This window comes from Henckelia pumila, chromosome 4, assembly GCF_033568475.1.
Source record: "Henckelia pumila isolate YLH828 chromosome 4, ASM3356847v2, whole genome shotgun sequence".
Lineage (NCBI taxonomy): Eukaryota > Viridiplantae > Streptophyta > Magnoliopsida > Lamiales > Gesneriaceae > Henckelia > Henckelia pumila.
In genome coordinates this window covers 112,102,328-112,174,416 of record NC_133123.1, presented here as the reverse complement: position 1 = coordinate 112,174,416, position 72,089 = coordinate 112,102,328, and the positions used below count along the sequence as shown (strand labels likewise).

The following is a 72,089-nucleotide window of genomic DNA, read 5'->3' as shown; positions in this document are numbered from 1 at the left end:
CTCTCTGACTCTCGCAATATTTGAACTATCAAGAAATCAGTCGTACATTGAAGCTCTTAAGTATTATATACAAAATCTGAATATTTTCAAGTAGCACACTCTCAAAGTATTATATCTGATCATTGAAAGATCAATTTGTGCTATGTACTCTTTGTTAGAACCTAATGGGGGGGGGGGGGGGGATTTAGGTTCTATTGGCAACTTTAGCAATTTAAAGTGATTATGCAAGTACGCAAGCGGAAGACTTAAGCAATCAAATAATAAGTGCGGTAAATAAATGCGTAATGTAAATAAAGCAGTAAAAGGGATAAGAGATGTTTATGTAAGTTCGACGATAAATCGTCTACGTCTCCCCTCCTTGTTAAGTCGATTAACCAAGGATCCACTAGCACTTTGAACGTCTTGGCCTTGATGGCTCCAACGATAGCCTTACAACTTGACACGATCACCGCGCCGATACAACTCAACACTCTTGGCCTTAAGGGCTCCAAGAATAGCCTCAACACTTGTAAAATACACTTGGCTTCACACACAAGTGTTTACAAAACCGAGCAACCAACTCACAAACAAACAACCCTCGATTTTACAACCCCGTATACAACTCGATATGTGAATATATTTTGAACACTCAAAAGGGGCTACAAATTGCTCAACAAATGGCTTGAATAATGCTTGAGAGGATTGAGAGACTTGAAGATGTTGGGATATGTTGAATGGCCTCGGAATGCCTCCTTTTATAGCTGAAAATTCGGCATCGATCGGAACTTTCGATCCCTGCATCGGAGCTTCCGAAATTTGAATTCTGAGACACGCGGGTGTACTGGATCGGAACGTCCGATCCACTTCGGAGCTTCCGATCGGCGCAATAAATGTGTTGTCGGGCAAAAGTCTTCCGGACAAGATTATCAGGCGGCCGTTCAAGATCGGAATGTCCGATCACGTTCGGTGATTCCGATCTGCTTCACTTCGTTGCCTCCGATCTGCTTCCAAACAATATAATATTCTTAGAAAATGATCGGAGCTTCCGAACGTGTTCTACGTAGCTTTCGTTCTTCATTCCGAACAATATAAAATTCCCTGGAAATAGATCAGAGCTTCCGAACCCTTATCGGAGCTTCCGATCTACCCTTAGCTTCCGAAGATGCTTCTGATCATGATCGGAGGTTCCGATCTCTAATCGGAGCTTCCGATCCCGTAGCAGTATACTTCTTCGAATTTTGTTTCTGATCTTGAGTATGAATTTAGTCTTAATTCATCTTGAAAATTTTAACTCTGTAATAAGCTCAATGTAAATATTAGTAACATTTTAACCTAGTTTTGTTAATCATCAAAACATAGAGAAATAAGACTTGTTAATGCATTAAAAACATTAATCTCATAATTCGAGATTTATATGCGTTTAAGGCGTAACAATCTCCCCCTTTTTGATGATCACAAAACTTGGTTAAAAATAGGAGATAAAATATACGATAATCATAAACAATTTTTATAAGCAACAGAGTTTAACGGATAAACAAATTTTATCAGATAAACAAATTTTATCCCAATTAATATTTTAACCATTAATTCTCCCCCTTTGTGATAAGCAAAAAGTAATGAAACATAGAATTAAAAATTATCAACAATTTCATTACAATAATAATTTTTAATACGAAGCAAGAAAAAAAAAATACAAATAAAAATAAAATAAAAATCTAAGAGTCATCATCATGCTGCGGAGGAGGATAGCGAGCAGCGAAGTCATCAAATAGAGTCTCCAGAGAGGCAACTCTAGCAGTCAACTCGGTAAAATGAGTGTGCATACTCGTCTCAATGCGATGAAGAGTCTCGAAGAGTCGGTCGCTAGGAAATTGGTTTATTGGTGTAGGAGGAACCTCAGGAGCTTGGAAAGAAAGATCACTAATGGTAGATGCAAAGGCCTCAAAACTGGAAGAGGATGGAATATCAGTGTTGGGCGGACCAGTCGGAAAACCTTTGGTTTGGATAGAGTGAGGAAGAGAGGAAAAGTCTCGATGAAAATCAGTAATAGGAGAAAATCTAGAAAAAGCTCGACTAGGATCATCAACCCATCGAAAATACACAAGATTCCAAGATAAATCCATCCTGATAATAGACTGATGGTTGATGATATGACTCAATTGGATTTCAAGAGAAGGGATCCCCTCAAAATCAATATCAAAACGACTCAAAATCCGGTTAATAAACCGGGCAAAAGAAAAGGAAACCTTTTTAGCCGTCGTTGCCGTGTGATGCATAGTCTGCATAACAAGGCGCGGAAGGTTAAAAGGTCGAGAGGAGATGATATGAAAAAGGATATACAAATCCAGATATTTGCAAGTGGAGAGGTCTCCACTGCGGGAAACTATGGATGTGGTAATGAGTTTTTGAATGATTTGGAAATCAGGACAAAGACTCTTGAGATGGATTCGATCGTCAGCACCAGTGGCTTGTCGATCGAGAATAGTAGTAAGAAAGAGATTACGATCAAAGTTTGGATCATTTTGTGGCCAAGTTTGGGAAAAGTATTCACCGGGTCCATTCCTGGGAAGATCAAACCAGGAGGACAGATCAGCAGAAGAAAAGATGATATGCCTTCCTTGAACGATCTTGGCAATGGTGATATCACCATGCCCTAATTCGAGTTCAAGGTTTGCATAGAACTCGTGAATCAGTGGAGGAAAGATTCGGTCGGGGACAGATGGCTGAAAAAAGGATTCCCAATGTTGAGCATTGATTAAGTTCAACAGTAGGAGATGGGATTGGGCCAAGTAGGTAGTATCTAAGATACGACCCGGATGAATAGGACGATGCAAATAATCATCAGGAATGGGCCTAGAAACAGCTGGTTGGGTAGGATCACGGATAATAATAGGGAGACTAGAACTCGCTTGATCGCGACGGCGTTTGACAGGCATTTTTATAGGTTGGAATCGGATGAAATAGAGAAAAGAAAAGAAATTTAGGTGCAAGAAATCGGACTGAGTGATCTGATATTTATAGGGGTTGGAACGATCGGAAGCTCTGATCCTGATCGGTCGTTCCGATCGTCCGGTCCACTGAGGTAAGGCCACGTGTCGATCGGAAGCTCCGAACAGGCTTCGGAAGTTCCGATCCTGAGGCGGTAATTAATGATAAGGCAGTGAAAAGTAATTTGAAAAGGCGGATCAGATGGGGATCGGACTTTCCGATCGTGATCGGTGGTTCCGATCCTCATCTTGGAGGGAAAATTACCGCGCAAGTTAAAAAGTGGCGGGATACAGATCGGAAGTTCCGATCTGGATCGGTGGTTCCGATCGGCCTTAGGAAGAAAGCATGATTTCGACTCTTTAAAATTTATTTTATTTAGCATTTAAGCAAATAATTCACATAAAAATGTGAGCTTCTTAATTTTGAATAAATACAATTGATTTTTATTATCCAAAATTAATTTGCTCGAATTTAATATTAAGCTCCCCCTTAATATGACATTAAATTTAATTTATGCCTACAAGTGATTACAACTCAATCATGCCAAGTTCACCACGCAAACGAATAAAAGTATTTTCATCTAGTGGTTTTGTAAAAATATCGGCAATTTGATTTGTCGTGTCAACATATTGAAGTTCAACTTCATTTCGTTCGATGTGGTCAAGAAAAAAATGATGACGAATGTCAATATGTTTGGTGCGCGAATGTTGAATTGGATTCTTTGTAAGACATATGGCGCTAGTGTTGTCACAGAAAATAGGGATTTTTGAAAAAGATACACCATAGTCGAGCAATTGATGCTTCATCCAAAGAATTTGCGCACAACAACTACCGGCAGCCATATATTCGGCTTCGGTCGTTGATAACACAACACAGTTTTTCTTTTTGGAAAACCAAGAAACTAAACAGTTTCCTAAAAAAAAAAAAGTTCCACTAGTGCTTTTTCGGTCCACCTTATATCCACCAAAGTCGGCATCGCAATAAGCTTTTAAATCAAAGAAAGAATTTTTCGAATAACACAAGCCAAGATTTGGAGTATTTGAAAGATATTTGAAAATGCGTTTTAAGGCGAACAAATGTGATTCCTTTGGACATGATTGAAATCGTGCACAGAAGCAAACACTAAACATAATTTCTGGCCTACTGCAGTAGCATATAATAAGGAGTCAATCATACTACGAAAGGAAGATTGGTCTACATATTTACCATTTTCATCCTTGTCGAGTCTGATTGCTGTGCTCATCGGTGTGGATGATGATTTGGTGTTCTCCATCCCAAACTTCTTTAGAATCTCCTTAATGTATTTGCTTTGGTTCACAAAGAACCCATCTTTACACTGTTTGATTTGCAATCCGAGGAAATAGTTAAGTTTCCCCATCATGCTCATCTCAAAGTGTTCCTGCATAAGCTTGGAGAAATCTTGAAAAAGAGTTTCGTCAGTAGAACCAAAAATTATATCATCAACATAAATTTGCACAATCAAAAGATCATTTTTGACATTCTTGGTAAATAAGGTAATGTCGATCTTTCCTCTTGAAAAACCATTTGAAAGCAAGAAAGTAGACAGTTTATCATACCAAGCTCTAGGAGCTTGTTTCAATCCATACAATGCTTTGTTTAGTCTAAACACATGATCAGGCAAAGAAATATCAACAAAGCCATCAGGTTGCTCAATATAAACCTCTTCTTTCAATTCACCATTAAGAAAGGCACTTTTGACATCCATTTGAAATAACTTAAAATTTTTAGAGCAAGCAAAAGCAAGTAGCATGCGAATAGATTCTAGTCTAGCAACAGGCGCATAAGTTTCATCATAATCTATGTCTTCTTCTTGACTATATCCTTTAGCAACAAGCCTAGCTTTATTTCTAGTGATAGTGTCATGCTCGTCAAGTTTATTCCTAAACACCCATTTAGTACCAATGATAGATCTATCATGCGGCCTAGGAACAAGAAACCAAACATCATTGCGTTTAAACTCATTCAACTCATCTTGCATCGCAATTATCCATGCATCATCTAATAAAGCATCATCTATGCATTTAGGTTCAACATGCGAAACAAAGGCAAGATGATTACAAATATTATTAAGAGAGGATCGAGTAGTTACTCCCTTCAAAGGACTTCCAATGATAAGATCCATAGGATGATCTTTGTGAAGCGTCCAATCCTTCGGAAGTGATGTTTCCTCAACAGAAACATTTAGATCATTTAGACTTGAGGAGGCCAACTCTTCTTCGAGTAATTCTACATCATCAATGTTAGTGCGAACAATAGTAGACATAGATTCATCAAAAATCACATGCATAGATTCTTCAACAAGTAAAGTACGTTTATTAAAAACTCTAAAAGCCTTACTTGTGGTAGAATATCCGAGAAAGATACCTTTGTCGGATTTGGCATCAAATTTGCCAAGGTTGTCCTTACCATTATTGTGTATGTAGCATTTTGATCCGAACGCTCGAAAGTAAGAAATGTTAGGCTTTCTCCCTCTCCATAATTCATATGGAGTTTTCTTGAGAATTGGCCTTATTGATATGCGATTGATAATGTAACAGACAGTGTTCATTGCTTCAGCCCAAAAATATTTTGGTAGAGAATGCTCACATATCATGGTCCTCGCAATCTCCACAAGTGTCCTATTTTTCCTCTCAACGACCCCGTTTTGTTGAGGATTCCTAGGACAAGAAAAATTATGACCGATGCCTTTCTCTTCACAAAAATTTGAAAAACTCTCATTTTGAAATTCAGTTCCGTGGTCACTACGGATCTGCTTTATTGAAAGATTTTTCTCATTCTCAACACGTTTCACAAAAGTTTTAAAATAATCAAAGGAATCATTTTTGTGGGCTAAAAACAATGTCCACGTGAATCGTGAGAAATCATCCACAATGACAAATGCATAAAGCTTCCCTCCTATGCTAGCGTTCCTCGAGGGACCACATAGATCTAGGTGAAGAAGTTCAAGGGGCATAGAAGTTGATATAAAATTTTTGCTTTTAAAAGATTTCCTTGTATGTTTGCCAAGTTGACATGCATCATAAATAGAATCTAATTTTAAATTGAGTTTTGGCATACCAACAACTAAATCAAGTTTAAAAAGTTTTTCTATGGTACTAGGACCAACATGACCTAGTCGTCTATGCCAAAGAATGTTGTCATCAACATTCAAGGATACAAGGCTTTTAATAATGATAAAGATAAATTGTTTAAAGAAACCTTGTAAACATTTTCACTTCTATATCCTTTGAAATTTATGGATTTGTCAGTCGTGAGTGATATAGTGCAGTGTTGGGGAGTGAATTTGACTTCATAACCTCTATCGCACAATTGAATTATGCTTAGTAGATTATTCTTAAGCCCTTTCACTAGGAGTACATCATCAATCAAGCAAGATTCAGATATACCTATTGAGCCGATTCCTTCAATGATTCCTTTGCTGTTGTCTCCAAAGGTTACAGTTCCCTTCTCCTTTGGTTTGATTGATTGAAATAGCTCCTTGTTCCCCGTCATATGTCTAGAACATCCACTGTCTAGATACCATATGCTAGGGAGAACAATTTTCCTATTTTCCTACAAGAAGAGATTTTGGTACCTTTTAGTTCTTTTGGGTCCACAGTGTTAGAAAAGAAAAATATAAAACAGATTTCCAAGAGTTCAGTCTCTCATAGCGACATCATCGCCACTTTCCAAGAGTGCTCCCAGTTGTAGGTAGGGCTATGCCTCTTTAAAAACCTATTTCCTTGGACAGAGCAGCATTCATCAGGAAGACCAGTTGCAAGTCAAGGCAGTTTAAACCGGTCTATGATGAACTCCCTTGGATCATGATCTCATAATGCCGACTAATGAGTTGTTAAGTACTCTTAGGCCTCCATTTCATATAGCTCTTTTTATCATATTGATATTTTAAAGATCTACACTTATGTCTAGCATGTCCTATTTTACAACAGTAAGAACATGCAGGGGGTGATTTCATTTTTGCTTTAGCAATTAGACTAGTGAAATCTATAGATTTCTTACCATACCCTATTCCACCCTTATCAAAACTACATTTTTGCATGATTAGTAAATTATTCAAGTTATTACTACTTACATTGAATTTATCAAAAGATTTCTCTAAGTGAGCTATGTCATCCTTTAATCTTAGGTTTTCATGCTCCTTAGTTTCTAATTCATGTTTGAGCTTTCTATTTTCTTTTCTAAGAGATTTAGCCATATCAAACATGTTTTTATATGCATGTAGTAGTTCTTCATAGGAAGGTACCACATCATCGTCGTCGGAGACGATGTCATCACTTTTAGCCATGAGGCAGATGTTGGCTTCCTCCTCGTCATCGTCGCTATCGCTCCAAGTGGCTAGAAGTGCTTTCTTCTTTCCCTTGTCAACTTTCTTCTTAAGAGGACACTCATTTGCATAGTGGCCTTATTGTTGACAGTTGTAGCAAGTAACTTCCTTATCCGGCTTCTTTTGGAATTTGTTTCCTCGCATGAATCGTTTGAACTTTCTTGCGAAGAGCGCCATATCATCATCATCATCATCTTCTTTGGATTGGCTAGATAGAGCAATCCCCTTTGCCTTGGTATCTTCTTTCTTTAATTCCTTCCTTGTTGATAATTCCAGCTCATGGGTTTTTAGAGTCCCATGTAGTTGATCAAGATCGTAGGATGCGGTGTCGCCTTTGTTTGACTCGATGATGGCCGTCCTCTTGGCATCCCACTCCTTGGGTAAGGCGCGTAGAGCTCTCCTCCACACTTGTTTGGTTGGATATTGTTCCCGAGTTGGGCTAGCTCATTGATAATTTGAGTAAGCCTTCGGAACATAGTATCTACATCTTCGTTTGATTCCATCTCGAATGTTTCATATTTGAGTTGGAGTAGATCGATCTTCGTCTCTTTGACTTGATTAGTCCCTTCATGGCATATCTCCAACTTGTCCCATATCTCTTTAGCGGATGAGCACATTGAGATCCGGTTGTACTCATTCATATCTAAGGAACAATGAAGAATATTCATGGCTTTAGCATTTTGAGAAATTAATCGCATGTCCTCCTTAAAAAAGTCGTCCATTCCCTTGGGAATTTTGACACCCTCAACCTCTTTAGTAGGTATGTAGGGACCTTTCACAGTAAATTTCCAAAGATCATAATCTACGGATTGGATATATAGGGACATTCAGTTTTTCCAATATCCGTAGTTTAAGCCATTGAAAAGAGGAGGATGATTTGTTGATTGCCCTTGAGCATAGTCGCTCGCTAGATTTGCCATAGAGCCTTTTTAAAAATATTTTGTAAAAAGGTGGCTCTGATACCACTTGTTAGAACCTAATGTGGGGGGGGGGGGGGGATTTAGGTTCTATTGGCAACTTTAGCAATTTAAAGCGATTATGCAAGTACGCAAGCGGAAGACTTAAGCAATCAAAAAATAAGTGCGGTAAATAAATGCGTAATGTAAATAAAGCAGTAAAAGGGATAAGAGATATTTATGGAAGTTCGACGATAAATCGTCTACGTCTCCCCTTCTTGGTTAAGTCGATTAACCAAGGATCCACTAGCACTTCGAACGTCTTGGCCTTGATGGATCCAAGGATAGCCTTACAACTTGACACGATCACCGCGCCGATACAACTCAACACTCTTGGCCTTAAGGGCTCCAAGGATAGCCTCAACACTCGTAAAATACACTTGGCTTCACACACAAGTGTTTACAAAACCGAGCAACCAACTCACAAACAAACAACCCTCGATTTTACAACCCCGTATACAACTCGATATGTGAATATATTTTGAACACTCAAAAGGGGCTACAAATTGCTCAACAAATGGCTTGAATAATGCTTGAGAGAGACTTGAAGATGTTGGGATATGTTGAATGGCCTCGGAATGCCTCCTTTTATAGCTGAAAATTTGGCATCGATCGGAACTTCCGATCCCTGCATCGGAGCTTCCGAAATTTGAATTCTGAGACACGCGGGTGTACTGGATCGGAACGTCCGATCCACTTCGGAGCTTCCGATCGGCGCAATAAATGTGTTGTTGCGCAAAAGTCTTCCGGACAAGATTATCAGGCGGCCGTTCAAGATCGGAACGTCCGATCACGTTCGGTGATTCCGATCTGCTTCACTTCGTTGCCTCCGATCTGCTTCCGAACAATATAATATTCTTAGAAAATGATCGGACCTTCCGATCATAGATCGGAGCTTCCGAACTTGTTCTACGTAGCTTCTGTTCTTCATTCCGAACAATATAAAACTCCCTGGAAATAGATCGGAGCTTCCGAACCCTGATCGGAGCTTCCGATCTACCCTTAGCTTCCGAAGACGCTTCTGATCATGATCGGAGGTTCCGATCTCTAATCGGAGCTTCCGATCCCGTAGCAGTATACTTCTTCGAATTTTGTTTCTGATCTTGAGTATGAATTTAGTCTTAATTCATCTTGAAAATTTTAACTCTGTAATAAGCTCAATGTAAATATTAGTAACATTTTAACCTAGTTTTGTTAATCATCAAAACATAGAGAAATAAGACTTGTTAATGCATTAAAAACATTAATCTCATAATTCGAGATTTATATGCGTTTAAGGCGTAACACTCTTTGTATATCTTTGTACTTTTCATTTAGTCGAGAAATGTTCTTGTAACTAGTTGAGGCTAGAAGTTTCAGTCGAGGCAGTGTATAAGTCTTGATTGAACCAGGGTGTTACAAAGTTTTGGTAATTCTAAAAATCTTCTAGTGTAAACCTTTTTGATAGGAATAAGGGGTAACGTAGGAGTTGTTTAGTCTCCGAATATCCAAAAACAATATCTTGTGTTCTTTATTTTCGATCGAGCCATATTTATAGTGTTTTTAACTTTCAGTCGACCTTTTTCCGCACGACAATTTTTGTTTAACTGACAGTGACTACCAAGAAAGAACAAGTGGTTCAGTTTACAACTCAACTGAGATAATTTTTTAATCAAAAAAGTTTGAAGTGTGTATTTACCTCCCTCTTCACACATTTATGATCCAACAAATGGTATCATAGAGAGGATCTTTCTTGCTTTGAACACATTTAAAGACGACATCCTTCAGAAAAATATCGATGTTGTCATAAGAAGACTTTGATGACTGGAAAATTCGGATGACAACTCATCTTTCTGCTGAAGACGATGACATATGGTATGTCATCAAAGATTGACCAATCACGATCACTAAAGCAGTTGTTGCCATAATCAGTGGTGCTCCTTAAATGATTGAGAAACATAGGAGCGGGTTGACAATTGAAGATAAAAATAAAGCAAACCTAGATAATGTTGCAAAGGTTATTCTTTATAAGACCCTTGAAAAAACACATTCAACAAGATAAAGATGTGTAACACAATAAATGAGATATGGGAGAAGATGATTCATTTGTGTGAGGGCAATGAACAAACAAGGGAGAACAAGCTATCGGTGGCCACTCAAAAATTTGACAATATCAAAATAAAGCTTGGAGAAACTTTAGTGATCTGTTCTGGATCACCTACTAAACAGATACTTAAGCATGCAATAAAACTTAAGCATAAATACAATCAGAGATAACTACGAAAACTTAAGTAATTACTAACCCAAAAGATACAACCGGTAACAACTGAACCCAAAGAAATAATTATCAACCCAAATGAATGGAATACAATACCAAAATTAGTTTTAATGTTTTTCAAGTATAGGTTTAATTTTGACGAGAAGAGAAACGAGACTAGCCTACGAACGAGGTTTGAGGATATTAAAGAAGTATATGACCATTATGCATGTTATTTAAGTTAAAAATATTTTTGGTGAAAATTATTTAAAGTTGGGCTTGGTATCCAAGTTTTAAAATAGTTGAGAAAAAGTTCAAAAGTCAATATTTTATTTAATGAGCCAATTTTCGGCCCATGAGGGACAATAAGAGTTGGTGTTCAAAGACAAGAATCTTCTTCTCCCATTTTTTTTCAGCCACCTACCATCTCTCTCTTTCCTCTGTCAAACTCAAAAACTTAATCATCAAGAAGGAAATCGTTCGATGATCCGTTCATGGCAAGGCTAGATCGAGTTCCTGTGGTACCGAATACTCCCTGTCAAGAAGAAAAGACAAGTTTTAAATGATTTTGAAACCACCATTCAAGCTATTACATATTTTTAAAATATATGCACTAAGATGTATAGTCGATGTATGCTTAGATCTTAAGAGTTTTGGAAAGAATGTGTTTCCATGAGATATTTCGGTGAAGCATGGGTGGTTCTTGATGTTTACGTGAAAGATTTTGATGAGAAAATGATTTCAAGATACTTAGATCGGAGATGTTTGGTGAGGGTAAAGTTTTTATGATAAAAAGGATCAAAAGAGGTGCAGATCCAAAATTTTTTAGTGTGTGTATGATGTATGTATTTTTTGTTTAAAGCTTTTGAAGATAGTTGTTTTTTGTTGAATTTTTTTCGAGTTTTTGAAGTTTTTCAAGGGTGTGATCAATATTTTCAACATGTGAGTGATTACGTTCAAAAAGAGATCGAAAAAGACAAAAAAAAAAAAAGACGAAGAAAACGAGTTTTCTGCACCCTGCACCACTGCCTGCGTTCACAAGTAGTAGACCAGGCACAGGGGCACGAGCGCGCTCGAGGCCATGCCTGGGTGCACATTCACCCTGGGGTCTGCTCAACTTACGTTTTTATATATATTTTTTTAAGTTATAAATTAATGTTTATGATCTTTTATGATGTTTTAAACCTTTAAAAGAGTTTGTATTGAAATATTTTCAAGTTTTGATGTCTTGAACTGAAAGAACGATTCACATGTATCGATTTAGTTAAGTATTGCATTGTAAGCTAATACTTCTTCATGAAACCTATTTTCTTATGAAATACATGAAATTTTTTAAATGATTAAGGTTTTTCTTGATTTTATTTCATTTTAGCATACATGATTTTAAGCATGAAGAATTTAAAGAGCATGACATGAAAATAAGTTTTATGATGAAAAGTTTATGAATGTGAGGATGTTTTTATGGAGCATGATGGGATGAATGTTTATGATGTTTTTATGAAAGAATGATGATGATGATTCATGACGATGATGAATTATGATGATGTTATGTATACGTGATGAAAAAAATTTTGATGTGGTATGTGTTCTTGTGATAGCAGTACAGGATTGTACTCCAAATTTAGCCTCGGAGGGGTCCTTCCAAAGAATGAAAGTTTAAGCAGCCAAGCCTGAGATGAGTCACATATTGGCCAAGGCCAGTATGTTCTATATGCTTGTTGTATAACGATCGTGATAACGGGAACTCAATATGCTCATAAGCAGTGGTTAACACAATTTCATGTATTTCATCACAGAAAATAAAAGATTTTTATACCCATGATTTTATATGTATGATGTTTATGTTCAAGTTTTGAACGTCCAAAGCTTTATGGTTTTTATCATGTATTTGTTACGTATATGAATATTTCTTGTTGAGTCTTTAAACTCACTATGCTTGATTGGTGTAGCTAGAAATTGAGAAGTAAATTAATTAAAAGCTTTTTTAGTTAGGCTGAGGAGTCCAAAAGGTGAAGAGATTGCATGGTACAATTGTTCGAACCTCTAGTGTTCTAAGTGAGAAGTCTTACATTTTGTTGTAGTTCAATGTTTTTTTTAGACCAAGTGTTTTCAGCGACAGTCTCATGACAATTGGTTTTAATGCTTTTGAAATTACAACTCTTTATGTCTTTTATTGCGTATGAGAGTTGATGCATGGTTATACGGCAGTGAAGTTAAATTATATTTAATTAGTTTAAAATTCAGGGACATGACAACAGATTTCAACGTTTTGGATTCATAGGCTTCCATGTATTTTGTTTTGTCACGAAAGTCCGACGCTTGGTTTCATGAACGTTTTAAAAGTATTTTCAGCACTAAGCTTATTGAAACTTGTTTTTCATCTGCTTTCGTAAGATAAAAATTGTCGGTTTAGGTGTTTGATATGTAAGTAGAAGTTTGGCGTGCATGTATAAGAACCGATCGTTAATTGTAGGGTTGCATTTTTGTTTCAAATCTTCTGTGCACGTTTGAGTCATGAGAATTTTAAGTGTTATTTAAATAGATTTAATTTCATGCATGATTTATTGAACTTGCAAACACAATGCTTGTCCTCTACTACTGTATTTGTAACGTCCAAAACTCGAAAACACTACTAACATACTATCTTATTTAAAAACAAAATTTGCGGAAAATAAAAAATTTCATTAAAATAAAATAATGTGCACCAAACAACTTAATAAAATATTTCTCAACAAAGTTGTGTCAACGTATAAAAAGATTTAAAAGTAACAACTTGTTCTCCCTTTAAAATAAACTTAAAAGAGGCACAACATAAATGTTCTTCTGATAGTGCACTCGTGCATCATCTCCCTGCCCTACCGTCTACTCCGCTTCATGTCCCCGGACATAATCGTCAATGACATCATTAACATCATCAATATCTGCATCATTCAAGTATAGTGAGTCTAAATACTCAACAAGAATTATTCGTATCCAAAATAAATACATAGTAAGAACTCATCATGATTTGAACATATAAACATACTATGAACTCCATGCATAAAACATAAACATCAACTTCTTCATCATTGGGGGTGGTGAAATATGTGAAATTGTGGTATTCATATCTTATGAGCACATGGAGTTCCCTTGATTACGGTCGTTGTACAACAAGCATACAGATGTACCATCCATACTAGCCTTGGCTAATATGTGCATCATCTCTGTACCGTCTATATTGGCCTTGGCCAATATGCGCACCTTCATTCTTTGGGAGGGCTCCTCCGGAGCTCATCCCGGAGTACTAGTCCCATAATGCTTTATCATGTATCATTGAAACATTATCATCATAACTTCATCATATTTGCTGATTATAAACATTTCATGCCCTTAAAATATTACGTGCTTGAAAATCATGCGTGCTATAAAGTGATCACATTAACATCACATTCATAAAACTTCATGATTTCATAATGAACATAACTTTCATGAGGAAAAGTATAGCATATAATGTAATACATAGCTAATTCGGTCCACGTGGTTCGTTATTTCGGTTCTAGACGTCAAAACTTGAAACATTTTGCATAGGAGCTCTTACTTAAAATACCTTAAAAGATCATGAACTTGAATTTATGAATTCAAATACGCGTAGTGAAAATTTCTAGAAAGAACACTTCTCGCCAGGTCAGAAAAAGTTTTCGCCCCAGCACAGGCTCGCGCCAAGGTGCAAGAAATTCGTGCATGGGTGCGAGGCGATCTGCTTGGGATTTCAAGGTAGACGCTGTGCAAACTCAACCATAAACCCTTCCAAACTTTTTGTTTCGATCCCCTTCGACTTATTTTTGAGAAAGTACGCACCCACACCTTGAAAAGAATGAGTACACGCTAGAAAAAGCTTCAAAACACAAAGGGAATCCATCAAATGATTCAACTTTCAAAAGTTTGATTCAAAACTTTGCATCAAACACACTCACACCAAAAATTCTGGCTTTAACACATCTCAAGCCATAAATCTTAAAATATTTTACACCAAAACATCAAGAAAGATCCACACGTCACGAATTTACATCACGTTCTTAAAAATATCATAGAATCAATATAATATACATTACATACACATCAAAAATCATAATTATTATATCAAAATACTTATATTCTTGAATGGTGGTTTTAAAACGTTAAAAACTTTCCTGATCGTTGAGGGTTGGGGATAATCGAACTTGTGGTAGCGATTCTAGCCTCGAACAGACAAGAACGGAGGCTTTTTCTTTCCCTTGGTACTGGTTTTTGGACATGAATAGGGAGAGGGGAATGCGGTAGGCGACGTGTGATCGAGAGAAATAGTTTGAGGAAAAATTATTAAACGTTCAATCAATTTGTAACTAATGGCCTTGGAAGTCAACCTATTAGTTGCAAACACAAACTTTTAAAATTCTCTCTCCCAAATATTAAAATAACACTGCACCAACTTTAAACTTAAAATAAACATTAAATATTTTTCTTAACTCGTTTGAAGGCTAGTATCGTTTCTCATCCAGAATTAATCCCAACCTAAAACATTAAACTAATTTACAACATTAAAATATCAGGCATAATCATATCATAATTTTAAATTCCATAAATAAAATGCATAAAACCATAAAAATAATTTTAAAAATATCGTGAGTGAACCAGTGGAATTTTAAACCTTAAAGTATTTGAAAAATTTCCCCACATTTTTCGCATCATAATTCTTGAAATGTCCAAAAATAAGGGACGCCGCAACTGCATCCAAACCCTGGTCACCAACTATGCATAGGTCCAATTCCTGGCCAACCTACAACTGCCCCATCGAATGTGGGTCTAAGAATAAAACCGAGGACGTGAGCAATAACAATGCTCAATACGAAAGTACGAGTATACTCATGTTATGAGTGCGTGAATGAAAATGTACAGGGTACCAAAAATCTATCACGGTCAAACTATGCTCAGTCAAAAAGGAACAATGGTATGTAGCACGCTGGGTCATCGCATCAGGAGGTGGTTCACAAACTAGAATAAACTTTGGATATAGGTGACCTGATCCCTTACTAGCGGGTTCAACCATCCACTAAGGAAATAAGGGGCTGATCGTCCCCACTACAGGGTATATCAAGGGTACAGGCTCAACATGAAAATTTTCATGCAGCATAATAACCATATTTACTACTTGCGACTAAAATTCTATGCACTACAAAAAATTATTCTTAAGTGCAATCAGGCTTTAGCTGTTAAGCGTCACTCCGCACACCATGGTACTTGATAAGTATAATTTATGCACTTAATTTATATATGATTTGACTTGGATTTTTTAATGTATCGAGTGGATTTTATGCGCGTTAGTTGTTGTTTTTATGAGATGCAAGGATTGGAGCAAAAGTAGCAAGAATAAACGGAAGGATGAATTATGGAGCAGAAAATTCAGAACATTATTGGGAATTATTGAGAAATTCAAATCCGATCGCCACCGTTCATAATAAATTTTAGGATGTTTTGCAGTTGCTGTCAAAATTTCAGCTCAATCCAACGGTTAGTTTGAGAGATATAATTTTTTGAAAATTATCGCGCGCTGCAGAACAGCGCATGCGAGAGGAGGGCGCGCCCGCGCTGCTTTTAGGCGCGCCCGCGCCTCCTGGACGTGAAAAAGGGAAGCCAAATTCGAGGCTCAGGCGCACCCTTGCCACTCTATTGCGCGCCTGCGCCGCTCTGTTCGAGAAATTGGCAGATTTTTGCAACATTAAAACTCTCGATTTGTCGGGCTTTCTTTGACGGGCTTCGAGGACATATAAAAGAGATTTCAACACAATTAAAAGGGGAGAGCCGCCACAATACATAAAAGAATTCTGAGAGCTTAAACTTGAGATTTGAGAGAAAAGATTGGAGGAGAAATCTGCACTACATCAAAGAAAGAACACGAAGATCGATTAACCGGACACGGAAGAGCAACTACGGATTTGTTCTTCTATTTTTATCTTTCTTAATTGGAATTGATGTTTAGTTTCATAAACATGAATTGTGGTTATCTATTTTTGATCATGAACTAATTTTTTAGAGTCTAGAGGTCGGATGGAACCTGGTTGAGACACTTTCATGAATTTTTTATTTTATTGAATTGAGTTTCTTCTAGATTAATTGTTTTTTCTAGAATTGATTGTCTTCTCAATTATCTGATCAATAATTGATTTGTTATATTTATTTGAAATCTGGCACTCGGGAGAGGAGATTTTGAGTAGGACCATTACAAAATACACTGTTAATTATTTATACAGCTCGGGAAAGTGTATAATTTTAACAGAGCTTTTGAAAAGAACATTGTTTTGTGATAGATCACTGCGATAAATTCTTAATAGGGATGTTGAAATTTAATTGTAGTTGATAAAAAAATATTTGTTGCTCGGGAGAGGGAAATAATAAACTTAAGTGTTCTTGGCTATTAATTGATTAGAATTCATGAAGATTAATTAATTAAGATTGATTGTTGTTGAAACCAGGTGAAATCTAAACCTCTAGACCATTTTTTTTATCTGATTGATTTTTATCTGAAAGTTGTGTGCGTGCTATTAAAAACTCATTGATTATTTTATTCTGCAAAATTCTGAGATTTTAATTTTCTAGATAAAGTTTAGACTATTTTAATTGCAAGCACTGAATATTTTCATCTTACTCCCTGTGGGATCGATACTTGATTTATCACTATATTAAAACTTGACACTCGTACGCTTGCGAGCATTTTTCACAACAGTACTATATCGAGTGAACCACTTTATTCCATAATAAATGAACTTTTCGATCTATGTCATAAACAAATCCTTCAACATAGACAAAATCCGCATCAAACGGTTTTTCTAACAGAGATAAAACCAAACTATCACATATCATCTCAACATACACCTCGGGAGTACAAAGATATATAAAGATTTGCAATTGTTGTATTGGTTTCCGGGAATGAAGAAAGACACAGTCAAGTTTGTGAGCGAATGTCTTACATGTTAGCAAGTGAAGCCTGAACACCAGAGACCATTCGAATTGTTGAAACTGCTTCCTATCCCCACGTGGAAGTGGGAAGATAACCCTAGATTTCGTGGTAGGATTACCAAATACACCACAAGGATCGAATTCTATTAGGATAATCATCGAAAGACTGACGAAATCAGCGCACTTCTTAGCAATGAGAACAACATTCATGATGACACTATATTCTTAGATTTATATTTGGGAGATTGTCCGAAATCATTGAATTCCAGCTCGAATAGTGTCTGATAGAGATCCTAAGATTACATCGGGGTTTTGGGAAAGTTTGCATCGTGGGTTAGATACAAAACTTGCTTTTAGTATTTCTTTTCACCCAGAGAGTGATAGTCAATCGAAGAGAGTAATTCAGATCCTAGAGGATATGCTCCGAGCCTGCGTGATTGACTTTCGAGGCAATTGGGGGTCAAAACTGCAATTAGTAAAGTTTACTTACAAAAATAGTTACCAAGCTACTATTGGTATGGCTCCTTATGAGGCGTTGTATGAAAGGATGTGTAGGACCTCATTGCATTGGGATGAGGTTGGAGAACGATAAGTTTGAGGCCAGAGATAGTGGCTCAAACAATGGGTCTAGTTGCCACAATCAGATATAGAATGCAGATGGCTCAAATTTGTCAAAAGTGCAATGCCGACCAGCGGCGTAGAGACTTGGAGTTTGAGTGAGAGATCATGATTTCATCAAGGATAAATCTATCTGGATTTCACAATGTGTTTCACATCTCCATGCTCAGGAAGTATATTTCGAATCCTTCTCATGTGATTCGTCATGAACCGGTCCAATAGATGCAGAACTTGTCCTAAGAGGAGATACCTGTTCAAATCTTGGACAAACAAATCCGAAAGTTGAGGAATAGATAACTTAAGATAGTCAAGGTGTTATGGCCAAATCAGTTGGTAGAAGAATCTACTTAAGAAATTGAGGTAGAGATGCGCAGCTGTTATCCGGAGTTATTTGATAAGTTGAATTTTGAGGACGAAATAATTTTAAGGATAGAAGATTTGTAAGGTCCAAAAATTCACAAAACTTACTCACGAGGAATTATTTAAATAGTATTGAAAATCATGTGTTTAATTGTCTAGATTATGATATTTAATGAGAAAATATTAGTTTTGTTGTTTTTCATGTATGTGTTTAATTCTGGTGACGAAAGAAAGCGAGACAATCTTACGAACGAGGTTTAAGAATTTTAAAGTTTCAAATATTTTATTTGTGAAGTTTTATTTTAAAAGTTGGGCTTGGCATGGAATTTTAAAAGTTTAGGGGGGAATGTGATTATTTAAATTTAACGGGCCAACTTTCCGACCAAGAATTTACTGCAAATTGTGCGTCAAGTTTTCTCTCTCAATTCTCTCACTTTCACGCCGCATCCCCCTCTCCCATACCCTCACATTTCGAAAATATGCGCACTCCAAGAGTAGAGATTTCTCGTTCGATCATCCGTGTTAAGGCTAGATCGTGACCCAGATTTCGGATTTCTCCCTGCTAACGAAAGAAAGTCAAGTGTTAAATGTTTTTGAAAAACCACCATTCAAGAGTATATGTATTTTGATATGAAAATATTCATGTTGATGTATATATGTATTCCTTTGCATAGATTTTGAAGAGCATGATGTAGATTCGTGAAACGTGAATCATTTTTGATGTTTTGGTGTAAAGGTTGTTGAGAATTATTGCTAGAGAAATGTTAATTTCATATTTTTAATGTGTGTTTTTTAAATAAAAAGTTTTTATGTAAATCTTTTGAAGATGGTTGTTTTGGATTTCTTTTCAAGTTTTTGAAGTTTTTCATGTATATGATCAAAAGTTTCAATGGAAGAGTGAGTAAGTTTGAACTGGGATCGAAAAGGACCAAAAAAGACCAAGGAATCAAGAATTATCTTCATTTTTTGTAGCAGACAGGTATCGAGGCGCTGCCAGGGTCAAAGACCTAGAGCCTAGGCACAACCTAGTGGCACTTAGGCGCCCCACCTAGGGGAGCCAAGGTGCTTCTTGGGCATGATCCTAGAACACCCTCCAGTGGGCGCCCCAATGCTAGGGTTTCCCCGGAACCTCTTTAAACGTTGTTTGAAGTCTTAGATCTATTTTTAAGGTCTTTTTCAAGATTTTTTCAATATTATATATTTCATGGAAAGATTTTCAAGTTTTTAAGTTAGAATAAAAAGAATGACTCAGATGTATCGATTTAGCTATATAATGCATCTATATGTACTTTTCTTCATGAAAGTTATGTATGAAAGCATGAAAATTTATGAATGTAAAAATTATGTGCTCTTTTTTTTTAATTAGCATGCATTATTTCAAGAACAAAAGATTTTAAGTCCATCACATATAATAAATTGAAAGGCTATCTTTCATAGGATATGTTGATGTTACGAAAGAAAATGATGAATCATGAAGAAGTTTATGAGAAGTTGATGATGATGTGACAATGATTTTTATGATGTGAGAAAATATTTTGATGTCTTGTGTAGACTTGTGGCGGCAATACGGGAATGGTGTCCCGAGATGAGCTCCGAATAGGATTTTTCCAAAAGAATGAAAGTTTAATGTGCATATCGACGACGGTCGTTATGGGACGATACACATATTAGCACCAGGCTGAGATTGATTTTACCAAATTATATGCTTGTTGTAAAATGACCGTGATCACGGGACCCAAGAGCTCTAATGGTTTCCACATTTACACATATTTCATCACCCCAAAATGAAGTTGTTGATTTTATTTGCTATACATAATTATATTGTTAGACACATCCAAAGCATTTTTTAAGATTTTGATTTATATATTTTATTACATATGTATGCTTGTTGAGTCTTTAGACTCACTACTTTTGAATGACGCAGGTGAGGAGATACGGTTAATGAGTATGACGTTGGACAAGACGCAAAGTGACCGAGGAAGCGAGGAGTTGCATGCCAAGACTGTTATGAACCGTGTCAAGAACATATTTTATGTTACCCAAACAATTTTTTTCTTATTAGTTTTTTGAAACGATTTTTATACAGTGCGAGTTTTCTTTAGTTAGAACTTTGATGGTGTGGAATGTACGATGTTTTTGGGTTGCAAGTTAGCACGTATTTCTTTTACCAGTTTATGAAAATTATTTTTTTGCAAATTTTTCTTTTCCGCATTTTTATTTTATTTATGATCATGTAAGAAGGTGACGTCATGAGGGACATCACACTTTCAAATCTAAAAAAAATCATGTAGTTCCAGTTTGTTTAGATCTTTTGATTCCCTCATGGTCATTGTCTTCACATCCCATTCTTTGGGTAGTCCTCTCATCACCTTCAAAATCACTTCTCTGTTTGGATATACCTTTCCAAGAGCTGTTAGCTCGATGACTATATTGCTTAGCTTTTCATCGAACTCGGTCATGGTTTCTCCAGTCGTCATCTTGATATTGTCCAATTTTTGGGTTTCAACAGATAACTTATTCTCTTTTGTCTGCTCGTTGCCTTCACAAAGTTGGATCAAATTTTCCAAATTTCTTTAGCAGTTACATCTTGATCTTGCTAAAGGTGTTTTTATCAAGAGTCTTGTACATAATATCCTTAGCCACATTGTCTAAATTTGTCTTCTTTTTGTCTTCAGTCATCCATTATCCTCTTGGTTTCTCTATCATCTGCGGAGCACCACTGCTGACGTCTATAGCTTTGTTGGCTTTTGTGATGGAAATGGGACCGTCTATGATGACATACCACATGACATCATCCTATGCAGCTAGATGAGCCTACATCCTTATCTTCTAGTCATCAAAATCTTCTTTTGAGAATATGGAAATTTCACTTGAAATTTTCTTCTTGAGTAACATATTCAGTTGAGATGTTAACTGAAATTTTTACTATTTCTTGTCTGTCAATATCAATCAACCAACAGATAGTATATATGTGATGTGAGACCTCGGTTCTAAATAACTAATCTTGGATTAAACAACAAATAAGCATACAAGATCCAAGACTAAAAGTAAAAGAATTTTTTATTTAAAAGAGGGTGCGCTCGGTCTGCTAAAAATTGCAGACCAGGCGCCTCCAAGTCTCAGCCCTACTGTTTTGCTCAACAGTGGTCGCGCACGGTCTGCTAAAAACAGCCAATCGAGTGCGGCCAACACAACAAACTTAATGCCTTGCTTGGAAGGGGGTGCGCTCGGTATGCTAAAAATTACAGACCGTGCGTCCCCTGCTGCACAACCAAAACAGAGCAGAAATCTCAGAAACTCAATTCCAAAATCATTCCAACGCATTCAAATCATAATCATGCATTACAATCACCGTTTTTCCAAATAATACATGAGATTCTAGAGTCTATCAGTTGCTCAGAAAGATAAAACATGCAACAACAACAATCAACCAGAAAGCTCGCATAATAAATACAACATAACAAAAAAATTCGATATCTAAACATGTTCCAACATAACTAGGTAGACATGCTGACACGAATTCTAAACCGGGTCCCACTACTAAATTTCCCTCTTGATGCTAACCAGGTATTCGCTGACTTGATCTTGCCCCTCGCCAAGTACACAAACAAAACAAAGCAACAGCCGGATAACTTCGGTGAGAATGATATTTCCAGTAAAAGCAACATAACAAGCAATACATGTAATATAACAACAACATGCTTTCAAGACAACATAATCAAATTAAACGAATGATATGCATGTCTTTAAAAATAGGGATATCAACTCTGATAAACAAGGGGTTGTTGCTCTGCTTTTGGGATCCCAAGGATGAGATCACGTAACAACTCACCAACTCTCCCAATCGAGGTGGTGTCACGTATCCCAATCCCCTAGACTTTGGTGCGACTATAAGGAGTATGCTGACACTAGGTGAACCTCTATACCCAGGCCACTCACAGTATAGCCCCCAAAACGTCTAAACAAAAAGTGTTGTTCTGCCCGCTGAAATCAAAGGTTTGGCTCAAGATGAATGCATAAGAAACATAAAGCATTAAGCCACATAATAAAAACTCAATCAACCACAAAATACAAGTTCCACATGCTAGAACAAGTATTGATGCAAGTATGTGACTTTAAGGAAAACTCGAGAACCAACTGTCCCGAGTATGCTATCCCACTAATGATGACTGCTTTTACCTTTCAATGCAAGTAGCTCCAACTCTCGATAAGCTACAACAAAAGGTTATATCAAAATCTGAACAACCTTAACAACAATGACTGCTCAAGGTAATATCTTTACCATTCTTCGTCCAATTCCGTGACGATAAAATGCTGCTAACACAGGGCTTGACAAACTCCAAACAAATCTGTACGGAGGCAAAGAAGATCAGCAAACGACGATCAACTCACAAGTCAAGGTTCAACAACACAAAACGGTTCAAAATCTCCAAAACTCAAACCGGCGGCATAACGGCTATAACTGAACAAACTGAAAATGCAGACAGCAGTATAACAACGATACTAACTCATAACGATGCTAATACAACAAAAATATTGCAAACCCATCAAATCTCAAACTCCAAGTTTTCGAATAAACTTCCAAAAATCATAACAATTCCGAACGTTGCTCTATATCAAAATCGACAGAGAATAAATGATCAGGAATCTGCCAAGAACAATATACTCGAAACTCAATCGAATTTAACGACATCCGAAAAATAGAATGCATCTGATCGTAGAAAAACTTACGATATAACGAATCTCTTGCTATCGCGATCGCTAATCTGCCTTCAGAAATAAATTCCAACGGCCGGATCGAGCTCGGACTGAATTTCCAAAGCTTGGAAAAGCTTGGAGGCGTGAAAATGGTGGGAGACGGCTTGGAGAGGATGAGAGGATGAGGGTGAAGACTTTTCCAACTCAATACAAGTGTAGATAATATATAAAAACTCAAATTTGCATTTTGGTCCCTAAAATTTCCAAAATTTTCAAAATAGACCCTGATCAAAATCAAGTCGGCTCTTTAACTTTGGAAACTCTGATTATCTCAAATAAGCTCAATTAAGATAAAATCGGGGCATTAAAATTCTCCCCCTCTAAGAAGAAATTTCGTCCTCGAAATCAATAAGAATCACAACTCATAAGATAGAATAAAGAACTAAAGACAGTAAGAAGAACTCACGTCATCCGAATAACTCCGGAAATCGTTGTCTCATGTCAAATTCTGTCTCCCAAGTTGCTTTCTCGACTCCGTGAAGGTTCCACTGCACTTTTACCAATGAAATCAACTTGGTTCTGAGTTTCATCTCCTTCCGATCCAGGATCTGAATCAATCGCTCAAAATAGCTCAGAGTCTCATCTAACTTGGCTTCGTCAGGCTGAAGAATATAAGAAGGATCTGGATTATACTTCCGCAGCATAGAGACGTGAAAAACATCATGAATACCAGATAAAAATGGAGGAAGTGCAAGTCTGTATGCAAGATCTCCTAACTTCTCCAAAATCTCGTACGGCCCGATGAATCTTAGAGATAACTTCCCTCTCTTACCAAATCTGACAGTGCCTCTGAAAGGGGAAATCTTAAGGAAAACTTGGTATCCCTACTCGAAACTCAGAGGTCTACGTCTGACATTTGCATACTTCGCCTGTCTATCCTGAGCTGACTTCATTCAAGTCTGAATGATCTTAACTTCCGCTGCCATATCTTGAAGCATATGCGGTCCCAAATCCGGTGACTAAGAACAAATCATCCCAAAACAACAGAGATCGGCACTTCTTGCCGTACAATGCCTCAAAATGCGCCATACCGATACTCTCTTGGAAGATGTTGTTGTAAGAAAACTCAACAAGAGGTAAAGAATCTTGCCAACTAGTGCCAAAGTCTAGCACTACCGCTCGTAGCATATCCTCTAACGTCTGGATAGTCTGCTCTGAATGTCCATCGGTCTGAGGATGATAAGCTGTACTCAGATGCAAACGAGTACCAAGTGCCTCCTGCAGACTGTGCCAAAAGTGTGAAGTGAATCTAGGGTCTCGGTCTGAAACGATCAACTTCGGCACTCCATGCAATCTCACAACATTGCTAACATACAACTCGGCCATCTGATCATGACGATACGTCATCCTGTACGGAATAAAGCAAGTAGACTTCGTCAATCGGTCGATCACTACCCAAATAGCATCGCATCCTCGAACAGATCGCGGCAGCTTCGTGACGAAATCCATAGAAATGTTATCCCATTTCCATTTCGGAACAGATAGACTGTGCAATAGACCACCCGGTCGCTTCCTTTCTGATTTCACTTGCTGACAGTTCAAACATCGAGATACAAGCCTTGCAACATCGCTCTTCATTCTCTTCCACCAGAACTGGTTCTTCAGATCGTTATACATCTTCCGACCTCAAGGATGAACAATGAACCGACTGAAATGAGCCTCTCAAAGTATACGCTATCTCAACTCCGAAATATCAGGCACAACAATACAGTTATTCACAAACAAAACATCATCTCTAACCTGGAATTCAGACTGATGCCCAGATCTGACCTTCTCTACTGACACCTGAATGCTCGGATCAGACTTCTGTGCTTCTTTGATCGCAACAAACAACTCTGGCTCGGCTTGAATAGCACATACTCTGATAGTCTTCCTATATGTTTCAAACTCTAAACCAGAAGTGCAACAATCATCGATCATCTGAGAAACACCGATAGTAGAAAGAGATAAAGAACAAAGCTTTCGGCTCAAGGCATCTGCAACTGCATTCGACTTTCTCGGATAATACTTGATTTCACAGTCGAAATCCTTCAACAGATCTAACCATCTTCTCTGTCTCATATTCAGCTCTGCCTGTGAAAACAAGTACTTAAGACTCTTATGATCAGAAAAGATCTCAAAAGACTCACCATAAAGATAGTGACGCCAAATCTTCAACGCAAATACAATCGCAGCTAGTTCAAGATCATGAACCGGATAACGAGTCTCATGTGGTTTCAGATGCCTCGATGCATACGCTATAACATGCTTATGCTGCATAAGAACACAACCCAAACCTCGGTTAGAAGCATCACAATAGACTGTGAAACCTCCAGTACCTTTTGGAATAGAAAGAATCGGAGCACTGGTTAGTCTCCTCTTCAGATCAACAAAGCTAGCCTCACAATCTGCAGTCCAGACAAAAGGCGCATTTTTCTGTGTCAGCTGGGTAATCGGCTTGGCAATAGAAGATAAACCCTTGATGAATCGGCGATAATAACCAGCTAAACCCATAAAGCTTCGGATCTCAGGTACTGATGTCGGTCTAGGAAAATTCATAACCGCTTCAATCTTGCTGGGATCGACAGAAATCCCATCTTTTGAAATGATATGACCGAGAAAGACAACTCAGTCCAACCAGAACTCACACTTAGATACTTTGGCAAACAACTGCTCAACTCGCAAAATCTGCAAGACGGTCCTCAAATGTTCTGCATGGTCAGTACGGTTCTTCGAGTAGATAAGAATATCATCGATAAAGATAATGACAAACTCATCTAAATAGCGCTGAAAGATACGGTTCATCAAATCCATAAAAACCGTTGGAGTGTTAGTCAAACCGAACGGCATGACTATAAACTCAAAATGACCATACCTCATTCTTAATGCGGTCTTAGGAACATCTTCCTCACGCACTCTCAGCTGATGATAACCTGACCTCAGATCAATCTTCGAATAGACAGAAGAACCCTGCAGCTGATCAAAAAGGTCATCTATACGGGGTAAAGGATACATGTTCTTGACTGTAGCCTGATTCAGTTGACGGTACTTGATACAGAGCCGCATAGAACCATCCTTCTTCCGAACAAACAGAACAGGAGCACCCCAAGGCGATACACTAGGTCTGATGTATCCCTTGTCAATAAAATCCTCAAGCTGCTCCTTCAATTCTCTCAATTCAATCGGTGTCATACGATATGGAGCTTTGGAAATAGGTTGAGTACTTGACACTAGGTCAATGCTGAATTCGATCTCTCGAATAGGCGGCAATCCAGGAATATCTTCCGAAAACACATCAGCAAATTCTCTAACCACTGGTATATCAACCAATTCTGGGCTAGATTTCAGTACATCAACTGCATAAACCAAAAATCCCTCTGCACCTCTCTGTAACAAATGAGTCATAGATAATACTGAAATCAAAGAAATTCTAGATCGAGAACCCTTACCAAAGAATTTCCACTCGTCTGCCATTTTAGGTCTGAATCTGAAAACCTTCAGAAAACAATCGACGGTTGCCCTGTAATTAGTTAAAGCATCTATACCAACAATACAGTCAAAATCTGACAGCCCAAGAACAATGCAGTCGAACTCTAACAAATTTCCCTCAAAACAGAGTTCACAGTTCCTGACTAATCTGACAGAAACAATTCATCCACCCAAAGGTGAAGTAACAGCTACTACAGTATGTAACAACTCAGTAGACAAATCATGCAACAACACAAATTTCTAAGAGATAAAGGAATGGAAAGCACCTGTATCTATCAAAACATGAGCAAAATAACCAAAAATCGAACAATTACCTGCTATAACATCGCCAGGTGCTGCCTGAGCCTGATCATCTATCAAAGCAAAGACTCGTGTCTGCTGTCTCAGAGGCTGGTTCGCACTAGGGTTACCTCCCTGTCTGTTCTGCTGCTGAGGCTGGAAGGAGTGAACTGCAGAAGACTGTCTCTCAGGCTGCGCTGTAGGTCTAGATGAACTCCCACTTTGAGCTCGATTTCTACTACGCTGAGGGCACACCTTAGAAAAGTGTCCCGGTTGCTGACAGGTATTGCAGTTTCCGAAGACTCCTACACACTGATCCGATGAGTGTCTACCTCCACACTTGTTGCAGAACAAAGATGAAGATCCAGAACTCTGTCCTGAACCGAATTTCTTGGAACCACTAGAACTAGAAGAACTGTTCCCCTGCCTCTTGAATTGTTTTCCTCTTGCTTTGTACTGATCCTTTCTGTTTCCCCCACTGCTTCCACCTTCATACCTCTGTTGTTGGTTCTGATACTGAGGTGGCTGATTTTGATACTGAGACGTCTGATTCTGAGACTGTCTCGGCTGCTGAGGTACCATCTGATTTCCTCTCTGTCTCCACAAACCCGCTTCAGCTCCTTTTGCGTGATTCATGGCATCCGCAAAGTTATCAGGCCTAGCAGTGTTTACCAATGTGAAGATGTCGGGATTCAAGTCGTTGATGAACTGATCGGCTTTGGCTTCTTCATTGTCAGCGATATGCGGTGCAAAATGCAACAGACTATCGAATTTGGCGACATACTCTTCAATGTTCAAGTTCCCTTGCCTCAGATTGGCAAACTCGGCTCCCTTGTCCTTTCGGTACGAAACATGGAAAAACCGCTTATAAAACTCAGTTTTGAAAAGAGACCAAGTAACAGTTGTACCTCGATTCTCCATGGATCTCTTCGTCATGATCCACCAGTTCTTAGCAACACCACAAAGCTGATGAATGACTAACCTAGTTCGGCGGTCATTAGAGTAATCAAGGGAATCGAAGCAACACCACAAAACTGATCAATGTCGTCCAACCAGCTCTCATAGTCAACCGGATTCTCTGTACCTAGCAACAAAGGCGGATTAAATGACTAAAACCTCTTCAGCAAGGTTTCCATAGACGTCGCTGTAGCATCCATCTGAACAGTTTCAGTACTAGCTTGCTCATTCGATGGAGTAACTGGCGGTGGGTTTCTGTTAATAACTCGACGAGGACCCATCTGATAATCAAATGTTAGGGCACAAGATATCTCAATCGCTACAATCAGTTCCCTTACAACCGCTCAGAATACCGGATACCAGTCGATAAACAAAAACATTTATATCTCAAGTAGATCATGCTTTATAAATTAAATCACATAGTCATGTAATTCAAATAATCCTCAATAAAAAAGCATGCTCACATGGAATTAAATAAACAGTTAAATAACTCAATCACATGCGAGGAGCCAATACACGCAAACTCGATCTACCCCGCTCACTCTAGTTCAACCAAGAAATTATTGCTCTGATACCACTTAATGTGAGACCTCGGTTTTAAACAACTAATCTCGGATTAAACAACAAATAAGCATACAAGATCCAAGAGTAAAAGTAAAAGAATTTTTTTTTAAAAGGGGGTGCGCTCGGTCTGCTAAAAATTGCAAACCGGGCGCCTCCAAGTCTCAGCCTACTGTTTTGCTCAACAGGGGTCGCGCTCGGTCTGCTAAAAACAGCCGATCGAGCGCAGCAAACACAACAAACTTACTGCCTTGCTCGGAAGGGGGTGCGCTCGGTCTGCTAAAAATTGCAGACCATGCGTCCCCTGCTGCACAACCAAAACAGAGCAGAAATCTCAGAAACTCAATTCCAAAATCATTCCAACATATAAAAATCATAATCATGCATTACAATCACCATTTTTCCAAATAATACATAAGATTCTAGAGTCTATCAGTTGCTCAGAAAGATAAAACATGCAACAACAACATTCAACCAGAAAGCTCGCATAATCAATACAACATAACAACTAAGTTTGATATCTAAACATGTTCCAACATAACTAGGTAGACATACTGACACGACTTCTAAACCGAGTCCCACTACTAACTCTCCCTCTTGATGCTAACCAGGTCTTCGCTGACTTGATCATGCCCCTCCTGTTGCCAAGTACACAAACAAAGTAAAGCAACTGCCGGATAACTTCGGTGAGAATGATATTCCCAGTAAAAGCAACATAACAAGCAATACATGTAATACGACAACATACTTTCAAGACAACATAATCAAATCCAAACGAATGATATGCATGTCTTTAAAAATTGGGATATCAACTCTGATAAACAAGGGGTTGTTGCTTTGCTTTTGGGATCCCAAGGATGAGATCACGTAACAACTCACCGACTCTCCCAATCGAGGTGGTGTCACGTATCCCAATCCCCTAGACTTTGGTGCGACTATAAGGAGTATGCTGACACTAGGTGAACCTCTACACCCAGGCCACTCACAGTATAGCCCTAAAAACGTCTAAACAAAAAGGGTTGTTCTGCCCGCTGAAGTCAAAAGTTTGGCTCAAGATGAATGCATAAGAAACATAAAGCATTAAGCCACATAATAAAAACTCAATCAACCACAAAATACAAGTTTCACATGCTAGAACAAGTATTGATGCAAGTATGTGACTTTAAGAAAAACTCGAGAACCAATTGTCCCGAGTATGCTATCACGCTAACGATGACTGTTTTTACCTTTCAATGCAAGTAGCTCCAACTCTGGATAAGCTACAACAAAAGGTTATATCAAAATCTGAACAACCTAAACAACAATGACTGCTCAAGGTAATATCTTTACCGTTCTTCATCCAATTTTGCGACGATAAAATGCTGCTAATACAGGGCTTGACAAACTCCAAAAAAATCTGTACGGAGGCAAAGAAGATCAAAAAACGACGACCAACTCACAAGTCAAGGTTCAACAACACAAAACGGTTCAAAATCTCCAAAACTCAAACCGACGGCATAACGGCTATAACTGAACAAATCGGAAACGCAGACAGCAGTATAACAACGATACTAACTCATAACGATGCTAATACAACAAAAATACTGCAAACCCATCAAATCTCAAACTCCAAGTTTTCGAATAAACTTCCAAAAATCATAACAATTCTGAACGTTGCTCTATTTCAAAATCGACAGAGAATAAACGATCAGGACTCTGCCAAGAACAACATACTCGAAACTCAGTCGAATCTAACAACATCCGAAAAATAGAATGCATCTGATCGTAGAAAAATATACGATATAACGAAGCTCTCGCTGCCGTGATCGCTAATCTGCCTTCAAAAATAAATTCCAACGGCCGGATCGAGCTAGGACTGAATTTCCAAAGCTTGGAAAAGCTTGGAGGCGTGAAAATGGTGGGAGACGGCTTGGAGAGGATGATAGGATGACGGTGAAGACTTTTCCAACTCAATACAAGTGTAGATAATATATAAAAACTCAAATTTGTATTTTGGTCCCTGAAATTTCCAAAATTTGCAAAATAGACCCTGATCAAAATCAAGTCGGTTCTTTAACTCTTGAAACTCTGATTATCTCAAATAAGCTCAATTAAGATAAAATCGGGGCATTACATGTGCGGAATAAGGTCGACTGATAGATTGAACACGAAGTGAATAACTCGACTGAAATGGAGATGACACAATATATGTTTGTGGATGTTCGGAGATTAATGACTCCTATGTCACCACTTATTATTTTTGGGAATGATTCATTAGAAGATTTGAGTAATACAATTGTTTATAAGACTCCGATTCAGTTAAGGACTTAACACTGCATCTGACTAAAACTCCTAGTACTCAATACACTACAGTTCTCGACTGGTTTACAAAACAAAGTATAAACTTCGAGTATTCTAGAACAAAGTGATCCTAAATGATCAGATATGTAAATTAAAAAGTGTGCTATTCCAGTTGTTGTGAACTTGTGATTTGAGTGCTTGACTAAAATCTTGATAGCTTGAATGCGTGGAAAGTTGGAGTGTCCTAGAGAGTTCTTCAAAAAAAATTCACTTATATTTATAGGCATGATATTTCAACGGTCATAAATGTTTATAAACGTATCAGTTCCTCATAATAAATACACGTTGGGTTGAGTTGTAAGTCTTGGAGAAAAATTATGAAATATTGTACAACTCTACGCACTACCACTGTTGCGACGTCTTACATTGTGTTTTTTTCCTTTTCCATAAATGTTTAAAACTAATTCTGAAGGATTTTTATCATGTTGGGAATTTTTAGGAACTTCGAATGAGGTTCTTGAATATCTTGATAAGTGTCAGTGGTCCTAAATTTCAGTCGAGCATCCTTGACTACTCGAGAAGATCATTCAGTCATGGTTCAGTCAAGGTGCTGAGTTCAGTCATCGTCTTCAGTCTTCAAACTCTGTGCTATATCCAGTCTTAATCTTTCGATAATTTCAGTCGTCTAGTCCAGTCGTATAAATCCAGTTGCTGCACAAAGACTATTTGACTGAACTCGATTGACTTGTCTAGTTGAGTAACTCGGTTCAGTTATCCAACTTTGTCCATATGAGTTACTTAACTTAACTTAATCTTTTATTTTTGCCTTTATTTATTTGTTTAACACCAAAACTAGGTAATTGATTTCTCAACAAGCGGATAAGTCCTATATTTGTTCAAAGCACAGTTTGATGTTGATTTTATCTATATTGAAAGATCTATTTGTAACATAGATCAAGAATTTCAGGTATTTTGGATTAAGATTGTTCTCTTGGGTTTAGATCAGTGAATGATTGGAGGCATTAGGAAGCTACTTGCAAGTTTGAGCATAGTTGTACTCAGGAGTGGCTTGGATTTTGAGTTGAATCTCAGTTCCATTGTGTTTAATGTGGATACATTCTCAAGTATGACTTAGACCTGATTTCGAGGACAAAATCCTTTAAAGTTTGGGAGAATGTAGTAACCCGACCTCTGTTTCAAGTAATTAAATGACAAAACATGTTTAAAGTGTTAAAAAAATTATTAAGGAGTCTTTATTTTGGAAAAATAAGTAGAAAATCAGCTCCAAGACGTTCGAAAATAGTATGAAGGACTCTAGGGACCCGAGTAGTTTAAAAATTTCTATCTCAAGCCGAGAGTAGTTCGGAGGATCCGAACTGTTCGGATGGAAAGATTGTAGTTTGGATGCGAAGGATGAGTTCAGAACGTCCGAACTCAAGATCGAAAAGTCCGAACTCAGTTAGGTCATGCACATTATTGGCGCGTCAAGTGTGTACGGACAAGTGGAGATCAGAACGTCCGAAGTGAGGATCTGAGCTTCCAAAGAGGATCGGAGCTCCTAAAGTTCAGATCATAGATTCCGATCAGTGACAGTTTGAGACGTGGCAAGCATACGCAGTTCAGAACGTCCGAACTAGTGTTTGAACCGTCTGAACTGTCTATAAATAGACCACGGGTTTCTCACTTTTAGTGTGTGTTTTAGGTGTGAAGTTGTGGTTAAGTGTATATTTTGAGTGTTTTCAGTCATATTCTTGAGGTTCGGACACTAGCAAGGTGCTACGAGGCTTGTAACGGAGCTGTGCTTGGGTTAGGGTCTTCCACATTAGCGGGCTGACGACGGACGTAGGTATAAGCCTAAACCCTTAGTATCTATTTGGAGTAGCTATTAGTCTAGTTAAGGCATTTAGATAAGTTATATTGATATGGTATTCAGTTGACTTGTAGGCTTGGACTGTATACAGTTGTACATCTAGACCAATAGTTGAGGTACGTAATTATAGACTGAGATAGTCAGCTGAGTATGCATGTTTATATGTTGCATTATTATCTGTCATATGATGCATGATATTTCCGTTCATGATTTGTATGTGGCATTGACATACCATGTTGAACCTGTTATCCTTTCGAGATAGCATGTTGTTCTGAGGTCGCTCAACCCTAGTGTTTTTCTTGTACGATCGGGTACCGTGTGACATCAAATGGATCGACAGGACAGCATGTGCGGTTTACACAAGACGATGATAGTCCAAGATCGGGTTCAGTACGTGTGGCACCACCTAGATCCTGTGCGGGCAGAGTGCACATACTGGCTTCGCCTACGTTCTGAGCATGATGTTCCAGAGTTTGATCCCGGTTTTCCAGAGCATTCTTGTTTCATGTTACATGCATCATATAAACATGTGTACTCATATTTACGTACTAGACATTAGCACTCACGTCCTTGCTTTTATCTTGGACACCCCATTTTACGGGACAGATTTGCAGGTTGACCAAGAGTTGGATCAGTGATCAGTCGGTGACCAGGGCTTGGGAGCTAGGGTTTGCTGGTGGTTTTAGTTTATATTTGTTTTTGGTATTTTATTTGATTCGATTGGGTTGTTTGAGTCAGTATTTTTTTATTTATAGTTATTTACCAATTATATTCTACTGGGTTAACATTTGTTTAAGTTTCCGCAGTTAACTCTGATTGTGTTTTCTGTGTAAGTTTAATTGCATGTCTAAGTTTTTTATTAGTATGTGATTCGGTCGGATCATTACACGTCTTTCTGATGATATCCCTTCGTTTGAATCATCAAAAACCATCAAACAACGAAAGAATGTCATGAACAGACGTCTCTGTTAGTTTCAGACCCGAAGGAACTTCATCAACAGACGCAACTGTTCACATCATGGTGCACCGAGTTCCTGGTTCCTTCAGTCTAGTTCTTCCCACCTTGGTTTTTGTGGTTCTTTCAGATATCATCCATCATTTCCAGCATTAGATCTTCAATTTTGATGAAAATCACCAACATTCACGTGTTTTGATTTTATTTTTTATTTTATTTTTTTGAGATAACGTATTTTGATTTTGTTTCATAAATTGATAGGAAATACGTCAGAGCATTTCCTTTAATCTATGTGATATGAAGTTGTCTAATTAAACTAGATTTTTTTAAGAGACAAGTGCTTCGGCAAGGGAAGAGAGTTTAGGTTTGATTACTCTTGTTGTTATGCACACAAATCCTAATTTTTTTGTTATGCAACATATTTCCTATTATTGAGTAATTGGTAAGGGGATTGACCTTTTTATTTATAGTGTAATTTCATAAATTTTAAATGAGAAAATATCTTGTCAGATAATTTTTGCAAGTTATATTTTTCATTTATGTTAATATTGTTTAAACAATGCCTTTGATGGCATTTAATAAATAAAAATTAAGGTACCCTCGATTACCTTCGCGTATTTATAGATTTGTGACCATTACCATACATCCATGAATCATATATTTCATCTCATTTTTCACTCGATACCTAAGCAATTAATCCGAACACAACTTAAAGGGTGAGAGAAAAATTCACGTACGTTGAATAACTTTATCCTTCTAGTGACTCTTTTATAGATACATTTTGTAGATTGAAAATTGCTTTATAACGGTGAATCAATATTCAATATCTTGAACAAAAGCATTTAAAGTTCGAAGTAGAAGGAACCAAAATGATTTCTGAGCAAAACATGGGCGTACAAACTAAGTATTACATATAAAATTTAGAGAAAGGAAAGGGGAGAATCCCACCCTGGTTTGGCCTCTGAGATGATGATCAATTACCAAGTGACATTTCAACAACAACAATAATGATAATATGAGACCAGTTACAACAGTTCTAACACACTCTCCTCCTTGCTATGGAAACATTAACTTTACAGATTGGAACAGAAAAGGATTTAGGCAAAAGGGCAAGGGCTGAAACAGGGAATCTCAAAACATATGCTAGAATGCCTAGAAACCTCACATCAGGATCTACCTAATAACTCTGAGTCTCAACTCTCAAGCTACCAATAATTCTTCGAACAAAATGTAAAAAAAAATGACTAGATTATAAGTCTTTAGCACACCAACAAGATAGATGGAACATATAAATGTGTTCCCGAATCTGTCCAAGGGAAATACAAAACCATTGATGAGATGCAGGAAAGAGATGGCTTTCACATTCTGGCCTCAATTAACTAAAACGTCGTCACCAGTAATAGAGATCGCAAAAATATATCAACTAATTCACTGGCCCCTTTCCAGGAATTTACACTCAGGTTTTGGAATTTTTTTTTTGTTGTATTCTTGATGTCCCTCAAATCAGTAACTCCAGGAAATCCAGTAGGATATTAAGGATTGGATTTGCCACTGTTACTAGAAACAGCTCTTATTTCTCAATAGTTAGTAGGCCAGTTTAATTGTGTATGTTGTGGCTGCTGGTAAACATGTGCTGTTGGTCCAACAATATCGGCAGGAGTAGTAATGGATTGAGATTGCTGTAAAAGAGGGTGAACAGTTGTTGCAGTAACTGCCTGTGCAGGGTGGAAAATGCTGGTGAAGGTTCCAGGGCCAGGCTGTGTTGGGGCAAAAGCCAACTGACCTTGAGGAAGATTATAAAATGAACTAGCCTGCATGTTTGAAATGTCACGACTTGGGGTAGTAAACCATAGACCTGCACCTTCACTCTGCATTTTAGTCAGTAAAGAACAATCAGTACACTCCTCAAGTACGCCAAGGAAAAAGAGAGAGGAGGAGCAAAAATTTATACTCGACCAGCTAGAAATTGCGTTTACAACTTCTAGCATGGAGTTTTGTTATAAGCAATTGTTTGTCAGGCATTATTTGTTATACCAATTCACACGAGCTGCTTATTACATTTACGTTTAATTTACAACAGTATAGAGTTAATGAAATAAACTATGAGAACCAAAATGAGCCCAAAATTCTCATCATGAGAAACTCCTTGAAATACTTGGTGACCCCAATTTCAAATAACACGAGGTAACATGCTGAGTAACAAACCTGTTGGCCACTAGCATAGATGTTTTCCTTGATTTGGGATGCTGAAAGATCCTCATTAGCTGTAGAACTAACAGCTGCACCGGACGAACTAGAAGGGTAGTTGGCCATCGAGTGATCATACGGCCCAAAACTGCCAGGCATGCCAATTTGAGTTGAGCTTCCTGTATTTGATCCTTGCTTGTATTGGGAAACTGAATATTTGGCAGCTGTCCCTGGTGGAGTTGGATAAATATTGCCAGCCTGAGGTTGCTGAGGAAATGCACCATTGCTTAAGAACTGAAGAATTGCTTGAGGAGGGACATAGAATGGGGAGAAATAGGGTCCATATGGAATGTAGTTTGGAGGATAATGGGGCATATGAATGCCCGTTGGTTGACGGAAGACAGGAAGAGGTTGCTGTGCAGCAGTAGCTGAGCTTTGCATAACCCCAGCAGCTTGAGTTACAAGTGGGGTTGGGGAATTGGACAAAATGAAAGGGACACCACCCTGAAACTAAGATATGCCAAATAAGAACCAGTATGACATCCTCAACTATTAAGAGAATTATATTAACAGTTCGTGGGGTTACCACACAAAAGAAGTTACTAGCTAATGCTTCTCTCCTCATTCTTACGCCAATCAAGGTACGAGGTTTCCATATTTCACAAGATGAAAATATTTTTTTAAGAATTGAAAAAAAATATATAAAGTTCAACATGTTTAACCAAAATTTGATAAATTAAACTTAAGAAAATGAAATAATTGAGGTTTTTAATAACTTATAAGAACTTTTTTTAAGTATAAAAATATTTTTATTTAATTTTTACATAACTTTCTCAATATATATATATATATATATATATAATAAAGTGTGTGAATTTATAGTACATAATTTTAGTAATATCATGTTTTTTTAAGTTTGAAAAAAGAATATAAAATTTACGAGTTAGATATACAAAGTACATGTTAAAAATAATTTTTATTTCCTCGTTAGCTCAAATCCAATGAAATCCCTTCAATTTTGTAAGGATTTCATTTAGTCAAACCAAATACCATCAAATATCAATTCCGTTTTGAAATCAGATCTTTCCAATACTTAAAATGTATTTCTAATTCCAAATTCCACCAAATCTCATTTTTTCAATGATACCAAACACAAGGGAAAAGGAAACAAATTGCGAATGCAAATTACTGGAGTTTTAGAAAGCCAAACCTCTTGAGGAGACTGTGAAGTCTGTACAGGGATTGGAGCACCTCCGGCATACTTGTTTGCTGTTACAGCTGAATTAAATGGTGAAATGCGGCCATCGCTATCTACAGCAGAACGATAAAATTGACCGTAGTAACTGTTCGGATCCAACGGTTGCTGTACCTATAAATTAAATAATAATCAATAAAAATGTGCTAATCACAGTTGAAAGTAAAGATTATAGATGCAAACCAAGTTTCAACACATAGAAGGAACACCAAACTGCAAGTCGTAGAGAAGAAATAAGAAATATACTATAGAAGTTGAACAAAGTTTAGCATATTGAGAGAAATATCAGTGAAATCCTAATGAATGTCTGCATCCACAACATGTAAGACATACAGCAAAGCCTGGAAGTCGAGGAACATCACGAGCTTGAGCATCAGAACTTTCCAAAGGCGAAACCTGGCTACTTAATACAGGTGGAATGAGACCAAAATTGTAGTTTGAAGAAGTATGGACAGCAGGATGCTGATGGCTTCCAGGGGCAACTTCCTGCTTGGACTTGCTATAATTAGGGACAATCGAGGATGGGGCTTCACCGTCACTAGATAAAAAGCTTTCAGGTCCTTTTGATGGTGATTGAGGTTCGTCAGGGTACTTAATTTCTGAATCCTTCACAACTGTCGCAGCATTCTGACTGCTGCAATCATGCAAGAAAGTAAAATATTAATAAAGGAGGCAAATGGCGAATTAGAAAATTAATCATTAATGAAAATCCAGTGAGGGAAACAGAGCACTAAGGCCTAAAACAAGGATGAAAAGTCTAAACGGAATCCTCCATCCGTCCTAGATGTCAAGGCAACACTTTGAGCACCCATGAGGCCATGAACACAGCTTACCAAAAGGACAGCAATAGCACCAAGTCTAAGTCTGTACCACTACATTAGTGCAAATTTGAGCCTGAGGTACTTGTCATGAGTACCACATTAAATGATGTCCTAATTGACGAGTTTCTGTTTTTTTCTATTTACACTAAGAGGTTATGAAGAACTAGTTAATTACGTTACATTCGAAAAGAATTGGGGGGCTTCATTCAATTCTGAAATTAAACAAAAAGATACTATATATGGTTATTTGTCACATAGTCAAGTTTTGGTTTATACACGGAATTTTTAACTGCAAAACTATGGATGATTATACTCTTCAATTCCACAAGTAAATCCTCAAGAGTTCAATTTGAAGGATAAAATGCAAACAAAATGAGCACGAAATAATACTTCCTTGGGGTACTAAATCATGAGCTAACGCTCTAGAAAGACTTGAACAAGAGATAAATTATGTTTAGCTCATGGCCAGAATGAGAATTGGATATCCATTTTTTAGCAGAAGAAACTGCAGAGTTTGTGAAGCCAAAAACAATATCTTCCCAACAATTATACAGTCTGTTTATCCAGGTACTCATATTATTCAAGACATTATCCATACAGATTCCGCACAAATTTCCAGCCAGAAAAAGTGGGCCAGCAAAATTAATGGAATACTCCAAAAAACAAAGGATGATCGTGAACTACAGAAGTTCCCAGAAGGTTCGGGAGCATAGATACTGAATGGTTATGGGGAATGGGAATGGGAATGGGAATGGGAATGGGAATGGGAATGGGAATGGGTTTCCAAGGAAAACATAAGCCTATGGCAATGTTTGGATTTATTTTTTCCTTTCTAGGGAATTGCTAGAATTGTGGAATGTAAAGGTATGTCATATGCTGGGAATTGTTTCTAAGAGGAAATTTTTGTTGTGCTGATTAAATTCGTTAAAATGTTGATCGGGATATATATTGTTGAATTACGTCTGTGTGAATAATGAAAGAAATGCAGTACACAAAAATTTAATAAATGGTATATTTGGATAAGATAAAATAATATCACAAGAGTATTTTTGGAAATTAATTAATAAATCTAAAAATAGAACCATGATTATGTTGGCAAGTGTAAAAAAGGGCTAAAACATATTTCTATTAAAAAGAAAGAAAAAATTGGTTTGAAAGATGATATTTACATCGTTTTTCCCTATCTTAGGTGAAGCTTTGATGATACAACTGCAAACACCAAGGATGTCATATGAGTGATTCAGAGTGCATAAAACTGCAGCCGATTTGAAAACAGATCTTTATGCAAGAATTGTTGCTAGACACTTGGCAATTATTCAGCATAGAGCGAATAGGTTTCTACTAATGTTTAAGTGATTAGTTATTTTTGAAACAAATCTATTCAAGAATTGCAAAAAACTTCTGTGATAAGATGAAGTATCCATAGATGAAACCCATTCACAACTTTGGAGCATCAAGAGTGACACTGTCATCATCAAAGTTCCAAAGCACTATGGGAGGATAGACGTTCAATTTTCAATGCAATCTGGAACGATGCCCATATCTACCGTACAATCTAAAACGTACAAGCCTCAGTCATCAAATCAAATTCAAAAGCAATTCTCATTCAATTCTTTTTTAGTCTATCAGCCACGTACATGCCTAAGTTATCAGCATAACAACACCTACAAGCTGCAAGACATGGACTGAAGAAAACCTATTGACAAAAGTATTGTCCATAACGCAAGACCCAACGTTTAAGACCTGGAAATCTCTGACACATAAAAGTAGGACATCAAGAGCATCATGACACTGAATGAAGAACATGATGCAGAACAGGACTAAATCCAAACCCTTGATAAAAGAAAAGTACCTTAAAGGTAGCTCCTTCATAGATTCATTGATAGCCTCATATGATTCAGAAAGAGGTTGACGTTCATCATTTTCAAACCCACCATTTTGGCTCTTATCTACATTGACGTTAACATCAAAACTTCCGAAACGAAACCAGAGTTTTTCAGTTTCAGGAACATGTAGGTGGTTAGGTATAATAACATGTTGAGCATCTGAAATGTGTGAATCCTCTAACTTCTTCTGTAGTTCCAGAGTAGGTTCTTTCGAACCAATGGCAATAGGTATAGGCTGTGATTCAGGATAATTTATAGAAACCTCAGGTACAACAGTGGTGGCAGAAACCTGGCCAGTACTGGAAGAACTCGTTGACTTTGGTTTCCACTCTTTGCCAGCAGCCACTGAAGAAAACACACAAGAACACCAATTACATATTAAACATGCGATCTTAACTACTACGCGTAATAAATTTGTGGATGCAACCCATCAAGATACAATCTTAGAGGCCATTGGTTGGGTTTCTCGTTTAAAATTTTTTTAATGTGGTTCTTCTGAAAGTTTGTAACTCACTTGCGAAGAAAATTTTGAAAACCGATATGATATTTTGCTACTAGAAAGAGCAATGTTGGATTCATGTGTGAATAAACTTAGGGACTGATGTAGTGCCAATAATTGAATTTGAAAGATAATGAACGTTTAATTTAGAAGATTATGAAAACAAACACTGGCTCCTACGTCAAGCATCAGAAATGTAAGTAGAAAAAACTAGCCAAACATGGCCATAGATTCCCAAATTCGGTGACTTATTTGGCTTTAGCAATTCCTACACTTGATAGGAATATTACAGAATTCAGGCAAAATATTGTCAAGGGCATCCATATCGACATCAGTGAAAGAATAAGAGAACTAAAGAAACTTAAAAATGCATGCAACACTCCAGAAGACATAATAGATTTTTTTAAAGCATACATCAATTACTTTTTTCCAACGGAACCAAGTCCATAAATTTTCATATCTACAACAAAGACAGAAGTAATGTGTGACTGTCAAATTTACAAACTACTGTAAGCTGAATTTCTCTCAACTACTATTCAATGGTCTTTCTGTAGTAGGACGGGAGCATAACAACATCCTAGTAAAGGGAGAACAACCTCAGTCACAATACTTATATAAGTCAGAAAGGCCTAATATGAACAATCATGATACTAGTGCAATGATTTAGGAACTCAAAGCTGTCTTATCTGTTGAACAATGCAACTGCCACCAACAGAAGCAGAACCAATGATATATAACAGAAATATTCCAAAACAAATCTAATCCATGACATTTTATATATCACACCAATATTTGTACCTTTTTGTGGACCAATAATTTGAGACCTATTGTTGTAGTTAGACGAAGGTCTACTACTAACAGAAGATACACCCGTAGTAGAAGATCCAATCGGCAGAAACTCTACATGCTGATTTTTTCCAACAACATGAAGCTCGTTCGTTATCTTTTGATGAAGATTGGAGCTCCCAGAACCAGAAGCAGCTATTACAGTATTTCAAAATGAGCAAATCCATCAGTAACTGTCATTGGTATATATATATGAAACAATGTTTCATTAAAAAAAGAAATAGGATCTCAATTAGCCTACAAGTTCCAGCAGACACAGAATTGATCTCAGTACTGCTATCGGTGAGCACTTCATGAGTGTGGGTACTTCCTACTTCACGGGTAATAGTGCCAACGGCAGTTGGGAGTGGTAGATCTTGAGAAGGAAACAGTACAGGATCGGAAGAAGAATTATAAGATCCACCGGCAGACGGAGATGCAATAAGTGCACTGTTTTTCAAACTCAGTTTCTGTTGCTGATGGGTATCCTCAATTTCTGGATTACTAGCCTTTCTAACAGAATCAACGGGGGATGAGATTGGCAGGGGTCTTTCCAATTTATTTATGCTAGCATTTTCAGTTGCTCCAGATTTATTAACTCCTCCACTTGCAGAAGCATTAATATCATGTGTGCTCTGGGTAGTTATGCTAGATGGACCATTAGAGACATCAGTTATTGAGCTGCCAAGAATTAAGATAATAACTATAAGAAACCATTCGGGGGAAGAAAGGCAATACAAGTGCGCAGCTATGCATTAGAATGAATCATAGAAGAGAATTAATAATTTTACACAAAAGAGCATAAATAAAAACTAGACACAACTCAGAACCACCTATCACCTTGTAACAGAAATTGTTTCATTCTTTTTCATCTCAGGTGCAGTCGCCAAGAGAGCCTTACTCATTCCTTTCATTGACAGATGATCAGTGGCAATTTCCTTCACAGCAGCAGAACCTTTTCCACCATCAGCATCTGACAAGACAAGATGAGAACAGAAAGCGTACAATAAAACAAGGGAAATAAAAATATGATATTACAGAACCGGCAGCTTTACGTTTTAGATTAATTCTCTAGACTGTAGTTTCCATTTTCTTTTCTATTCGATTGTTGGTGAAGCAGGCATGATCGTCATTGCAAAACAAAATACATCACTTTGGCTATAAGACCGAATAGCATCCGGTACAATTAAACCACATGGCCCGACACATCACATGAAAGCCATACACGACTCAATCTTCCTACCCAAGGGCATATGTTGAATGAATAAGAACTTGCCCTGAAATAAAGGCTCACCATGGGATGTGTATCGTGAAGAATAATTTCCTCTACTCCCTTTGTTTGCTCTTGCCTGGGTTCCAGGTTTCCACCTCAACTCCGCAGGCTCCTTGTTCAGAGTCTGAAGAATAGGAAATGGTATGTTAAGCTAAAGCTTGATATAGAGGTTTTAAGTGAAAACCTAATGGAAAAGGTGAGCTAGAAAACTTTTAGAAGTTATGATGCCATCACTGCAGTCAGTTTGACTACTCCATGAAGGAAGAATCATGGCAGATGCAATAAAATATAAATTAACCCAATGTGTACCATCCTAATGGACAAATGAAGCACAATTTTTGTTTTAATTTCTAATAAAGCATTGTTTTGTTTCAACTCCTTTTTTCTAACAAAGAGAGAACGAGTTGTTAGGAAATGAAATCATGTAAGTTAAGAAGAATGCCACTTTCAAACTAAATTATAAATATGCCAGGCAAGAAAAAATTATACAGGCACGATAATATGAACAGCAGATTCTCCTACTATGCGTAGAGCATGGATAGGTACTAGAATATGAATACGAGCTAAGAAAAGAAATCTTAGATTTATTCTTCAACAACCTTTTTGAACATATCAAATCGGAAGGAGCCAATTATCAGTTTTAGCTACAGAGTGCAATATTAAAAAAGAACAATTCTGACTACATTATTGAATGCGTAAAAAGAGTATATTAATCAATTAGATGAAGCAAATCAAGAATATGGAAATATGTCTCTGAATCCAGCTATATAAAGCTAACAAAGCAATAGAAACAAAGTCACATTCAATCTTCTTCTCCAACTTTGAACATGAAAAGTTCGCCATAATCTGAACCAGCATAAGATGGAGTCCGATACATGGGAAAATTATTTGACAAAGGTACACATCATGACGATAGAAACAATCAATACCTCTTTTCTCCTATCACGTTTTCTTTTTACTTCATGGAACGTATCTGTTGATGAATATGATATCAGCGTTAGTATAAAAACACTTAAGCACGAATATGAAAACATTCAGCATGCTTAGTAAAATAATCCACATGAATAGTAAAATGGCCTCATGAGGTTTACTAGATATGCAGAGTATATTCAGATTTCTCCCAGACCAAAATTCATAAGCACCAACGCAAATGAACTCAGAAGAAAAATTACAAACTATTCACTTTCGAACTTAAGATAAATGAGTAATGTTATCAGAGCATGTATCATGGAAAATCTTCACAGATTATTCTAGCAACAAGACTAAGGAATCACAGAAGTATTGTTAAAATCAATCAAATGACTCCGACCATATAAAGCGGGTGGCGGAAAAGGTTTGCCTTTGTCTTGCCAGCTGAGAACCTAGGACTTTGTACATCAAAACTCAAATTCCAGGAAAATTACATTTCAAGAGAACATCAAGAGCCTTGATCTCACTTGACTGAAGCTGGACTTACGTTTCTAAAATCTAACTTAAAAGAGGTCAAGTCACAGGCCCAAAAAATACTCATAAACCCGAGAAAGCTCTGATATTTAAACCAGCTGGGACCAAAGGACTGAAGCTTCACCCATCCAGTAAAAAAAATAAAATTGCACAGCTAAAAATGGAGAATGACAGATTCTTGTGTGCAAAAGAACTAAATATTACTCGTCTTGAATGAAGAGCTAAATTAGTAATGCGAGTGAAAGAACCTGCATCCAAGGTCTAAACCCAGACAATTTTTTCGGGTCTGCTTTTTATTATCTCACACCCATACAAAATCTAACATGCACACAGAAAAGAAAAACAGAAACGTGAAGGCATTTCAAGCTGTAAGGAAAAAGCAGATCAAAAATTAAAGTATTAATTCTCATTGCCGCCACGGATCAAAAGCAGAACCCAGATCAAAAACAATGTTACTAGACAAATAGAGCTAAGAAGAGAAAAGGGAATAAACAGGAAGTGACCGAGAAGCAGGAGCTTCTGCAGAGTCTCGTTGGGATCCATGGAGCATTCCTTAAGCACAGCATAAATCTCATCTTCGGTGTGATTCTGCCCAGTAATATCCTTTATATTCTCGATCATCTCCTTAACGTTGCTGGGAATCGAAACCCTAATAGCTCCCTTAACCCCACTGCTCATCTTCCCCTCTTCCTTCCTCAATCCACCGAAAACTCAGTAAATCAATAGAAATATATATGTTAACACATATATAAATTTATATATAAATATGATATGATTGAAGAATTGTGTATAAAATCATTAATCAATGCAATAATAATGCAAGAATCTGTATTTATAGAGAGAGATGACCGGGGCGAAAGAGAGAGAGAGACTGTGATTGTATTTGTGTATATATATTTTGGGGAAAGAGAAGACTGACGGGAAACAAAGAAAAGGGTTTTTGTAATTTCATGATCATGATGATCTGTATCTATGTATGCATGTATGATGTATGTATGTATGTGAATCATTTTTCAAAAGAAAATGTCTTTTTTTCTTTTTTATGAAGAAATATAAAAAAAATAAAAATCCATAGTCATCAAGCTAATTTTTCCTTTTTCCAAAAAAAAAAAAAAAACAAATGAGGTTAAACTTGGTTATGTTAATGGGAGTCAATAGGGAGTGAAATCAAATATTAGTGCAATAATTGTAATTTTTTTAATTGAGGTCTTTTCTCATGTTATTTATATTTTATTTAACATATGACTCAAGTTTTGCAATATTTGAAATTTATATTAGAAGTTTTCATATGTTCAACAATTTTTTCTCATTTCATGTTCGACCATTAAACCCGGTGTGGTGCAAAAAATTAAAAACAAAAACAACTAAAACCCACCATTGGTATTTTAGATGTTGGGAATGAAGTGGGCAAGAATTTGTTGGGTAACTGAAAACTTGTTTTATATATATATATATATATATATTATCCAAATCTCTCAATTGGTTAATCTCAAGTTATATTTTTATCATATATTATCGTATGAGCCAAGCAATATCTTAGAAAATTGTTCAGTTTTAGTAATACATAAATATTGCTTAGTATATCTACGTATGACCGAATTATGAGCTATTAAGAAAATAGTACAAGTTCAAATTCGACCAAAACTACATTTTGAACAAGTACTTATAAGTTCTTTTTATAAAAGTATTTTTTTAAAAAATTATAAAATGTTCTAAAAGTTTTTTAAAAAAATAAATGTGTTTGAACAACTGATCTATAAAATATTGACAAAAACTCCTGTGAGACAGGTAAATCTAATAAAAAAAACAAATACATGTAAGAGTCAATCGGATCTTAGAGATCCTAACGCAAAAACCCCGACTCCTCTTCGCTCTTAGCTCATCTCGATGCGCCCCAAAATCCATCGTTCTTCTTCGAATTTGAAGACAATCCTGTTGTATCCTTGTGCATTTGGACGATTTCTATACTGGTTTCGAGATAATTTATCATGTTTTTTTTGTTTTAACTCTTCTCCATTCAGAGGTGATTCTATCCTTCTAAGCAAAAAAATCTTTGTTTCCTTGTTAAATTTTGATTTATCTATTTATTCTCTTTCATATTTTGTTAGGTATTTGAATTCTTGGGAACTTCTTGAATGGGAATCGATGCTAATTCTTATACTAGAATATTTGATTTTATTTTTGTTTTATTACGAATAAATTTTGATTTCATTTGAGGTCACGAGTTAATGGAAATATGGAGCACTCTGGTGTTTATACTGATTTTTGTTGTCAAATTAGATAATTTTTAGTAGTGAGATAGTTCATGGTCTAGAATTTTTTTTTAGGAAAAGATTTTCTGCTTTCATTGAACAGTTAACTTTGTGGGGTTAAAATTTCCAACTCATGTCCATCTATTTTCATTTGTTTTTCGCCGATGATAGTCTTATTTTTTCAGAGCTCCAGTGCAGGATTGTCATCGTTTAAGGGGATGTCTCCAACTCTACGAACGCGCCTTTGGCCAATTGGAGAATTATGAAAAATCTTGCCTCACTTTTAGCCCTAGTACCTCAACGGAAAGAATTCAAGCTATTAAGAGAATTTTTCTATTGACATGGTGAAAGTCCATTATCTCTATCTGGGTCTCCCTACTTTCTCACTTCGGAGTAAACGCCTTCAATTTTTTGGTTTGAGGGATAAAATTTTCAAAAAGATCAATAGATGGACCTCTAAATTCATCTCGGCAGGTGGCAAAGAAACATTTATCAAATCAGTGCTCCAGGCCATTTCAAACTTTGTCATGCTTCAAGCTGCCTATTTCTTTATGTCATGATTTAGAGAAGCTTTGTGCAAACTTCTGGTGGAACTCGAATTCTAATAAAGGTGGTATGCATTGGTCTCGATGGAAAATGCTATGTAGACCGAAACAATATGGGGGTATTGGGTTTCGGAGCCTCATTGATTTTAACACAGCCCTACTTGCGAAACAGGTATGGCGTATTGTCCATGACCCCTCTTCCCTCATGGCCAGAATTCTCAAAGCTCATTATTTCAAACATACTGGTATTATGAAGGCGCCTTTGGGTGATAACCCATCTTATATTTGGAGATCTATTTTGTGGATCCGTGATATTATGTGCAAAGGGCTGTTTTGGAAGGTGGGAAATATTCACAAATTTAATGCATTGACGAATAAATGAATCCCGAGACTAGCCAGTGGTCGTAGCTCTTTCCACTCCTCTAACACCCCCACGATTTTGTAAAAAAACTCATCGACTCGTTTGGATATTGGAATGAAAATGCAGTTCGTAATGTATTTCCTTCTTTTGAGGCTGATTATATTCTTGATATTCCCTTGAGCCAACTTAATCTCGATGATCTGCGATATTGGAAATGGGGTCATAGAGGTCATTATTCAGTTAAATCTGGCTATCTGCTTCAGATTGGTTGTTATGATCCACCACCATCACAATCTTCACTCCCCTTCTCTTGGTGGAAATGGATGTGGAATTTGCATGTCCCCCCCCCCCAAGGTTCGTATCTTTTTATGGCGAGCTTTTCATGATTATATCCCTAGTGAATTGAACTTGCAGCGTCATCATGTTCCGGTTAAGGGATGTTGTGCTCTTTGTGGTTCATCTAAGGCCTCTACAAGTCACTACCTTTTGTTTTGCCCTCAAATCAAAAAATTTTGGAAAGACACTCAGTTTTGGGCGCATTTGAAGCTATTTCGTAATCTGAATTTTCTAGATTGTGGTATTAACTTGGATGCCTTAATTTCTAAGTCGTCATTTGAGAATTTTGCTATGTTTTCTTGGGCTTTGTGGAAAGAGGTTTTTCATTGGAAACATGAACCTATCTTCCCTCGAAAGCCTATTAATATTGATTGGGTTGTTCCCTATTTTGAAGAATTCCTCAATGCGTTCTTAGCCACCTCTCCCCGCAGGCTCGCTGCTTCTTCCTCTCATATTTTGATTTGGTCTAAACCTCCATCTGGGCACTTCAAATTAGATGTTGATGAGGGATTTGATAAGGCGAAGGGTCGCGCTAGTATTGGGGTTGTTATTCGTGATCATGTCGGCACTGTGCGAGCTGCGTTTGCTAGTGGTATACGTCTCCCTGATTGTGTTCTATCAGCTGAACTCCTTACCATTCTTCATGGTCTTCAGTTTGCGTTGCACTTTGGATTTGATAAGGTTCTGGTCTCATCGGATTCCTCCCTTGCCGTCCATGCTGTGAATTCTTCTTTGGAAATCCGTGATCCTGTTGGTAACTTTGTAGCAGATGTTCGCTCCCTGCTTGCGTCTATCAATTTCATTGCTCTTAACTTAGTTAATCGAGAGGCTAATAAGCTTGCTCATTGTATTGCTCGCTTTGCACTATCTAACCCTTCTCCTCTATCATGGGTTAAAGGTGTTCTACCATCTTGGATTGTATCTATTTATCTTGATGATATATAATATCTTTTCTTCCTCATAAAAAAAACTTTTTGGGGAATTTTAATGTTGTTTTTATGTATATATCGTAATCTTCGAAAATTTTGAATCTCTTTTTGGTATATAATTTATATTTCTTAGGTCTTTGCTACAAAAGAGTACAACTATTTGGGATCTTTACCTTGTGTGTTGTTGGTGAACTTTATTGTTGGCATTATGTTTGATTATGGAACGATTTTGTTAGATTATGATTGATTTGTATTTGAGTTAAGATGGTGAAGATTAAGAATATTAAAGAACTAAGTAACATATTTGGATTCAAACACGCTACAGTGAGTTTGCATCAATATTCAAAATAGACCAAGTTCATATATCAATTATTTTGAATGGAGTTCAAGTTGGAGATGGGTACAAAGGATGATCTTTCGGAGCAACAATTGAGTGATGTCAAGGTCCTAGTCTAGTTTCGTGTGAATAAGATAGGAAGAACAGTTTAGTTTAGTATCATGTGATTAGGGCTCTTAAGTCTTGGATTTGGTCAAGTGTCATGTTCAGTCAGATGTGAACTTTTCATGTCGGAAGATATATACAATGGCAACTATTTCTTGTGACGAAGTTATTTTATTTTCTGTATTGCTTTTCTCTAGCTATGCCTGCACTATTTTTCTTTCTTCTTTTTGGTAGAGCTTAATTTTCGGGTTTCTGTCATAATGTTACGATAGTTTGAGATTGTGATTATTAATCGTTTTCTTTGCTACTTTGATTTATGTGGCTGATGTAATTCCTAGTCTTTTGCACATTTGGTTAAAACTTACAAGTACGACCTTTAAGCTCCCCATTTTCTTTGACTTTTATTATTCATCTATACTTGAGAAGTTCTCGAGAGTTACTATGATACATAGTTGGTCCAAAGCATGAACATAAGCATATATGTTCCCATAGTTCTATTATAAATTTTAATTGATTAGCCAGCCTTTACGTTGAGCATCCTATTCAGTGATTATTTCCTTTTCACTTATTCCTTATTGATGGGTCTAGACTTTGATATTTTCTCCTACAAGAGAGCTGGCAGCTCAACTGAGAAAGTAATTTTGGCTATTGGTTACTATATTAATGTACAAGCACATTGTTGTATTGGATCTATGAAATTGTTGTCTCTCATAAGTTTCATTTTTTTGATAGCCCGTGCTAGCATATCGTGTGCATCTACATGAGTTTAATTTTATTAAATAACTCCCTATAATATGTTTCACCGATGGACTTAATTATGCAGTTCTGATTCTTTTTATTTTTTGGTCTTTGAAATTTTATCAGGATGAATCTGATAGGGGTGTTCATTTGTACTGAACCAAACCGAACCGAATTTCATCGAAAATTTGAACCGAAAACCGAACCGAATCGGTTCGGTTTTTGGTTTAACCGAATTTCTATTTATTTTATTTTATTTATTTAATTTATATTTATTTATTAATAAAAAAATGAATTAAAATATTAAAAAACAATTTAAAAATAAAAAAATCGGTTTTCGATTCGGTTCGGTTCGGTAAACCGAGCGAAAAAAACCGAACCAAAAATCTAAAAAACTAAAAATTGAAAACAAACCGATTTTTCGGTTCGATTTTCGGTTCAAATCGAATTTCCGATTTCGGCTCGGTTCAAGCGTGTAATGAACCGGACCATCCCTCTGCCTCTGGCCCATCCGACCTCAGCTCTGGGGGCCTGCGACCATACTCATGGTCTTCTCCCCACCTAGAAAGGAATGTTTTTGCCCTCCTCAGGATTCGAACTTGGAGTGGTACCAGGATTGAGTTGAACTTGGATATATGTCTGGTGGTCCAAGTTCGAATCCTAGGGAGGGCAAAAACTCTCCTTTCCAGGTGAGAAGAAGACCATGAGTATGGTCGCGGGCCCCAGAGCTGAGGCCAGATGGGGCAGATGCAGAGGGATGCACCCAGTCCATTACATAAAAGGGCGCCCTTTTGAGTCAAGGGTTTAAGGATCAGATTTATGATGTTTACAGATATCTTCCTCTTGAACTCTAGGTGCTCTGTTTCTTATTCCGTTCTCCCTAAACCAGTATCTCCGCGTGTATACATGATCTTGTTGGAGAACTGGCGTTCAGATCAATCACGATTGATACCCGGTGCAGCGGAAGTTTAAAAATTTTATTATGGAACAATTCCATAGTGTGGGTATCAACCGTTCAACGATTAAATTATAAGTGTGTGTAAAATTTAAATAACAATTATTAAATTTTACCTTCAATCTCGAATCGAGATTATTGGACTCCAACAGATTTCACTGCTCTTGTTGTCTCTCCCTGGAACCGATGAACTCCTTCTATCAGGTCCACGAATAGAGGTTTAATCCCTCTGATAGATTGCACTAGAAAATCTATCAGAAGTTTTCTGCGAAGAGAATAACGAATTTGATTCGCTTATTCCAGACTGCAATTCAAAATCACATACCGGAATTTCTCTGACAGAGAGAGGGAGGGGTCGGCCGAAAATTGAGAGAGGGAGACTAGGGTTTTCGATTTTTGTCTCTCAAAATTATGACCTGTTGTGTGTAATTTCTGTACTGCAATAACTTATTTATAATGCAGGCCACTAACAGCTTAGGGCCCATTAGTCATAAGTTGAGGCTCGACAAGCAAAGCCCACACGTTCAGAAATTAATATAAAATTCATCGAGACTCCGATTGATGAACCAATTTCACCAATGTGCACAGAAACCATTTCTGCACATTTTAAAGTCAAGATAAATTTTCCTGAATCCGAATTCAGTGGTTTCCAAAAATGTCCATCCCTATGTCATTTTAGGAAATCCTACTCCCTTACTCTTATTTAAGAAGTCCAACTTCTTTATTCATTAAATTTAACTCTTTAAATTTAACTATCTCAACGGGGATTAAAACTCCATTACACTGTGTGACCCTCAATGGTTCAGGGATACAGCTAGCCGTGGGCTCACAACTCCTTGTGACTCGGAACAACAATTTCCGACTTGCCCAACGAATCATGGTAAAGCGCCTAGCAACATCGCCCCATGATTCCCTAGGTATCACTGATAGTGCCTACAAGAACCAGTAGATTTTGGTTAGCGTACAGTACGGTCCCTTCATCCATATATCCCGATCGAATCAACAACCATTGGTATATCGAGAGTCGCTCAAGATTCGATAACTATGCAATACATCTTGAAGATCCAATTAGTGACATCGCATGTGCTACTAAGAAACCATTTCTTAAATCACATCAAGTACTCTGGCCAGAGATTCGTCACACTAATATCTCCTCAGATCGCATAGGATATCCACACTCGCAAGTATGTGGTGAATCCTTGACAACAATGCATCGACTCCTATATGTGTTGTAACTGTACCCAATCCCGACACCTGATGACCCCATAGAGTCGGTAAACGAGTCAAAGCACAGTACTAGCATATAGAGTCTCCATGATGTTTCAAGTAGTAAGGACTAATGGTGTACAACCAAAACCGCGGACTTTATCCACTCGATAAGTGATAACCACTTGGAAAGTCCGGATAGGGTAGTTCGATTATTCATCCTATGAATCTCCATTCATCCTATGAATATCCATTTGCATGCTTCGAACATCTCCATGTTCCCTACCAATGAAACGTGGTACTCCGCATCGCAAATGCTAGTCTCAAACTCGAGCGATCCTTATCCTTATTCTCGGACGGCTCAATTGACTAGGAACAGTTTAGAATATACAGTGACTATAAGATGTATTTCATGATAGACATCTCCATGTTCTACCACATCTTACATACACTATAGTACATTCAAGGTCTTTATCAAAACAACAATAGTATATCATAATATAACAATATGAAGAAAGATAAAGTCATTGCCATTAATAAAAGTGTAAATAATATTAAACAAAAGATTGTTTGTACAAAGAGTCATCAAAGCCCATAGCCACAAGTTGGCTCACTGGGCACCCACTCTTTCAATCTCCCACTTGCCCAATAGCCAACTAGTCATACTACGTAGATCCATTGCTTCGCGATGTTTGTCAAACAATGGTCCTGGCAAGGGCTTAGTAAGCGGATCAGCGATATTGTCTGCAGAGGCCACTCGTTCGACAGTGATGTCTCCTCTTTCCACAATCTCCCGGATGATGTGGTATTTCCTCAGTACGTGTTTGGATCTTTGATGAGACCTTGGTTCCTTTGCTTGAGCAACGGCACCCGTGTTGTCACAGTACACCGGGACTGGACCAACAAATTCAGGAATGACGCCCAACTCTTGGACGAACTTCCTCATCCAAACGGCCTCTTTAGCAGCAGCTGATGCTGCAATGTATTCAGCCTCAGTGGTGGAATCCGCTGTGGTGTCCTGCTTGGAACTTTTCCAAGAGACAGCACCGCCATTGAGCATGAACACAAATCCAGAGGTTGACTTCGAGTCATCCAAGTCACTTTGGAAGCTAGAGTCGGTATAGCCTTCCAATTTCAGATCTCGTCCTCCATATACCATGAACATATTCTTAGTCCTTCGTAAGTACTTAAGAATGTCCTTCACGGCTTTCCAATGCATTTGACCAGGATTAGACTGATATCTGCTCGTGACACTCAGAGCAAATGCTACATCCGGTCTGGTAGATATCATCCCATACATGATACTACCTATAGCTGACGCATATGGTACATGTGTCATATTCTCTATCTCTGCATCAGTCTTGGGACACATAGACTTGGATAAAGAAACTCCATGACACATGGGTAGATGTCCTCTCTTGGACCCATCCATTGAAAACCGTTTCAATATGGTGTCGATGTAGGTTGATTGAGTGAGTCCTATCATTCTCTTAGATCTATCTCTATAGATCTGTATCCCAAGAATGTAGGATGCCTCACCCAAATCCTTCATCGAGAATCTACCTGATAACCATATCTTTGTTGACTGCAACATCCCTACATCATTCCCAATGAGTAGGATGTCATCAACATAAAGTACTAAGAATGTCACAGCATCCTTAACTACTTTCTTGTACACGCACGGTTCCTCCGGGTTCTTGATGAAACCAAAATCTTTTATTGTTTCATCAAATTTCTGGTTCCAACTTCTTGATGCTTGTTTTAGACCATAAATTGATCTCTGAAGCTTGCATACCTTATGCTCGCTTCCCATGGATGTGAACCCCTCAGGCTGCTTCATATAGATTTCTTCCTTAATGTCTCCATTAAGAAAGGCAGTCTTCACATCCATTTGCCATATCTCATAGTCATACCATGCAGCTATGGCAATAAGGATTCTTATGGACTTGAACATTGCAACTGGTGAAAAGGTTTCATCATAGTCAACTCCTTGCCTTTGAGTATAACCTTTTGCCACCAATCGTGCCTTGTAGGTCAATACCTTACCATCAGGCCCAAGCTTTCTTTTGTAGATCCATTTACACCCTATTGGAACAATTCCATCAGGAGGATCTACTAAAGACCAAACTTGGTTTGTATGCATCGAATCCAATTCAGACTGCATAGCTTCAAGCCATAAATTTGAATCCGCATCAGAAATTGCTTCCTTGAAGTTTCTTGGATCACATCCAATGTCGGGTTCATCTTGATCCCCTTCAAGAAGAAGACCATATCGAACAGGAGGTCTAGAAGTCCTCTCGGATCTTCTAGGTTCAGGCGTGTCCAGTAATGGTTCCTGAGGCGTAGGATCGTTATTTTGTATTTCGGGTTCTTCTCGAACTTCTTCGAGTTCCATCATCTCGCCTTTCTTATCCAATAAGAACTCCTTCTCCAAGAAGGTGGCATTCCTAGAAACAAACACCTTTGTTTCAGCAGGATAATAGAAATAATATCCGATTGAATTCTTCGGATACCCTACAAAATAACATAAGCTGGATCGACTATCCAACTTATCTCCCACTGTCCGCTTCACGTAAGCAGGACATCCCCAAATCCTCAAGTACGAATACTTAGGAGCTTTGCCATTCCATAACTCGTATGGTGTTTTGTCCACTACTTTAGTGTGGACGTTGTTCAACAACAATACCGCCGTTTCAAGCGCATAGCCCCAAAACGAAGGTGGAAGCTCAGTGAAGCTCATCATGGATCGAACCATGTCCAACAAAGTTCGATTATGACGCTCCGATACACCATTAAGCTGTGGTGTCATAGGAGGAGTCCACTGAGAGAGAATCCCATTCTCTTTTAGATAGTCCAAAAACTCGGTACTTAAGTATTCTCCACCTCGATCCGATCGAAGTGCTTTAATACTTTTACCTAGCTTGTTTTCTACTTCAGCCTTGAATTCTTTGAACTTTTCAAATGCTTCAGACTTATATTTCATTAAATATAAATACCCATACCTTGAATAATCGTCAGTAAAGGTAATGAAGTAGGTGTGGCCATATTGAGTCCCAACTCTAAATGGTCCACAAACATTTGTATGGATCAAATCCAACAGATTTTGACTACGCTCAGGTTTCCCCTTAAAAGGAGATTTAGTCATTTTTCTTTTTAGGCAGGATTCACAAGTAGGTAGAGAGTTAATATCAGACATATCAAACATGCCCTCTCCCACTAGCTTGTTCATCCTCCTTGAGGAAATATGACCTAGTCTAGCGTGCCAAAGGTTTGCTGGGTTTTGACTATCGATTTTCCTTTTGTTTGTTGTCGCCGGTTTATCAATATAATTTATTGGAACGTCTTTTAGTTTTAAGTTGTATAGATCGTTTTCAAGTTGTCCATTTCCAATCAAACATTCATTCTTGTAAATATTGCAAATCCCATTCACAAAATTGCAAGAATAACCATCTCTATCAAGCATAGAAATAGAAATAATGTTTTTAATTAAATCTGGAACAAATAAAACATCTCTTAATAATAACTTAAAACCGTTCTGCAAAGTTAAACAAACATCTCCAATGGCCGTAGCTTCAACTCTGGAACCATTCCCGAGCCTCAGCTGGGTCTCACCCATTCTAAGCCTGCGACTTCTTGTCATCACCTGCAAATCATTGCAAATGTGAGATCCACATCCGGTATCCAATACCCAAGAAGTTGTATTAAGTGAAATGTTTATTTCAATATAGAACATACCCTTTGCAGTTCCCAACTGCTCTAGATATTCCTTGCAGTTGCGCTTCCAATGACCGGGCTTCTTGCAGTAATGGCAAACATCCTTGGATTTTGCATTGTTTGAAGCCTTTGTCTTGTGCTTCTTCTCGGGCTCGACTTTCTTGGGTGGGGCAGAACGTTTCTTGCCTTTCATACTTGGCCCCTTCTTTGCAGAAGATGAGGAGCCCACCAAGAAAGCTGGCTTATCCTTCTTAAGTGTGGATTCATATGTAACGAGCATATTGACCATCTCTTCAAGGGTGGCCTCTATCTTGTTCATATTAAAATTTATCACAAATCCATCAAACGAAGAAGGAAGAGACAGAAGCAGTAAATCTACGTTGAGTTCATGCTCCAACACCAAATCAAGGGTCGCTAACTTTTGTATGAGCCAAATCACTCGTACCCCATGATCACGGACCGAAGTCCCTTCACGCATGCGACACGTCATTAGCTCCTTAACAGTAGCGAACCTTTCAGCCCTCGATTGAGCCCCAAAAAGTTCCTTGAGTTGAGCGTGAATGTCAGCAGCATTCACGGTGTCCTCAAATCGCCTCTGGAGTTCATCAGACATTGAGGCTTGCATATAGCATTTGGTCTTGATGTCATGGTCCCACCATGCATCAAGTTTGGCCAATTCCTCCGGACTTACATCAGCTGGTGCTTCCTTCGGAGGTGCTTTCTCTAACACGTAGAGCATTTTCTCCGAAGTCAAGACAATCTTCAACTTCCGGAACCATTCCGTATAGTTGGCGCCAGTCAACTTGTTTTGTTCGAGGATCGAGAATAATGGATTACGCGAATTCATTGTATGAAATACTGAAAAGAAAAACAGACATATATCAATGATTGTTTAAGCAATTTACTAAGACATAAAATAGGCGAATTTAATTTTATGAATCTCACTCCCACTATTTTAACGATTTCACTACCCTCTAGTGAAAACGGGAAACTTTTTCCTTAGTGAGAACATGGAGTCCAATCGACAAACTTATGGTCCCGAATAATATCAGCCAACCATAATTCTCAAAAGGTAGAGCCCAATTGCTTCCAAAGCAACCCCCATGTATTTACCTCATGTCCAATAAGGGCCCAATAATATGACGCCGTTTAAAGTGACATGTCAAGATGACCCATCAATATTAAGTTGTGATGGACGGTCGCCATGTGGATCCCCCAATAATATGAGCCGATCCCATGGGAGTTCCACCCAACTTACAACATTTGTCGATCCAATGTACAGCTTTCCGACGGACGGCCCCCCCAATAATATGAGCCGGACCGTATCCGCGGGTAGCATCACATACATTGACCGTTGATGGAAGGTAGGAACATTTAAACAAATTTAAATTTCCTTTATTTATCTTGATATCAATTTTAAATCATATTTAAAATGAGGGATTTTAATTATAAAAATTTGTCTCATCATAATCATTTTATTGCATGCTTGCCGGATTCACGCAATTATGTCTAAAACATGCATACAATCATAATATCATATATTATATAGGATGATCGATTCCATTTCTAATTGACCCGTGGTTGCCAATCACGAGTCTTAGTCCAATCCTAGGTAATATGCAGTATGCAATGCAATCCTATTACATTAGCTTCCAATTTACATTTCTTCGTCTTTATTGTCTGCTGGGCCCACCATCTTCAAATCTTGATCTCCCACTAAATCTAATGTATTTACAATAAATAACAATGACAAGTAGGGGATACATTTTTAGGGGGTGGGAACGGGCCATAAACCAAGCCCACTTTTATTACATATGACATTCATATCGGGCCATAAACCAGGCCCATTAATAAAACCAACAACAATAAAAACAAATGTAAATTCCTAACATACACCTACAAAATTGGTCATGGCAATCGATCATCCTTATCCAATAACATTTAATTCAAAATTAATTTATTGGATAACATGCAGTGGCATTTCAAATTTAAACATGATAAAATCATATTTTATATATAAAATCTCATTTTACATATAAAATCATATTTTATCTCTTTATCAAATAAAATCATATTTTATCTACAAAATCCAATTTTATAGATAAAATCATATTTTATTTAATATATTCATAAGATCAAATCTTATCATCAATTGTACCAAAAATAATTGATTTCAAAATTCAATTTAAGGATAAAATATTAAAATTTTCCAAAAATTCAAATTTATCCAAAAATCAATTTTAAAGTTTACGGACTCGAACAATTCGATCCGAAATCTCGTGAACCAATCAAAAACAATTTTTGACCGGACCAAAATAAAATTTTAACATATTAAAATTAATTTTAAATAAAAATTTAATTTTTCCCGCGGGCCGCCCGGGACACTCCCGGGCCGGCCCGCACCCGTGGGCGCGGGCCGGGGCAGCCCGGCTGCCCCTTTAGGGCAGCAACGGTTGCTGCCCTGGGCGGCGCCGTGTGCCGCCCTGGGCAGCACCGAGCGCTGCCCTGGCGGCGCTGAGCGCCGCCCCTTGGGCGACGCCGTGCGCCACCTTGGGCGGCGCCGTGCGCCCCCTTTGGGCGGCACCGTGCGCCGCCCGGGGCAGCAACAATTGCTGCCCCACCGGGCAGCGATCCAATCGCTGCCCGGGTTTTGCCCTGAAATTTTTTTTTTTTATTTAAAAATATTTATTTTGTTTCAAAAACCGAGACTCAAAAATTTTGTACAATCGATTAATTTAATCGTTTGATCTGAGCAACCTGGCTCTGATACCACTGTTGGAGAACTGGCGTTCAGATCAATCACGATTGATACCCGGTGCAGCGGAAGTTTAAAAATTTTATTATGGAACAATTCCATAGTGTGGGTATCAACCGTTCAACGATTAAATTATAAGTGTGTGTAAAATTTAAATAACAATTATTAAATTTTACCTTCAATCTCGAATCGAGATTATTGGACTCCAACAGATTTCACTGCTCTTGTTGTCTCTCCCTGGAACCGATGAACTCCTTCTATCAGGTCCACGAATAGAGGTTTAATCCCTCTGATAGATTGCACTAGAAAATCTATCAGAAGTTTTCTGCGAAGAGAATAACGAATTTGATTCGCTTATTCCAGACTGCAATTCAAAATCACATACCGGAATTTCTCTGACAGAGAGAGGGAGGGGTCGGCCGAAAATTGAGAGAGGGAGACTAGGGTTTTCGATTTTTGTCTCTCAAAATTATGACCTGTTGTGTGTAATTTCTGTACTGCAATAACTTATTTATAATGCAGGCCACTAACAGCTTAGGGCCCATTAGTCATAAGTTGAGGCCCGACAAGCAAAGCCCACACGTTCAGAAATTAATATAAAATTCATCGAGACTCCGATTGATGAACCGATTTCACCAATGTGCACAGAAACCATTTCTGCACATTTTAAAGTCAAGATAAATTTTCCTGAATCCGAATTCAGTGGTTTCCAAAAATGTCCATCCCTATGTCATTTTAGGAAATCCTACTCCCTTACTCTTATTTAAGAAGTCCAACTTCTTTATTCATTAAATTTAACTCTTTAAATTTAACTATCTCAACGGGGATTAAAACTCCATTACACTGTGTGACCCTCAATGGTTCAGGGATACAGCTAGCCATGGGCTCACAACTCCTTGTGACTCGGAACAACAATTTCCGACTTGCCCAACGAATCATGGTAAAGCGCCTAGCAACATCGCCCCATGATTCCCTAGGTATCACTGATAGTGCCTACAAGAACCAGTAGATTTTGGTTAGCGTACAGTACGGTCCCTTCATCCATATATCCCGATCGAATCAACAACCATTGGTATATCGAGAGTCGCTCAAGATTCGATAACTATGCAATACATCTTGAAGATCCAATTAGTGACATCGCATGTGCTACTAAGAAACCATTTCTTAAATCACATCAAGTACTCTGGCCAGAGATTCGTCACACTAATATCTCCTCAGATCGCATAGGATATCCACACTCGCAAGTATGTGGTGAATCCTTGACAACAATGCATCGACTCCTATATGTGTTGTAACTGTACCCAATCCCGACACCTGATGATCCCATAGAGTCGGTAAACGAGTCAAAGCACAGTACTAGCATATAGAGTCTCCATGATGTTTCAAGTAGTAAGGACTAATGGTGTACAACCAAAACCGCGGACTTTATCCACTCGATAAGTGATAACCACTTGGAAAGTCCGGATAGGGTAGTTCGATTATTCATCCTATGAATCTCCATTCATCCTATGAATATCCATTTGCATGCTTCGAACATCTCCATGTTCCCTACCAATGAAACGTGGTACTCCGCATCGCAAATGCTAGTCTCAAACTCGAGCGATCCTTATCCTTATTCTCGGACGGCTCAATTGACTAGGAACAGTTTAGAATATACAGTGACTATAAGATGTATTTCATGATAGACATCTCCATGTTCTACCACATCTTACATACACTATAGTACATTCAAGGTCTTTATCAAAACAACAATAGTATATCATAATATAACAATATGAAGAAAGATAAAGTCATTGCCATTAATAAAAGTGTAAATAATATTAAACAAAAGATTGTTTGTACAAAGAGTCATCAAAGCCCATAGCCACAAGTTGGCTCACTGGGCACCCACTCTTTCAGATCTTTGAATTGCATGTGCCAAAATTTTTGAAACTATCAATAGATGGCTGATATGTTCAGTACTTCAACGCATTCTGTAAAAATATTCTTAAAGGCACCTATTCTTGCCTTGTAAAAGTGTTAAGGCTTTACCCCTGGCTGTATGGAATGATATTTTTAACGATCTTGGAGGTTCATGGTTCTGGTTTAGTCATGTATCCACTATGTAACAAGTATATGAACCATGACTTTGTTATCATTTTTCAAAGAACTTGTATGCACCGATTTCCATCAGATTTATGAACTGTGCCCATTGCTTTTTCAAGTTGTATTGATAGCAACCCTTCAAAATGAAATATTGGAGATTACAAGAAAATTCATGATTGATGGCCAATTCGTATTGTTGTAAAACGTGATGGATTGACTCTGGGGGTAGGCCTATTTTCATGATTAATTTTCTACTTTAAGAAGAAATGACTGTAAATGAAATGGGGTGATAGATAGAAAGAAAGTGTTAGATTTATGAGAATGTATTTTCATTCAAACTCATCATAATTTTTTATAAACAAAAAAATATAAGATAATTTTGCTTTGTTAATATCAAAATATTATTTTACAAACTCTTTATTTATGAGCATGTATTTTCATTCAAACTTATATTGGTTACGCTGTTGTTTGAGCCAGAGGCTCACCTGTATAATGTCAGGCATAATCGAGTCCTATCATCTGATGATCGACACCATATTTATTATGTTGGCATCAGCAACAACAAAGAATTTGCTGAAAGAGTGGGTGCCCGGTGAGCCAACTTGTGGCTAAGGGCTTTTATGACTCTATGTATAAACAATCTTTTGTTTAATATAATTTACACTTTTATAATGGCATTTACTTTATCTTTTATCATATTATTATGTTGTGACATACTATAAGATGTTTAGATGAAGACCTTGAATATACTATAGTGTATGTAAGATGTGGTAGCACATGGGGATGGCTATCATGAAACACATCTCAAAGTCACTGTATATTCTAAAAAGTTCCTAGTCAATTAAGCCGTCCGTTAATAAGGATAAGGATCGCTCGAGATTGAGACTAGCATTTGCGATGCCGAGTACCACGTTTCATTGGTATGAAACATAGAGATGTTCAAAGCATGCAAATGGATATTCATATGATGAATGATCGAACTACCCTATCCGGACTTTTCAAGTGGTTATCACTTATCGAGTGGATAAAGTCCGCGGTTTTGGTTGTACACCATTAGTCCTTACTACTTGAAACATCATTGAGACTCTATATGCTAGTACTGTACTTTGACTCGTTTACCGACTCTATTGGGGTCATCAGGTGTCGGGATTGGGTACAGTTACGACACATATAGGAGTCGATGCTTTGTTGTCAAGGATTCACCACATACTTGCGAGTGTGGATATCCTATGCAATCTGAGGAGATATTAGTGTGACGAATCTCTGGCCAGAGTACATGATGTGTTTTAAGAAATGGTTTCTTAGTAGCACATGCGATGTCACTATTTGATCTTCAAGATGCATTGCATAGTTATCGAATCTCGAACAACTCTCGATTTACCAATGGTTGTTGATTCGATCGGAATATATGGATGAAAGGACCGTACTGTACGCTAACCAAAATCTATTGGTTCTTGCAGGCACTATCAGTGATACCTAGGAAATCATGGGGCGATGTTGCTAGGCGCTCTTACCATGATTCGATGGGCAAGTCGGAAATTGTTGTTCCGAGTCACAAGGAGTTGTGAGCCCACGGCTAGCTGTATCCCTGAACCATTGAGGGTCACACAAGTAATGGATTTTTAATCCCCGTTGAGATAATTAAATTTAAAGAGTTAAATTTAGTGAATAAAGAAGTGGGACTTCTTATTTAAGAGTAGAGGGAGTAAGATTTCCTAAAATGACATAGTGATTGACATTTTTGGAAACCACTGAATTCGGATTCAGAAAATTTATCTTGACTTTAAAAGATGCAAAAATGGTTTCTTTGCACATTGGTGAAATTGGTTTATCAATCTGAGTCACGATGAATTTTATATTAATTTCTGAACATGCGGGCTTTGCTTGTCAGGCTTGAACTTAGGACTAATGGGCCCTAAGCTGTTAGCAGCCCATATTATAAATAAGTTATCGCAGTACAGAAATTACACACAACTTACACTCAGATTTTTGAAAACCCTAGCCTCCAGTCTAGGAATTTCGGCCGCCCCCCTCTCTCTGTCTTAGAGAATTTTCAGTCTGCGAATTTCGAATTTGCAGTCTGAATTAGCAGATCATATCTGTTCTATCTCTTCGTAGAAACTTCTGATAGACTTTCTAGTGCAGTCTATCAGAGGGATTAAACTTCTGTTCGTGGACCTGATTGAAGAATTGTTCGTTCATCAGTTCCTGGGATATACAACAAGAGCAGTTTAATCTGTTGGTGTCCATAATCTCGTTTCAAGATTTTAAGGTAAAATTTATATTGTTTAAATTTTATATTATCAATTTTAATCGTAGGAATTTGATACCCATATGGAATCGTTCCATATAAAAATTTAAAACTTCCGCTGCACCGGGTATCACTTTCTTTTTCGATCCGAAGAACGACCGTGTTCCAACAGTGGTATCAAAGCCAGGTTGTTCTCGGATTTTACGATTAAAATTTTATCGATTGTACAAAGCCTCGATTTTTCAGAAAAATAAAACGGAAAAGAAAAAAAAATTATTTTCGGGCTGCCCGCTGCCTCGCCGCGTGCAGCCCTGCGCGCAGCTTGGCTGCGTGCAGATGGGCTGCACGCAGCAGCCCTGCGCGAGCTAGGGCAAGAGTTGCCCTAGCCCGCGCAGCTGGGCCGCATGGAGCGACCCAGCGGCTGGGCTGGACGAGTCCAGCCCAGCGACGGGCGGGCAGCCCGGGATTGCCCCGGGCTGCCCATAATTTTTTTTTATTAAAAATTAAATTTTTTCGTGAATTATGAATTCTAGCCCAAAATGGTTTTGGGCCCAGTTTTTGGCCCGATTGAAAATTGTTTCAGTTGGTCCACGAGGCAATGGGTCAAAATTGTTTGAGCTCAAAATTTTTAAGAAAATTAATTTTTGGATACATTTTGAATTTTGGAAATTTATAAATTTAATCCCATAAATTAAATCTTTAATTATTAATTTTGGTACAATTGATAATAAAATATGATTTTATGTATAAAATTGGATTTTATATGTAAAATATGATTTTATGGATAAACTAGATAAAATATGATTTTATATATAAAATAAGATTTTATGTATGAAATATGATTTTATCTATTTATATTTATTGTCATTGCATGATATCCAATAAATTAATTTTTGAATTAAATATTATTGGATAAAGATGATCGATTGCCATGACCAATATTATAGGTGTATGTTAGGTTGTTTACATTTGACTTTATTTTTGATTGTTGGGTTTTATTAATGGGTCTGGTTTATGGCCCAAATTTGATTTTATCATTTGTAATAAAAGTGAGCCTGGTTTATGGCCCGTTCCCACCTTTACAATGTATCCCTTTATTTGTCATAGTAATTTATTGTAAATTCACTAGAAATAGTGGGAGTTTTTGAAGATGGAGGTGGGACCAGCAAATAATGATAAAGACTGAAGAAATGTAAATTGGAAGCACAATGTAATAGGATTGCATTGCATACTTGCATATCACCTAGGATTGGATTTAGACTCGTGATTGGCAACCACGGGTCGATTAGTAATGGAATCGATCATCCTAAAATATAATATATGATATTATCGTTGTATGCATGTTTAGACTAAATTGTATGAATCCCGCAAGCATACAAATTTTAAATGATGAGACAAATTTTCAAAATTAAAAATCCCTCATTTTAAATATGATTTAAAATTGATATCAAGATAAATAAAGGAAATTTAAATATTGTTTAAATGTTCCTACCTTCCATCAACGATCAATGTATGAGATGCTACCCGCGGATACGGTCTGGCTCATATTATTGGGGGGGCCCGTTCGTCGGAAAGCTGTACATTGGATCGACACATGTTGTAAGTTGGATGGAACTCCCATGGGATTGACTCATATTATTGGGGATCCACATGGCGACCGTCCATCACAACTTAATATTGATGGGTCATCTTGACATGTCACAATAAACGGCGTCATATTATTGGGCCCTTATTGGACATGAGGTAAAAACATGGAGGTTGCTTTGGAAGCAATTGAGCTCTACCTTTTGAAAATTATGGTTGGCTGATATTATTCGGGACTATAGTTTGTCAATTGGACTCCATGTTCCCACTAAAGAAAATGTTTCTCGTTTTCACTAGAGGGTAGTGAAATCGTTAAAATAGTGGGAGTGAGATTCATAAAATAAATTTCGCCTATTTTATGTCTTCGTAAATTAATTAAACAATCACTGATTATTGTCTGTTTCTTTTCAGTATTTCATTAAGATGAATTCGCGCAATCCACTATTCTCTATTCTCGAACAAAATAAACTGACTGGCGCAAACTATACGGAATGGTTCCGTAAGTTGAAGATTGTCTTGACCTCGGAGAAGATGTTCTACGTGTTAGAAAAATCTCCTCCGAAGGAAGCACCAGCTGATATAAGTCCGGAAGAGTTGGCCAAACTTGATAAATGGTGGGACCATGATATCAAGGCCAAATGCTATATGCAAGCTTCGATGTCTGATGAACTCCAGAGGCGATTTGAGGATACCGTGAATGCTGCTGACATTCACGTACAACTCAAGGAATTTTTGGGGCTCAATCGAGAGCTGAAAGGATCGCTACTGTAAAAGAGTTAATTACGTCGCATGCGTGAAGGGACTTCGGTCCGTGATCATGGGGTACGCGTGATTTGGCTCATTCAGAAGTTGGTAATGCTTGAATTGGTATTGGAGCATGAACTCAATGTGGACTTATTACTTCTCTCTCTTCCTTCATCGTTTGACGGTTTTGTCGTGAATTTCAATATGAACAAGATAGAGGCATCCCTTGAAGAGATGGTCAATATTCTTGTAACTTATGAAGCCACTTTAAAGAAGGATAAACCGGTTCTCTTGGTGGGCTCCTCTTCTTCTGCTAAGAAGGGGCCAAGTACAAAGGGTAAGAAACGTTCTGCCCCATCCAAAAAAACCGGACCCGAGAAGAAGAACAAGACAAAGGCTTCAAACATGGAAAAGTCCAAGGATGTTTGCCATCACTGCAAGAAACCCGGTCATTGGAAACGTAACTGCAAGGAATATCTAGAGAAGTTGCGAACTGCGAAGGGTATGTTTTATATTGAAATAAATGTTTCACTTAATACTACTTCTTGGGTATTGGATACCGGATGTGGATCTCACATTTGCAATGATTTGCAGGTGGTGACAAGAAGTCGCAAGCTTAGAATGGGTGAGACCCAGCTGAGGCTCGAAAATGGTTCTAGAGTTGAAGCCAAAGCTGTGGGAGACGTTTATTTAATTTTGCAGAACGATTTTAAGTTACTTTTGAGAGATGTTTTATTTGTTCCAGACTTGATTAAAAACATTATTTCTGTTTCTATGCTTGATAGAGATGGTTTTTCTTGCAATTTTGTGAATGGGATTTGCAATATTTACAAGAATGAATGTTTGATTGGAAATGGACAACTTGAAAACGATCTATATAACTTAAAATTAAAAGACGTTCCAATAAATTATGTTGATAAACCGATAACAACGAACAAAAGAAAAATCGATAGTCAAAACCCGGCAAACCTTTGGCATGCTAGGCTAGGTCATATTTCCTTAAGGAGGATGAACAAGCTAGTGGGAGAGGGCATGTTTGATATGTCTGATATTAACTCTCTACCTACTTGTGAGTCCTGCCTGAAAGGAAAAATGACTAAATCTCCTTTCAAAGGAAAACCTGAGCGTAGTCAAAATCTATTGGATTTGATCCATACGGATGTTTGCGGACCATTTAGTATTGGTACAAAATTTGGTCACACCTACTTCATTACCTTTACTGATGATTATTCTAGGTATGAGTACTTATATTTGATGAAATATAAGTCTGAATCATTTGAAAAGTTCAAAGAATTCAAGGCTGAAGTAGAAAACAAACTAGGTAAGAGGATTAAAGCACTTCGATCGGATCGAGGTGGAGAATACTTGAGTACCGAGTTTTTGAGCTATCTAAAAGAGAATGAGATTCTCTCTCAGTGGACTCCTCCTATGACACCTCAGCTTAATGGTGTTTCGGAGCGTCGCAATCGAACTTTGTTGGACATGGTTCGATCCATGATGAGCTTCACTGAGCTCCCACCTTCGTTTTGGGGCTATGCTCTTGAAATGGCGGTATTGTTGTTGAACAACGTTCACACTAAAGCAGTGAACAAAACACCATACGAGTTATGGAATGGCAAAGCTCCTAAGTATTCGTACTTGAGGATTTGGGGTTGCCTGCTTACGTGAAGCAGACAGTGGGAGATAAGTTGGATAGTCGATCCACCTTATGTTATTTTGTAGGGTATCCAAAGAATTCAATCGGATATTATTTCTATCATCCTACTGAAACAAAAGTGTTTGTTTCAAGGAATGCCACCTTCTTGGAGAAGGAGTTCTTATTGGATAAGAAAGGCAAGATGATGGAACTCGAAGAAATTCGAGAAGAACCCAAGATACAAAATAATGATCCTACACCTCAGGAACCATTGATTGACATGCCTATTACTAGAAGATCCGAGAGGACGTCTAGGCCTCCTATTAGATATGGTTTTCTTCTTGAAGGGGATCAAAGTGAACCCGACATTGGATGTGATCCAAGAAACTTCAAGGAAGCAATTTCTGATGCAGATTCGAATTTATGGCTTGAAGCTATGCAGTCGGAAATAGATTCGATGCATACAAACCAAGTTTGGACTTTAGTAGATCCTCCCGATGGAATTGTTCCAATAGGGTGTAAATGGATCTATAAGAAAAAACTTGGGCCTGATGGAAAGGTACTGACCTACAAGGCACGATTGGTGGCAAAAGGTTATACTCAAAGACAAGGAGTTGACTATGATGAAACTTTTTCACCAGTCGCAATGTTCAAGTCCATAAGAATTCTTATTGCCATAGCAGCATGGTATGACTATGAGATATGGCAAATGGATGTGAAGACTGCATTTCTTAATGAAAACATTAAGGAAGAAATCTATATGATGCAGCCCGAGGGATTCACATCCATGGGAAGCGAGCATAAGGTATGCAAGCTTCAGAGAGCGATCTATGGTCTCAAACAAGCATCGAGAAGTTGGAACCAGAAATTTGATGAAACAATAAAGGATTTTGGTTTCATCAAGAACCCGGAGGAACCGTGCGTGTACAAGAAAGTAGTTAAGGATGCTGTGACATTCTTAGTACTTTATGTTGATGACATCTTACTCATTGGGAATGATGTAGGGATGTTGCAGTCAACAAAGATATGGTTATCAGGTAGATTCTCGATGAAGGATTTGGGTGAGGCGTCCTATATTCTAGGGATACAGATCTATAGAGATAGATCTAAGAGAATGATAGGACTTACTCAAGCTACCTACATCGACACTATATTGAAAAGGTTTTCAATGGATGAGTCCAAGAGAGGACATCTACCTATGTGTCATGAAGTCTCTCTATCCAAGTCTATGTGTCCCAAGACTGACGAAGAGATAGAGAAAATGACACACATACCATATGCATCAGCCATAGGGAGTATCATGTATGGGATGATATCCACCAGACCGGATGTGGCATTTGCTCTGAGTGTCACGAGCAGATATCAAGCCAATCCCGGTCAAATGCATTGGAAAACCGTGAAGGATATTCTTAAGTACTTGAGAAGAACTAAGAATGTATTCATGGTTTATGGAGGAAGAGAACTGAAATTGGAAGGCTATACCGACTCTAGCTTCCAAAGTGACGTGGATGACTCGAAGTCAACCTCTGGATTTGTGTTCATGCTCAATGGCGGTGCTGTCTCTTGGAAGAGTTCCAAGCAGGACACCACAGCGGATTCCACCACTGAGGCAGAATACATTGCGGCATCAGCTGCTGCTAAAGAGGCCGTTTGGATGATGAATTTCGTCCAAGAGTTGGGCGTTATTCCTGAAGCTGTTGGTCCAGTCCCGGTGTACTGTGACAACACGGGTGCCGTTGCTCAGGCAAAGGAACCAAGGTCTCATCAAAGATCCAAACACGTACTGAGGAAATACCACATCCGGGAGATCGTGGAAAGAGGAGACATCACTGTCGAGAGAGTGGCCTCTGCAGACAATATCGCTGATCCACTTACTAAGCCCTTTCCAGGACCATTATTTGACAAACATCGCGAAGCAATGGGACTACGTAGTATGACTAGTTGGCTTTAGGGCAAGTGGGAGATTGAAAGAGTGGGTGCCCGGTGAGCCAACTTGTGGCTAAGGGCTTTTATGACTCTATGTATAAACAATCTTTTGTTTAATATAATTTACACTTTTATAATGACATTTACTTTATCTTTTATCATATTATTATGTTGTGACATACTATAAGATGTTTAGATGAAGACCTTGAATATACTATAGTGTATGTAAGATGTGGTAGCACATGGGGATGGCTATCATGAAACACATCTCAAAGTCACTGTATATTCTAAACAGTTCCTAGTCAATTGAGCCGTCCGTTAATAAGGATAAGGATCGCTCGAGATTGAGACTAGCATTTGCGATGCCGAGTACCACGTTTCATTGGTATGGAACATAGAGATGTTCAAAGCATGCAAATGGATATTCATACGATGAATGATCGAACTACCCTATCCGGACTTTCCAAGTGGTTATCACTTATCGAGTGGATAAAGTCCGCGGTTTTGGTTGTACACCATTAGTCCTTACTACTTGAAACATCATTGAGACTCTATATGCTAGTACTGTACTTTGACTCATTTACCGACTCTATTGGGGTCATCAGGTGTCGGGATTGGGTACAGTTATGACACATATAGGAGTCGATGCTTTGTTGTCAAGGATTCACCACATACTTGCGAGTGTAAATATCCTATGCAATCTGAGGAGATATTAGTGTGACGAATCTCTGGCCAGAGTACATGATGTGTTTTAAGAAATGGTTTCTTAGTAGCACATGCGATGTCACTATTTGATCTTCAAGATGCATTGCATAGTTATCGAATCTCGAACGACTCTCGATTTACCAATGGTTGTTGATTCGATCGGGATATATGGATGAAGGGACCGTACTGTACGCTAACCAAAATCTATTGGTTCTTGCAGGCACTATCAGTGATACCTAGGGAATCATGGGGCGATGTTGCTAGGCGCTCTTACCATGATTCGATGGGCAAGTCGGAAATTGTTGTTCCGAGTCACAAGGAGTTGTGAGCCCACGGCTAGCTGTATCCCTGAACCATTGAGGGTCACACAAGTAATGGATTTTTAATCCCCGTTGAGATAATTAAATTTAAAGAGTTAAATTTAGTGAATAAAGAAGTGGGACTTCTTATTTAAGAGTAGAGGGAGTAAGATTTCCTAAAATGACATAGTGATGGACATTTTTGGAAACCACTGAATTCGGATTCAGAAAATTTATCTTGACTTTAAAAGATGCAGACATGGTTTCTGTGCACATTGGTGAAATTGGTTTATCAATCTGAGTCACGATGAATTTTATATTAATTTTTGAACATGCGGGCTTTGCTTGTCAGGCTTGAACTTAGGACTAATGGGCCCTAAGCTGTTAGCAGCCCACATTATAAATAAGTTATTGCAGTACAGAAATTACACACAACTTACACTCAGATTTTCGAAAACCCTAGGCTCCAGTCTAGGAATTTCGGCCGCCCCCCTCTCTCTGTCTTAGAGAATTTTCAGTCTGCGAATTTCGAATTTGCAGTCTGAATTAGCAGATCATATCTGTTCTATCTCTTCGTAGAAACTTCTGATAGACTTTCTAGTGCAGTCTATCAGAGGGATTAAACTTCTGTTCGTGGACCTGATTGAAGAATTGTTCGTTCATCAGTTCCTGGGATATACAACAAGAGCAGTTTAATCTGTTGGTGTCCATAATCTCGTTTCGAGATTTTAAGGTAAAATTTATATTGTTTAAATTTTATATTATCAATTTTAATCGTAGGAATTTGATACCCATATGGAATCGTTCCATATAAAAATTTAAAACTTCTGCTGCACCGGGTATCACTTTCTTTTTCGATCCGGAGAACGACCGTGTTCCAACATTTGCGAGATATGTAAATCTAGTGGAAGATCTGTGGCAGCGTCGAGGCACTGAAGAGACGATTTGGGAATTAGAGAGTCGTATGCATTCAGAACACTCGGAATTATTTTGATTGTAATTTTCTTTGCGTAATTCAGTTGTATTTGTAATTGTAGTGTTGTATTGAGAACTTTTTCTGGTATTGTTTTGTTTTAATTATCCTAGTTTGGATTTCGAGGACGAAATATCTTAAGTTAGGGAGAATGTAGTAGTCCGATTCTTAATTAAATTAATCAACTACCTAAACATGATTAAGGGCTTCCTAATTGGACCTAAAGAGTTGAAAATTGGATTCAAAATGATCGAAAATAGTTTCAAGGGCTTCAGGTTATTGGACAGTTCGAAAGCTCCGAAGAGCAGTTCGGTAGCAGTTTGTACTTCGGAGGCAGAAGGTGAGTTCAGAAGCTCCGAACTCAAGATCAGAAGGTCCGATTTTCTTTGGATAAAAAAGTATGGGCTTTTTAATTGGTGAAATGACGTGAGATAGATCAGAAGCTTTGAACCCCAGTTCGGAAGGTCCGAACTCCATCGACAACAATATGTTGTCCAATCAGGGACACGTGTTCAGTGGATAGAGATTGGAAGCTCCGATAGAGAGATCGAAAGCTCCGAACATGGGATTGAAAGCTCCAATCACTGTCTATAAATAGGGGTCAAGAGCTTCATTTGTAACTCGCCAATTCACTCACTTTCTCTCTCATTTTTTGTATTTTTGGAAGGCTTTTGGACGTCATCTTGAGGGCCTGTCGATAGCAAGGCGCTACCAAGATCTTAACGGAGTTGTGCCTAGGTTTTGAGGCCATTGCATCATAAGGCTAACGATGGATGCAAGTATAAGTCTAGACTATGCTTAGCTTATGTGAGTAGCTATAAGTCTAGTTAAGACTTTTCGTAGACAATAAGTGATATGGTGATTTTTTGCTTATAGGCTTGGAGTATAGATTCGGTGTTGCTAGGTTTCTTGAGTTTCTTAATAGAGGTGCGAACGTACGATCCGAGACATTCTAGTTAAGTATGCATGTTCTAAGTTTGCATGGTTTATACGACATGGCTTATGTGCAATTATTATGTCACGGTTATTATACTACATGCATTATCATGTTGAGATTGTACCTTGTATTACCAGTACAGGGGTTGATCAGCCCGAATTATTGTGTGGATGGATTCCGTGGATTCAGGTCCGATTACTTTTATCCACATATGTATTCTTTATGGTATGGGAGTCACTTAATTATGTGACGGCCCAACGTGCTACATACCATGGCGCCATTTGTCTGAACAAAGAGTTTCCTACTGTGATAGGTTTTTGGTACCCGTTTATTTGCATTAGCATTCATAACATGTGTATACTCATACTTTCGTACTGATCGTTATTAGCTCATGTATCGGATTTTGGTACTGGACACCCCATTCTATGGGGCAGGGCTTAGGTTGAACAAACCGGGAGGTAGCGGTCGTTCTGTTGGAAACGCGGCTCTCAGATCAATCACGATTGATACCCGGTGCAGCGGAAGTTTAAAAATTTTATTATGGAACAATTCCATAGTGTGGGTATCAACCGTTCAACGATTAAATTATAAGTGTGTGTAAAATTTAAATAACAATTATTAAATTTTACCTTCAATCTCGAAGCGAGATTATTGGACACCAACAGAATTAATCTGCTCTTGTTGTCTCTCCCTGGAACCGATGAACTCCTTCAATCAGGTCCACGAATGAGGTTTAAATCCCTCTGACAGATTGCACTAGAAAATCTGTCAGAAGTTTTTCTGCGAAGAGATTAAACGAATCTGATTCGTTATTCTTGACTGCAATTCAAAATCACAGACCGGAATTTCTCTGACAGAGAGAGGGAGGGGTCGGCCGAAAATTGAGAGAGGGAGACTAGGGTTTTCGATTTTTGTCTCTCAAAATTATGACCTGTTGTGTCTAAT

General features: G+C 37.8%; 2 protein-coding genes across 5 annotated transcripts; one reads left to right on the top strand and one right to left on the bottom strand.

Moving 5' to 3' along the window:
* Positions 1-34,572: 34,572 nt before the first annotated feature.
* Positions 34,573-44,674, bottom strand: LOC140864648 (uncharacterized). Of its 4 annotated transcripts, none has more exons than XM_073268937.1 (11): positions 44,275-44,674; positions 43,258-43,301; positions 42,350-42,452; positions 41,896-42,028; positions 41,318-41,736; positions 41,029-41,211; positions 39,698-40,076; positions 37,358-37,658; positions 36,980-37,132; positions 35,788-36,279; positions 34,573-35,450 (listed from the first exon to the last, which is right to left on the bottom strand). In XM_073268937.1, the coding sequence occupies exons 1-11, from the start codon at positions 44,447-44,449 to the stop codon at positions 35,160-35,162; spliced, it is 2,673 nt and encodes an 890-aa protein (XP_073125038.1). In that variant the 5' UTR covers positions 44,450-44,674; the 3' UTR covers positions 34,573-35,159. The 4 variants fall into 4 exon arrangements, with proteins under 4 accessions (XP_073125038.1, XP_073125036.1, XP_073125035.1 ...); XM_073268935.1 differs by having other exon boundaries at positions 36,980-37,138; positions 37,358-37,655; XM_073268934.1 differs by having other exon boundaries at positions 36,980-37,138; positions 44,275-44,673.
* A 2,450-nt stretch (positions 44,675-47,124) lies between these two features.
* LOC140861559 (uncharacterized) lies at positions 47,125-48,441 on the top strand. Its single transcript, XM_073264582.1, has 2 exons — positions 47,125-48,183; positions 48,328-48,441. Exons 1-2 carry the CDS (start codon positions 47,125-47,127, stop codon positions 48,439-48,441), a joined length of 1,173 nt encoding a protein of 390 aa, XP_073120683.1.
* Positions 48,442-72,089: the final 23,648 nt, after the last annotated feature.

Coding starts and splice junctions, on each gene's coding strand:
- LOC140864648 (XM_073268934.1), bottom strand. CDS start 44,449: ATGAGCAGTGGGGTTAAGGGAGCTATTAGGGTTTCGATTCCCAGCAAC. Junction 43,302..44,274: donor GCAGAAGCTCCTGCTTCTCG/GTCACTTCCTGT, acceptor ATTCATCAACAG/ATACGTTCCATGAAGTAAAA. Junction 42,029..42,349: donor TTCACGATACACATCCCATG/GTGAGCCTTTAT, acceptor TTGTCTTGTCAG/ATGCTGATGGTGGAAAAGGT.
- LOC140861559 (XM_073264582.1), top strand. CDS start 47,125: ATGATCTGCGATATTGGAAATGGGGTCATAGAGGTCATTATTCAGTTA. Junction 48,184..48,327: donor GTGTTCTACCATCTTGGATT/GTATCTATTTAT, acceptor TATATTTCTTAG/GTCTTTGCTACAAAAGAGTA.